This window comes from Pristis pectinata, chromosome 38 (assembly GCF_009764475.1).
Source record: "Pristis pectinata isolate sPriPec2 chromosome 38, sPriPec2.1.pri, whole genome shotgun sequence".
NCBI lineage: Eukaryota > Metazoa > Chordata > Chondrichthyes > Rhinopristiformes > Pristidae > Pristis > Pristis pectinata.
The window spans coordinates 8,781,537-8,853,625 of NC_067441.1; the positions used below are offsets into that span (position 1 = coordinate 8,781,537).

Sequence of the window (72,089 nt, forward strand, 5' to 3'; positions counted from 1 at the left end):
GTTCTGAGACCAGGATGGACCTTACTGACACATCTGCCCAAACTCTAGCTGGAGTTGTCTCAGCATGAAGAGTGAATAGCTTGCTTTTTTTTTTAAAAAGACATCTAGGTTTGGAGTTGGGATGAAGGGAAAGAACTGGAATTCCTAGATCTTACCATTCCTCCATACTCCACTCATTCCAGAGCACACCAAGTATACAACCAAATGTACAAAATCACAACACGTCATTTCAGAATAAAGCCTTTATTACCGACAATACAGGAATTCTCTGCAAGAACATTTACTGACAGAGATGTATCAAAACACTGGGATTACACATGGCCCGGGATTCAGAAGCTACATCTGGCTGCAAGAGCAAAGACGGCACGTGCTGGTGGAGTGATGAGAACGGACACAGGCAAGCTCCCCTTGCTCAGTGAGGGTGACCAACAGCAGGCATTCTACAGGGGAAGGGTAGCCAATTTCCAGGCACCTTGCCCACCTCTCAAGCACCCATCTGATCTGATGGCCGAGGCCACTTCCAATTGTGCCTCCAAGTTGTTTCAGCAAGCTGAGGAAATGAAGTGCCATCGCTGCACAGGTTGGGGTGAATGAAGCCAGCAGAACATCAGCACAATCTCCATTGCAGGTGCCCACTGTGAAGGGACGCAAACCCAAGGCAGAATTGTACAGCGCAGAAGCAGGCCCTTCAGCCCACCACACCCATGCCAATCAGATATCCATCAACACCAACATTTGGTCTGTGGTCTTCCATGCCCGAGTGAGTCAAATGTTCATTCTGGTACTTAATGTGCAAGTACCTGCCTCCACCAGCCCCTCAGGCAGTGTTCCAGATTCCAATGGCCCTCTGGGTGAAAAAATCTTCCTCAGATCCCCTATCATCCCTTACATTAAATTAAACTCTAGTTTTAGGTACCTGTTATGGAAAAAACTTTCCTACTATAGGAAGGTTCCTATAACCTGGATTCCAATTGTTCGGAATTCCCAATGGTTTGACATCTGGCTTGCACAGTCTGGAATGTGAGTAGGGGTACAGGTTTCTAGTGGGATGTGACTGGGGTTCACAACACCACAGGTTAGTGTTGTGTTGGTTTGTTACTAGAGGCAGGGTATTGTGGAAAAGAGCAAACTTGGTGTACAAGTCCAAGGATCCCCAAAAGGGCTGAACACAGTTAGACAATGTGAAGGCATGTGGGATAGCACAGTGAGCTTATGGTACAACTTTATAACACTGGCAAGGCCACAGCTGGAATACCATGCAGAGCTCTGGTCATCACACTCTAGGAAAGATGACATTAAACTGGAGAGGATACAGATGAGATTCACCAGGACACTAGCTGGGATGGAGCACCTCAGTTACAAGGAGAGACTGGATAGGCTGGGTTTGTTTTCCTTGAAATGGAAGCAGAGGGTGGACCTAGTAGAGGGATACAAAGTATGGGGCATAGGGTAGGAAACCTTTCTGGAACCCAGAGGTATAGGGCAAGGGGTAGGGGTTTAAAGGGAATGTCAAAGGCCAATTAGAATCTGAAATGCACTGCCTTGGGGGAGGGGGGTGGAGGCAGAGACTCATTTACATAGACAAGCACTTGAACTGCAAATAAACAAGACTATGGGCCAAATGTTGGTGAATAGGATTAAAATAGATTGATATCTGATGGTTAGCACAGACATGGTGGACTGAGGGCCTGTTTCTGTGCTGTACGACTTGCACAGTTATGTGTTATTTAATCTCAGTAAGGGTCCCAGCACTGGTCCCTGTAGTACACTGGTCACATGTCTCCTATCACAAAAACCTTCCAATATCACCCTCTGCCAAGTTAAATTTAGATCCAATTTGCCTCTAATCCATGGGGTCTAACCTTTGGAGCAGTGTTCCATGCAGGACCTTGTTAAAGGCCTTCCTGAGGTTCATGTAGACTACATCACACTGCCCTTGGTGGGGGGAAGGGGGGGGGGGTGGGGAGAGAAAAACTGGTCAAACAGAATCCCCCAACAAAGCCAGAAGATCAAAACTGAAGGCAGAGTACAAGGTTAATGGCAGGATTCTTAACAGTGTGGAGGAAAAGAGGGATTTTGGGGGCCAAGTCCATAGATCCCTCAAAGTTGACACACAAGTGAAAGGGTAGTTAAGGCAGTGTATGGTGTGCTGGCCTTCATTAGTCAGGGGATTGAGTTGCAGCTCTATAAAACTCTGGTTAGACCACATGCAGTATTGTGTTCAGTTCTGGTTCCCTCATTATAGGAAGGATGTGGAAGCTTTAGAGAAGGTGCAGAGGAGATTTACTAGGATGCTGCCTGGATTAGAGAACATGTCTTGAGGATAGGTTGAGAGAGGTAGGGCTTTTCTCTTCAGTGTGATAGAGGATGAGAGATTCGATAGAGCTGTATAAGGTTATGAGGGACAGAGTGGACAGCCAGCACCTTTTTCCTAGGACATCCATTCAAGGCAAGAGGAAAGTTAGGGGAGAGGTAGGTTTTACCACACAGTGGTGGTGGTGCCTGGAACACTGCTGGGGTGGTGGTAGAGGCTGATATAATGGGGACATTTATGAGACTCTTAGATTGGCACATGGATGCAAGAAAAAAAAATGGAGGTTATGGGCTGTGTAGGAGGGAAGGGTTAGATTGATCATGGAGTTTAAGGGTCAGCACAACATTGTGGGCCAAAGGGCCTGTACTGTTCTATGTTCTAAAGCCATGCTGACCATCTTTGATTAATCCCTAGTGTAGATTCACCCTGTCCCTCAAGACTTTTTCCCCCCGATTACATCCCTATCACTGAATTCACTGGCTTATCCCTGCTGCCCTCTTGAACAAAGAAAGTACATTTACTGTCCTCCAGTCACCTCACCTGCCACTGGCAAGACTTAAAATCCTGTCAAAACTCCCACAATCTGCCCCCTCACCTGGCATAGCAGCTCGGGATGCATCTCATTCTTCTTTATGCTTGCTAAAAGATTTAAGGCCTTTTTAATGGCAACTTGTTCAACAATTTCACATCACCTCCCTGAATCCTCCAGCTGCAATGTCCTTCACCTTGTGGATACCTCATGCACATCTTCTGCCTCTCAACACAGATTTGTCCTTTAGTCCCTAATGAGCCCTACTCTTTACTGGTTACCATGTACACTTAAAAAATGCTCTGGGACTTTGCTAATCTTAATTTTATGTCTCCTCTTTCCCATACATTATAACCACCACCCTACACTTAGTTCTCTAAACCTGTCATGTGACTTCTTTCCTTTATCCAACCCTTGCTCTTGCCCAGCATCCAAGGTTCCTAGGACTTCTTGCATGTACTTCCATAATGAACAGAAAATGCTGGGGACACCCCACAAATGCTGTGACCTGCTGAAAGAGGAAGAATTAACATTTCAGGACAAAGACACTTCATCACAACTTTCAGCTAAAATGTTTACCACTTCTTTCCATAGATGCTGGCAGACCCGAGTATTTCCAGCATTTTCTGTTTTATTTCAGATTTCTGGCACCTGCATTTTTTCCCCCAAATACAGCATTCCTAGATGCTTTATGCCCAGTTGAATGCAATTAGTGCCAAGTTTGCAGTTATGATTGATTTGCGAGTGCAAAATCTGAACTGCCAATCCTCTGAATTGTTACCTACCAGAGATCAGCCAGCCAACCACAGGAGACCACTGTAGATATCCATTCCCATTAAATCAGCTGGTTAAAACTTGCATGGGTCCTGGAAGGGAAGATGAAACATGGCATGAGAGAAGGAATCCTCAGAACACAAGTCAAGCACAATAAATGAATGCTTTTCAGAGGACAAAAATCCACTTGTCTCATCTGCAAGAATGGCTTGGAGCTCCTGAAGTCCATTTTTTTAAACTTTCTCACACCCATTATCCTAGTGCAGAGAGAATTTTGACCATTCTTACATGCCCAAGAAAGACTCCTCTCCCTGGGTCACCAACATTAGTATTGGCATGTTGGGTATTGAACAGATCTTTACAAGTTACTTTTAGGGTTTGCATTTTAAAAGGAAATTTAAGACAGTGGCTAAAGTACAGACTCATTCCCCCCCAGCTACCCCAACCACTCCGAAATCATCTTGTCATTCAATAAAATAATCCATTGTATTGAAATCACTAGGATCAACAGGTTCTCCACTTTCAAGGATATGTTAAGGATCTATTTTCTTCCTTGTGTCAGATGCAAATGTTCCTTATGACATTAAACTTATGTCACTGGGAGTGAGGTTCTCACTTTTCAATGAGTCGAGTCCCATCGTCTCTCAAGGGTATTTACACAATCCTTTGCCACTACAGAACTCAAAAGTAGAAATTACACCAGCATCCTGCCAAATATTTGTCCCTCAACTAATTTAAGTAATTTCTCATTGATATTTGTGAAACATGGCTATGAGGAGATTAGCTGTTGTGGTTCTGTACTTATACTGGTTGCTCATGAGTCACCTGGTTGCTACATCAATTCAAGCATCTTTTTACTCACTGCTGGGGTCTGATCAATTGCTTCTGCTATTACCCAGCCTCCGAAGCAGAGGAGAGTTGCTCTGGATAAAGGGAAACATCGGGAAAGAAAAGCCACAAATGAAGCATGGGGAGAAAATGGAGTGGGTCTCCAGAAATCCTTGATAGAACAAGGGCTTATTATCCAGTCATCTGAAGCTGTAGTTTTCAAGCATCTTAACAGTGATCTTCTGAGAACAATGACATTCCTTCCAGCCTGATAACAACCCCCTTTCAAATCCATCAATGGATTCCAATCATGAGAACTAGTTACTGGATGTCTGATGGTGTTGGTTTTAGACTGGACACACATTTCCCACAGGCCAAAACTAATCCATTCACTGGCAATCAACTCCAACTTGGTTAGGGCATTATACCAAGTGCCACATCCATCAGCACAAATATTATCCACTTAAAAGTCAAACCACCACCTCTGGACTTGGTTCTCTCTTCACACAATTCATTGGATACATGACCTGCTGCATTGCCCTTCTGATCAGGTTCCAACATTATATATAGACCTTCATGTACTGAAAGCTCCTGTTGTCTTATACCAACTATGTCACAATGCCCACTAAAGTGCTTCAAAATCAATAAGTTCTGTATGTGTAGCCACTGTTACATGGACATTTGAACTCAAGAGTTCTGGGATCTACCTGAAAAATTAGGCACTTCTTTTGATTCACATCTGGCTTATTGTTGGAAGTCTCACTACCAGCAATACCCACAGAATGTACATCTCAATATGGGGAAAAAATAGAACTTTCCAAACGAATTAAAAGCAATAGTGACAAAACAGAACTAGTTACTTAAGCTTACACACAGTGCTGGAATTTACAGACTACAGGGCTTCAAGTTCAACCAAGACAAAGCCTTCTACAAATTTAAGACTACTTTACCACAAAGCCCAAATCTTTCCCCGTGCAGCTTTGTTACAATTGAAAAGCAGGATGGAGTTCAGTCAAATTGCACAAAGGTTTACAGGAAGGCACTTGGAGTTAGGCCAGGCTGCAAGGTGATGCAGATCTGGATGGGTCTGGGAAAAAATATTTAAAAATGAAACACTTCAGTGCAATGCTTCAAAAGCTACACTCCACTCATAAGTTAGACACCTCCATTGGATAAGTCCAAGTAAAACCAAAACATTACCTGCCTCCCAAAGCTAGCTGTCCACTAGAACACAAATAGGAGGCCATTCAGCCCCTCTTCACTACTGCAGCCATCCAGGAAGATCACAGCTCATTTGCTACCAAAGCCATTTTTCCCATGCAAGATTTTAATATCCAAAAGTCAAACAGCTTTGGTCTTAAAGACACTCAGTGACTGGATCTCCATAGCTTTTGAAAACTGCAGATTTATTACCCTCTTGCTACAAGTATCTCTCATTTCAGTCCTTGACTGTGACCCATGCCCAGCCAGTGGAAAGCCCATCTCTGCATCTACAAAACAATTATGTACATTTTTCTTGAGAACCTTGTGCCACTAATGCTGTGCCTGTGATGCTGCTGCAAGTAAGTTTTTCATTGCACCTGTGCACACATGTACTTGTGCATATGACAATAAACTGACTTTTGACCCTGTCAAACCCCAAAAGAATTTGTTTTAGTGACATCCCTTTGAATTAATTTGAACTGGAGACTATTTCAGTCCATTCTGCATCATCTCTCCTCAGACAAACCCTCCTCACCTCTGAAGAATCAACCCGAATCACATTCACTGCATTCCCTGTCACAAATGCGTCCATTAGTTTAGACCTGTGCACACTATTTCATGTGCAGTCTCACTGGAGCCTGTACAATTGCAGTAGGACATCTTGATGCTTGCACTCAAACCCTCTCTTGCAATGAAGGCCAACAAACCAAATTCCTTCCTGACTGCCTGCAGAACCTGCAGATTAACTTTGCGTTTTGTGTACAAGGACACCCAAGTTGCACTGAACACCAACACCTTTCCATCTCTGACCGTTTAAAAACCACTTTACTTTCCTATCAAAGTGGAAAATTTCATTTTTCCACCTTCCCACTAATCCTTGAAGCCCACGTCAGCCTTCTAATCTAAAAATGGCCCCTTTATTCTTGTCTGTTGTCCATTATTCCTCAAACACAAGTATATCACTGCCAATATCATGCACTCTAATTTTGGCTAATAATTGAAGCTTACTGACAGCCTTCCCTCTTATCTACTTGTTACAACCTCACAGGTTTATCAGATATGATTTCCTTTTCATATATCCATGTTGGCTCTGCCAAATCCTAAAAGTACTTGAGTGCCCTCTCCCCAATTATGTAGATTCCGACTTCTTCCCAATTGTGATCAGGATTACAGGTAGTACTTCCACTTCTTACTTTTTAAGTAACTACCTTCCAATCTCTTCTGACCAGCTTGAGATATTTTGAAAAATCACCAGTGTCTCCACAATGTTTACTGTCACCTCCCTCACACTGATCACCAGCTCCAGGAAATTCAATTATTTTCTAAAGAATCATGCCCAAGTACTTGTGATGGTTCCATTCTGCACCTGTCCCCAGGACTAGAGATGAAAAAGCAAAGACTGAACGGTCCATCATTCCCCAGGAGATCCGTACATCATGCTAGACAGACAGTTGATGCCTTTCACTGGTATAAGTAGTTGCATGGTAGTTACTGAACACATGTACAGTTACGGATCATTTTCAAAAGCATCACCATGGTGAATGAGAAAGAATGCAAACAAAGCAAAGGTTTAGGATTTCATGTTTCACACCTGAATCTAGCATACCCAATCAGGGAAAGGACTGGATCCCATTTCTGCACCCCAGTCAATAGTTTCTGAAACCCTCATTGTTACTGTCAATATTCAAATATTCTCCAGGTTATTGAGTTTCCACCCTGCAAGTTTAAACTCAAAGATCTATGCCCACATAAGTCACAATAACCTAGCTCACACATCCATGCTTAGTACACTCTGCAGGTACCCAATCTGGCAACACCTCCATTTTAAATTCTTGCCCTTGTGTCAAAGTCTGTGGCCTCCTTCCTCATCTAACTTCCACACAACACAGCATCCAAGTCTGTTATGTTCTCCCAAGTTCACGTGGCCTAACCACAAGTGTTTCATGGCACTAGCCTTAAGAACAATTAGGCTACTACTGGCCTTTCCAGAGAGATCCTACAGAGGAATTGAAGGGAAAGGCAAGCTTCCATTGTAGAATGCGAGCTGTGAAATCACTTCCCAAAACCTCTGTCCTTTAGAAAATTACTAAGCCTCCAAGCTTTTGGTCACCTACTGAATACCCCCTTTACTGTGCCAATGTTTGACTGATTAGCTTCCTTGGAAGGTTTTGTTTTAAAAATACACTATGTAAATGCAAAGTGCAAAACATTGATCAAGTTCATTGTTATTTTCTTCCTCATGCTGCTGCAAAACCAAAACGTTCTTTTACTGAGTTAGTCAAGATCTCCCAGTCTGTTTGTAAATGCCTCCTAAATGGGTAAGTAGTGGAGACACTACATTCTGCAGGTGGCTGGCACAATTTTCCACATTGCTAAGTTGGCAGCACAGTAGTGTAGCGGTTAGCGCGATGCTATTACAGCGCCGGCGATCGGGGTTCGATTCCGGTCGCTGTCTGTAAGGAGTTTGTACGTTCTCCTGTGTCTGCGTGGGTTTCCTCCGGGTGCTCCGGTTTCCTCCCACATTCCAAAGATGTACGGGTAGGTTAATTTGAGTTTAAAATGGGCGGCGCGGACTCGTTGGGCCAGAAGGGTGTTACCATGCTGTATATAACATTTTAAAAAAAAATTTAATTTCAATATTTGTAGTCGAGAAATGAGTGAACACAAATCTCACTGGGCAACACACCAGTTACTCTCTCAAACAACAACCATCAGCAAATGAACATCAACATGAAGAGGCTTTCAACCACCAAAAGTGTACCTCTACTTCACACTGCCCAACCTACAAGGATTGCACCAATTTACACTTCAATGCTTTTGATGAAGTGCATCATTCCTGTCAGTCACAAAACTTACATTTTACACACCATGAATTAAGTCATTCTTATTCTTTTAGATTGATCTAAAAACCATACATTTCAAACTTAACCACGAACTTTAAAAACTTATTTTGCCATATAAAGTATTAAACTCCAAGGTTCCCCAGTAATTCAACATTGCAAGTGACAAGTCTACCACAATTCCCAGGTTGCCTTTCAAAACTCTGGTCATTGTCTATAACAGCACATCTCTCTTCAACTGCTTCTTTCGCCCCGCGGAATTTCACACACTTTGTTTTATTTTCCCTCTGCCAACTGTATAACAATCAAAGATTGATCACATCTGACACCAAATTATTTGCAATTTTAAGCTCTCTTGCATCCAGGTTATTAACAAAAGATTAACCACCAACCCCAAAGAGGACTTTACTCAGGACCACAGTACCTCACTATGAAATGGGCCATGTTAATCGCCTTTGCAGAGAGCCACTATCCCTGTCTGGGACAAGTTACTTTCCCCGTTCACCTTTTGCCAGTCCCAACTTTGCTATGGATTTTAAAACTTTATTTTAGTTGGTACATTCATCCAATCCAAAAATGGAATAAATATCCAATTTGGGAAAATACACCAAAATACTTGACAAAATTTAACAGAGCACAAGATGGATAAATACACAAGGAAACATTCACTTCTCCTCCATATTAAAAAAAATCAGTGCATCATGCATCTATATTTCTCTATATTTGTGCTGTTGGGCATTGGGGCTAAAGAATAACCTGGACATAGCTGCTGGCATCACCCAACTTTGAATGGAACAGAGGGTAACTGGAGAAAGGAGGAATGATCTGGAGCCATGAGGAATGTCTAGATATTAGGAGGATTTTATGCAGCAGAGAAACTTTTATTATATTCAGGTGAACAAACTGTAGATTCCAGGGAGGTGGCAACATAAGACAACTTCAATTTTGAGAGAGAATTAAAGATACAACTCCGCATCTTTTGGTGGGGGATGGAAGGTGCAGGAAAACAAGTGCAGCACAGTTTACTCAGGAAATAAAAGGCAGCTGTAAGTCTTTAGCAGAAAGAGTACTGTTGGGTTACCGAACAGGATAGGCAGTGGAGTTTGAAGTCTGTGGTCAACCTGACAAAAATAATTCCTACATCTTGTTCCCAAGTATTGGAACTTTTCAAACACCTTAAAGAAATGAGTTTTTTTTCCCCCTCAAATGTCACAGACAAGGACAGACAACTTCCCTGCTTGGCAGCCAGTATGGGATTGTGTTGTGGGCATGATCAGTTGAAATGGCACAGCTTTCCCATACAACCCATTGGATCACAAATAAGGTGGAGAGCACTAGGTCCTGATGAAAATCAGATAAACATGCAGAAAGGGGGATGATGAACAGGAGCTGAACCAATCAACAATAGAAAGTGAAGAGGAAAGAGAATGGAAACCACTTCACGGTGTGAGCCAAGCAATTTTGAAATGGTTGCCCAGTATATCATAAAATGATATAAGCAAAATTGAATTGGCTGTCTCAACTGGAGTTACAATCACCTTGTGAATATAGGGTCAGACCAAAATAAAGCCAGTGGGCCCACAATACAATTCCATGTTGACAAGATGGCAAGGAATTGGGGACCAGGCACAATCACAATATGGTGCACCACAGAATAAGGGAGTCATTGTTACTAATGCAATAGAGCACGAGATTTGTTGGGTTTGCTCAGCAAGAACTGACAGAAAATTCTGGCTTCTCTTTCTCATGTTACAAGCTGAGGGGCCATGGAATGAAGCACAACAGACTTATGTCTAGAGGACAGGTGGGTGTGAATACCAATTCCAAAGAAAAAGCCAAATTAGAAGGCCAGGGTTAATGTAGTAAGGATTATAAACTACAACTGGTTCACAAGATGTTAAATATGTGCCCATTACACCATTACAGAGGATCAACAGCTTGGCCGGGGGGGTGGGGGAGGAATTGGGAAAGAAGAACTGGAAATCAAATCTGGAAATTGAGCAGCGAAAGCTGCAGCTACTTCCATGTCCAGTGCTAATCTCTGGTTGTATTGTGTGATGCTGAATCATGACGTACTCCAGATAGCTCAAATAGCATTCTTCATTAATAGTGCATTACTGTTTAGGGAAAGCTGGTTGGTAGCTTGAATACTCAGCCATCATTCAAGATGAAGTGTCCTGGTGGAACTTGATGTCCTCAGGTCCTGCATCGTTAAATGGAATCTTTAGTGGAAGTTTCTATTCTATATCCAAGTATTTTTATCTACCACCATAAATCTAGACCACAACCTTGCCACATGTACAATTACAGGACGTGAGAATTGTAAATGTAGACAAACTGATTTGATCAGTCACTAATTTCAAAGGATTTCCCTTTCATTACTATGCACAATGTGCAAATTTTGCCCATTCTACCCCGGTGGGAGATTTAGTTACATGTTCAGTGAAGTATGAAAATGTTATTGCATTTAAAATTTGACAACTGTTTCCAAATTTATGGGGCTACAGGGGGGTCTATTCAAAGAATATTAAAGAGCACAGATTGGTGGATGATTTTATCAACACATCTTAAAGTTGGGAAGGGTAATCTCATTTGAGAGAGTGAACCCAGTGAGAGGTACCTACCCAAGTCATTAACAGAAAGGCATCCAAAGGGGTTCCAAAAGTTTAATCAAAAATCAATGCAGGAAAGCAGTGGAAAGAATCAGATGCAAGATATCCTACTCTTATATAGATTGTCAAAAGTGTCGATGGATTAAATAATCCAAAGGTTGATTTGTACAGTTACCACTTTCATGGTGTGGATATTTAATCCATATAGCCTTTGGTCACAGTGGCTGGTGCAATAAAATCACGAGGTTAAAGCTCATTTGTAACATGCCAAATTCATTAGAAACAAAATGATTAAGTACAGTATTTACTAATTCATAGCTGCTGACTAGATTTGGAAAATCCCATGTGAACCTGGTTCAAGACAATGGGAAGTTGTGGTCACAGAATTAGCTGTAAGTAGTCATCCACTTGGAATTGAACTTATTTCTGGGATTCTCGTCCATAGAGCATTGAAGAAGACAAAAGCCTTCCCATGTAACCCAGAGGGGTGATCAAAGTGACCAACAGTAGTTATGGTACTCCTCAGGGAATGAGGCCATATGACATGACTACTGCTTAAACACCATGGTCAAGTTAATCAACCCTAAAAATTATAAGAACGAGTCCAAGATATGAAGTCTTAGAGGTGGAGGAGCTGAGCAAACACAAGAGAACGTAAAACCTGAGCCGATGCATGAAGGAGAGTTGGTGGGTGAGAAGTTAAAATCAGATGAATGAGGTGGAACTTGTTCCTGGGTCAGGCCTGACACTTGATAGGTGAACATTGCATACCCTTGGGGCAGATACTTTCATCATCAAAATACAATTGGAAATGCCTTGGTCAGGGATAGGAACAGGTAAATGCAGCACAGGATTGCTCCACAGATTTCAGTAAGGGCCCATACATTTATAATGGATAGGATTACAGAAAAGTAAATGGCAGAGCCTAGAACTTCTGGGGGAAAGAGGCCCTCACCACATTGAAAGCACAGAGACAAGCACTTGAAAGGACCATAACCTGCAAGGGTTACAGACCAACAGCAGGGAAGCAGGGTTAAGTTGGCTCATTAGGCTGGCAAATGAAGCAGTCTTCTGCACCACATTTCTCTGGATGTGTCTTGCAGTTGGAGAACAAGCTTCCCTGCATCAAATGATGCAGCATCTTTGACACAGTGAATCACCCCAATGATTCAGATAAAAAGACAATGGGAATATTAGTAAAATGGAACAGGAGCTTAGCAGAGGTTAAGGACTATCTAAACAGACAGATTTAAGGAAGACAGCAAAGATTTGTCAACTGAAAATAAAGCTACCAACGGCAGCACAATCGAGTTCCAGTTCTGGCATGCACATTCATGAAAAGTACAAAACTGTCAAGGAATTTATAGTTGGAGGTTATAGAACAATGGGCCAGGAGACAGAAGAGTTAAGTGAACCAGGTGATCCAGTCAAAAGGCGCACTAGAATGAATTTTAGTAATCAGGGATAGAACTGCCTGTGATTGAGGACATGGAGTGATCATGCAAATTCAGGCAGATTGTCAGGAATCAGAAGGCAAGTTTACATTACGGGAAATTTTAAATGACAGCAAATCCTGAAGACCAGTGATTTATCTTCAGGTTTTTTCCCTCCTGATAGGTTAGAAGGAAAAGCAGTGTAAAACCATCAAAACTGGCGCTGTGTTAAGGTGAATGGTGAACTGAATTTGGAAGGGAGGTAGTTGGATAACATACAAGTACAGGGACAATATCATGCTGAGATCTAGTAGTCAGCATTGATTCTTGCTCTGGTGCTTAAGATCTAGCCCACCACTCTCTATTAAAATACTCCATTTGTTTTACCCACATCAATCCCTTACTTCAACAAAAACCAACCGGTCTGGATGAGATTCTCACCAACAATTCCATTTACTTGAAGGCACTATATGAGTGGGAAGCTCAAAAGGTGTTGTGTATTTTTAATTCAAGGCTTGAATCCAACAGTCAATAAGGATGGGCAACAGGCTGTAAACAGCCATTGTGTGGGTCAGATAATGTTAAAGGACAGATAATGTTAAGGGACAGAGAAGTGGAACAGAAACATCTTCCATTGCAGGAAATACTAGAGACTGAGGGAATATCGACTCAGGTAGGGAATATTCATAGGTTTCAATTTGTGAGCCCTGGAATTTGTCCTGAAGTATTTGAAAATGTCAGTCCACTACAAACTTGAGCTTAGCTTTCTTCATTTTGCACTTTACTTTGGGCCGTCAGTTTTCAGTTCAGTCATACTACATGGAAACAGGCCCTTCAGCCCATCTTGTCCATGTCAACCATGTTACCCAAGCAAGTCCCATTTGTCTGCATTTAAGCCTTCTCTATCCATTTACCAGTCCAAATATCTTTTAAGCATTGTAAGTGTACCCACCTCTACAGCTTGTTCCAGTTACCCATCACCCTGTGTGAAAGACTCCCCTCTCACCTCCAATCCAAGTCTTCTGGTTTTAGACTCCCCTGCCCTGGGGAAAAGCACTGACCATCCACCTTAAGGTCATCTTTTTCTTTCTAACCTCAGTCCATGAAGTGATGGATTACATTACATATCTGACTAGTTTTCTTTTGATGAACCAATTGATATAACCTTCAAACAATCCAGGGACACACTCAAATACTGATGACTGCTGCTGCCATTTTAATCCAAGGTCTGATACATTCTCCATCTCCTCCCCACATTTGTTTCATTGCATCCCTAGGATATTAATCCTTGGCATGGTATTCACATCCCCATAGAAAACACCTGTATTTGTGTTTCTAGTGGATCTCTTAGCTGTATCCTGTAAAAAAAAACTGTAGCAGCTGTTTAATCAAATTCAGCTAATTGATATGAAATGATAATATGGCTGTAAAAAACTAAATTGTGACACTTAGAAAATGTGCTCAGTTATATACAGTAGATCACAAAGCCCAGATGAGAGTTGAGGCTTGGGCAGGATTCCAGTTTCTTGGACTATCAAGTTAAATCAAAAAGCACAAGACGCAACACAACTGTTTCAATCAGATCTAAATATTTCAGAATGATTGGCAAGTCTACAAGGTGCACCAAGATAAAGGAGAAGGAACTGGACATCATCCATAGACCAAGATCTAAGGCATGAACACATCAATTCCTAAATGACATATCAAGTGCATCTGACTCACTTTAATCATCTGCTGGCTGTACACATGGTGAACTGAGGCTACTTACCATAAGATACTTCAAATGAAGCTACTGTTGAATTTGTAGCCAGTAAAATGTGGTTAACATTGTCTACCTTGCATTGGGAAGTGCAAGCTTTTGTCTCCAAGGAATCTGTTTCGCAGGTTGCTTCTTGCTCAAATGTTTTGTGCAGATTAAATTTTGCATTCATTTCCTTCAAGTGCAGGCTTAGGTACTTGGTTTGACAGTTCTGGGGAAGGTGGAATATCTGTCATGGCCTGCAATACCCAAACCAACTATCTAAAAGCCACCCAATTCTTTGCTCATAGCCATTTTTAGGCAATTAGAGTCAGCCAGAGAAAGTCTTTTCACTAGAACCATACTAACTCTTCTGCATTTTTCCCCCAACAGTTACAGTACCCTATAATTATTTCACCACAAAGTGAGCAAGATTTGTAAGTGGCAGGATAATTAACTATTTTAGCTTAATATTCAACTTCCAACACATCCCAAAGACTGATTTTCTGCCACCAAGCATTTCATCTTTAATTTGTCAGTGCGGGCCCCTGATTTCCTACACATGTAGCTTCCTTCTGTTCAATTAAAAGCCATACCCCAGACTTTTTTTTCCACCCTGTCACACATCTTTGCAACAAATTTCATCCTAATTTTTGGTCCATAGACAGATAGCCAAATCCACTCTTCCAGTGGGGACTTGGATTAAAAGGATTAGTTCAGAATCTAACCAGCATGACAAATGAATACGTATCGACAATGAAAGGGATGCAAAAGATTGCAAATGCAAAGATTGCCAAAATGCTTTAGTACCCAGTGCTCCCAACCTTACTCAAAGAATGGATGGCACTATGATTCCCCGCAAACCAAGCTAAAACTCATCCCAAAAGCTGTTCCTCATTCAATACACAACTCCAATGAGAGTCTGTATTCTCCAAACCAGACCTCCCCGAAGCAGGATGAATAAAAGGCCACACGTACTTTTAACCTTTGCACTTGTTTTATGTTTGATAAAATGCCATGGAGCAGCCAGATTTTTAAAAAAGAGGAAAAAAAGACAGCAAAAGGTCAGAAAAATTCCCAAACAACTACAATTACAACCCACCCCTTAAAAAAAATTACAGATATTCTGTCCCAAGTGTACAAAACATTAGTATCCCCATCCTCCCAACTCCACAGAAAAGGCAAAGACGATAAATGGTCAATTTCCAATTCTGATCCCAATACAGATTTCCAGACCTCTTTCCCACCCCCCACCCCACCAACCCAGGAACATTACCAAATTTTTATAGGTGCACTCATTACAAGAATTTGAATAAGCCCAATAGCCAACTTCCAGACATCCCTCTCTAAAGTAATTTGTTACAGAAGTGCAGTGTAAAGTATCCCTACAAGAGCTTGTGCAAGACCCGTCTATTCAAACAGCAAATTATAATTTTAAGTTTACCCCATTACAGGAGCTTGAATGACACCCCTTTTTCAGTGGTTCCCAGAAAAAAATTATACAAATTCAGTTAAAGACTCCCCTATTACATCAAGAGCTCCTCCCAGCTAGCCACCCTCCCAGAAAGTGTTGCAGGAAGCTAGAGTCAATAAGTTGCAGATAAAGAGTTTCCCCATTACAGCAGAATCTTGAACGAGTCCCATTTCCAGCCCTCTCCAAAGAACGCAAGGCAACGAGTCCCGGTCAGAAGCTCCCCGATAGAAATAAAGCGAAGTTGCTCAGAAGCTAAAAGATCAGACTGATGATCCATTTAAATGTTAAGTCAAATCCGGCAGCCATTCTCAACTATTTCTACGACATAACCTGGATGACTTTGTACTAATTCCCAGCTACCTCCAACTGATAACTAGCAAACTATTTTACCCCAAGTCAGAGACCTGCACCTAGAGGCAAAGGGGATAATTAAAAGAGCAGAGGGAACTGTAGTCAACAGGGGTTCACCAATAAGCCTTGAGTGCTCTGTGGCTCTCTGACTACAACAGAAATTGCACCCCTCCCTACCCACAAAAGACTGGCCTCCTATCAGAATCTGTCAAGTGATATTTTTCCAGCCCCCCCCCACCACCCACCCCTTCCTCAACCTCCCTACCCCTGGGACAACGGTGGAGCTGCCATTGCGTCTGGGATCTCGCCAGCTTCCTCAACTGAATCTGTGTGCAGGGCGACGAGGTGAAGCGTCCTCGGGTGGCGGGTCTCCGGCGCAGTCGGCTCCTGTGCTGGGGGCTTTGAGCTGCTCTCTCTCTCTCTTCCCCGCCCCCCCCAAAACCCCCCGGGATCGCGGTCCAGCGGCCGGTGAACCTCTTATCAGTAGTCGCGGACCCTGGCCCCGTAGCCGTTGAGGGAAGGGCCGCGGAAATACTGCGGGGGCATCGGCCTCACGCCGGGTGGCCGGCGATCCTGATACATGAGGAGGGGGGGAGGAGGAAGGGGGGGCAACGGGCGGCTCCTGCGGTACGGCTCGTAGCCCGGGCGGTCGTAATAAGCGAAGGGTGGCGGGGGTCCGGGTCCGGGTTCCGGGCCGGGTCGACGCGGCGGCCGCTCGGCGCCCCGGGCCGGGTTGGACCGCGACAGCTGCACGAACATGTTCTGGCCCTGCAGCGGCGCGCCGTCCAGCGCCTGGATGGCGGCCAGCGCCTGGCGCTCCTGCTCCATGTAGACGAAGGCGAAGGTGCGCGCCACGTCCAGGTCCACCACCCGGCCGAAGCCGCCGAACAGCCGCTTGACGTCGGCGCCCGTCACCGACTCCGCCAGGTTGCCGACGAAGACCTTGGTGGTGCTGCGCGTGCGCGCGTTGGCCACGCCCACCGTCAGGCGCGCGCCGCGCACGTCGGCCCGGTGCAGCGCCCTGATGGCGCGCGTCGCCTGGCTCAGCCGCTCCATGTGCACGAAGGCGTAGCGGCGCACCACCTCGCACTCGCTCACCTCGCCGTACTTCTCGAACATGGCGCGCAGCTCGTCCGCGCCGCAGCAGCGCGACAGGTTGCCCACGAAGATCTTCACCATGGCGGTGCCGAGCGCGCCCTCCCCCCTCCTTCCACCCCGGGAGACGGCGCCCGGACTGACGCGGCCCCGCCGACTGCCCGGCTATATAGGCGTGCGTGATGACGTAGGGCGTTGCCCTGGAAACGCCCGGCGGCCGGCCGGGCGGGTTATTTTATTTACCCCTTCAAATCTAATCTCGACACAGGGGTTGGTCGGCGTTGGCGGAAAGACAGTCGGAGCCACAGCCGCGGTGAGTGGGTTGTGTGAAGGGGTTGGCAATGGTACCCACGTGACCCCCCTTGCTGGTGTGTGGGCTGTCAGGGCGGTGGGTTCCCCTGTTAAATCAAACCTTCCGCAGGTCCTGCCCGTGGTTATTAATGTCAGCCGACAGCTGCATTGCAGGCTCTAATAAATTTCTACAGATGTAGGGTGGAGAGCATTCTGGCTGCTTGCATCACCACCTGGTGTCAAAGTTTGCCTCTAGCATTAGCCTCTCATATTGACTGTGCAGCAGTGTAGGGTGGTGAGGTACCTGGCTGTTAATCTCCAAGAACATTCTCCTCCCCAGCCTAGGTTCTTCCACCAGCCCTGGTGCCCAGCTGATATTCCTTATTTTTGCTCTCCTCCTGCCTCTGTCCAGGGAGGGTTTTATTGGACGTGGCGTCCTCTACCCACCTCCCAAATCCTTCCTCATCCCTATCCTGGCACCACAGTTGGGCAGGTGTCACCAAGGCTCTCATTGATATCCTCTGATGTGTTTGGACTTGGTTGTTATCTCCCATTCCACCCACCTCCACATCATTCTGGGAAGGTGCTACTTGACTGGTTGTGGCTGATGTACAATCCCCACCCATCCCAATGGGACAGCTCCCTCTTTACCAGTGATGCAGTAACTATTTCTCCCACACCCATCTTTGAGCCTCACATTGAATTCTGTGCCCTCACTGACCCAGTGCTAATGTGTTTGTTACTCAGGTAAGTAATCCTTGGATTATCACTTGAATGGACCTTGGCTGCTCGAATTCCTTTTGCAGAACGTCCTTTACTGTCACTGGTCCCCATGTGGACCACAGCGACTGAATGTATCCCCAGGGGAGAATGGCTAGTCTTCCCAGTGGTTTTCAGCATCAGCCACTATCCCCCACGGCCGATCCAATCTGGGACTGCAGGTAGGTTGTCCACTTATCCTCCTTTCCCCTCTACACCAGCCAGTACCCCAGCCTGGAACACTGTCATTACATCAGGTCATGGTGTGGAGAATCATCCTCTCCCTCCAATCCAAAGCATCAGCCAAGTTTAGGTGCTGTTCTAGGATTGGGTAGCTGACACCACCCAGTACCCCACACCTTCCTGCTCAGCCCTCAGCAGGGACTGGGACCTGCCTCGTGACCTGAGGTGCTGTATGAATGTACTGGGCTTCCAATGTACCACAGCCTTGATCATTCTCAGTGCCAGGCCAAGGAGGCTGACTTTGGTGCCGTTGTGGGTGAGCTCTGTTGGGGGGGGGGGGGGTCTTTAATCTTGAAGCATCAACATCCAACCACTGCAGGACCTTGGCTCAGCTGTGGACTTCTTGGCACTTGATCCTGTTTTAAGATGGGCCGCAGGCGATGGAGCCGCTCGAGACTATGATCCAGGAGCAGATTGGGGCAGGAGGGCAGGTTCCCAGTGTCGATGGGGTGCCCACTGTTTCCTTCCAGTCTACCCTTTGTACTGTTTGGCATTCTACCATTGGTGCCCCCACCGTGTCCATAAACTGCATGGGCTCTCTGCCAAGGCTGGGATAGTTTATGTGCTTTCCTGCTGTAGAACTTCAGGCCTCAGGAGGCTACAGAAATTCAGTATGTCCCCTTTAACCCTCACCAACTTTTATCAATGCACCATAGAAAGCATCCTATCTGGATGCATCACAGCTTGGTACAGCAACTGCTCTGCCCAGGACTGAAAGAAACTGCAGAGAGTTGTGGACACAGCCCAGTGCATCACAGAAACCAGCCTCCCCTTCTTGGACTGTCTATACCTCTCACTGCCTTGGCAAAGCAGCCAGCATAATCAAAGACCCCACCCACCCAGGACATTCTCTCTTCTCTCCTCTTCCATCAGGTAGAAGATACAGGAGCCTGAGGGCATGTACCACCAGACTTAGGGACAGCTTCTACCCCACTGTGATAAGACTATTGAACAGCTCCCTTATACGATGATCTCACGATCTACCTTGTTGTGACCTTGCACCTTATTGCGCTGCACTTTCTCTGTAGCTGTGACACTTTACTCTGTACTGTTATTGTTTTTACCTGTACTACCTCAATGCACTCTGTACTAACTCAATGTAACTGCACTGTGTAATGAATTGACCTGTACGATCGCTATGCAAGACAAGTTTTTCCACTGTGACAATGATAAACCAATTCTGACTGTCATGGTATCATCCTCTTCCCTTGTCCAATTAGACCAGGTGGATGTTGATGGAAGCCTTCACACTTCCTGTCCTTGTCCTATTGCCCAGCCTCCATCTGTGGCAATGCCTGGCTTGTACATTGTGCAGATCATTTAGTACTGATGTCCAGATACAGTCTCTGGTCTGCTGCCCTTGGGTGGAATGAGTCTTGGATCAAAAGTACCAAGAACATAAAAATCATAACCCACTTTTACACTGCAATCTTAGATAAGATTTCTTTTAGTCACATGTACATTGAAACACAGTGAAATGCATCTTTTGCGTAGTGTCCTGGGGGCAGCCCACAAGTGTCACCACGCTTCCAGCACCAACATAGCACGCCCACAACTTCCCAACTCTTCTCTCCTACAGTGATAAGACTCTTGAATGGTTCCCTTGCATGATGAGATGGACTCTTGACCTCACGATCTACCTTGTTTGAAGCCTTCTAACCCTCAGCAATTCAAGTGCTTTGTCTATGTACAAAAATGCCTCTTGCACTTGGGCAGTCAGTTCCAGATTCCAAACATCCTCAGTAAGGGTGTGTGAAATACTTCAGATCCCCTAAAAACACCTTAAATCTCTGCCCTTTGGTTCTAAACACCTCGTTGGGGCAAGGCTTATGATGCTCTACCCTGTCTCTACCCCTCTTTTTATGTCTATCGGGTCCTCTATCAGACCCCCACCTGACCTCGATCACATCCCCAACCACCAGCCATCTCCTCTCCAAGGAAAAACAATCCCAGCCTGTCCACTTTGAGGTGTTCCATCCCAGGCAATGTCCTGGTGAACCTCCTCTGCACCTTCTCCAGCACTGTCACACCTTTCCCACGGTGTGGTGGCCAGAACTGCACACAGTGCTCCAAGCTGAGGTCTACCCAAGGTTTTATAAAGTTGGAGCGTCACCTCCCTGCCTAATGAGGGCAAGCAAGCCATACACCTTTATCACCCTGTGCTGGTAAATTGGTTTATGATTGTCGCATGTACTGAGGTACAGTGAAAAACTGTTTTGCATGCCATCCAGATCATTTCATCACATCAGTACATCGAGGTAGTACAAGGAAAAGCAATGACGGAATGCAGAATAAAGTGTTACAGTTGCAGAGAAAGTGCAGTGCAGCCAGACAATAAGGTGCAAGGCCATCTTAAGAGTCCTAGAATTTAGATTTAAAAGAGTAGAATGATTATAATAGAAGTAATGTCCCCTTTGACACTCACCAACTTTTATCAATGCACCTTAGAAAGAATCCTATTGGGATGCATCACAGCTTGGTATGGCAACTACTCTGCCCAGGACCGCAAGAAACTGCAGAGAGTTGTGGACACAGCCCAGCGTGTCACGGAAACCAGCCTCCCCTCCTAAGACTCTGTCTATACCTCTCGCTGCCTTGGTGAAGCAGCCAGCATAATCAAAGACCCCACCCACCCAGGTCATTCTCTCTTCTCCCCTCTCCCACCAGGCAGAAGATACAGGAGTCTGAGGGCACATACCACCAGGCTCAAGGACAGCTTCTAACCCATGGTGATAAGACTATTGAATGGTTCCCTTATATAATGAGATGGACTCTGACCTCACAATCTACCTTGTTGTGACCTTGCACCTTATTGCACTGCACGTTCTCTGTAGCTGTGACACTCTGTACTGTTATTGTTTTTACCTGTACTACATCAATGCACTCTGTACTAGCTCAATGTAACTGCACTGTGTAATGAATTGACCTGTACGATCGGTATGCAAGACAAGTTTTTCACTGTACCTCGGTACAAATGACAATAATAAACCAATACCAATACCATCTGTCCTACCTTTTTTCAATTATTGGGATTAAGTTGCATCTGCCTTTGCTTTGCCCAACTTTCAGGTGGTATTTTAAGTTCTGAAATATGAGAGAATATTAAAACTCTCAAGATGGTGTCTGTTTTTAGGTTTATTTAAATTCTCTACTGATTTTCTTTTGACAAATACGCATCGAATTAAAACCTGATCATCCCCGTCCAGGACACACTCCCAGAGGATCCAGGGGATACCGTGTGCTCCCTCTCCAGGACACCCAGGCACAGATGTATCCTCGGACGAGGAGTAGGAACTTGGCTGGGGCTAAGCCCTCGACAGGCCACTGCCTGGCCCCGTGAGCGGCCACCTTGGCCAGGCCCAGGAGCAGACCAACCAGAAAGTTCCCCGCCCCCACCTGACCCATCCCCACTCCTGCACACCGGCTGCCCAAGGATCAGGAGAGTGGGGCTGAAGTGCAGCCAGGACTTGAGCAGCCCCCTTCAAGATATACAAATGGGCCGCAACCCCCTCACACTCCGTGTACACGTGGAACACGGAAGCCTCCAGGCTGCGGAAGTGAGGGGTGGGCTGGGAGTCCACGTTCACAAGTTAAAAACCTGTTAATGCGGGACCACTCTGTGCAATGCTCTGCACCCTAGGACCCCAATGTAAAGGGGGAGGACTCCCTGTTGTAAGGCAAGTTCATAAGGTCTCAGAGGGCAAGGACTCTGGACACAGTATTTGGAGTTGAAACAATTTATTCACAAAGACAAATGCGGGACAGAATGAACGGGAAGGAATGCACACTTACACATGGGTGATCACAAATGTGGGGGAAGTCACAACAAGGGTGAGATGCACACACACCAAACTGGGTACAAACAAATCAAGGAAGGAACAATACAGTACCATCCACCCTTTGACTCAGTGCAAACATCAGCTCTACACTCCCAGGACAGCTCCTAACCCTTGTGGAATTGCACACTCTTACCGATGGTCTCTTCAGCATTGTCTCACGATTCCTGGAGCAATCAAAAGAGAGCAAGCTACACACGTGGCACTGTTTATAGTGCTGGGGGGCTAGGGGATCCAGCCCAGATAATTCAAACAAGCCAATGGTTCAGGGCCAGGTACAAAGGTGTTTACAGGGACCAATGGTCAAGGGTGTGCACTAATGGATGGGTAGAGCCAGACCTTGATTGACGGTGATGTGGCTTTCGACCCAGGTGATCAATGGTGTCACGTGACAGCCATGACCCTTCACAGTACACTCCCACATAGAGAGACCTCCACTGGGACCCCCTCCCACCCCCCACCCCCCCCACTGCTGGATGGCAGGACAGACCCACTGCGGTGTGTACGGGCGAGGACATGGAGAGTGTGCAGAGGCAGCCTGTACAGGAATGCCTCTGTACTGCGTGGAACGGTATGGAGAGCATCTACAAGAGAGGCATCCATTGTACAAGATGGCTGGAGCATCTGGCCACAAGCAGGAGTGGTGAGCAGCTGTCTCCACTGAAATGGAGATAGGCAGGCACGGTAGTGTAGCGGTTAGCGTGACGCTATTACAGTGCCAGCGACCCAGGTTCAATTCCCGCCGCTGTCTGTAAGAAGTTTGTACGTTCTCCCCGTGTCTGTGTGGGTTTCCTCCGGGTGCTCCGGTTTCCTCCCACATTCCAAAGACGTACGGGTTAGGAAGTTGTGGGCGTGCTATGTTGGCGCCGGAAGTGTGGCGACACCTGCGGGCTGCCCCCAGAACACTCTACGCAAAAAAGATGCATTTCACTGTGTGTTCCGATGTGCACGTGACTAATAAAGAGATCTTAAAATCTTAAAATACAGAGTTGCAACAGGTGAAGTCTTCAAACGTCCCAGACATGCTCAAGATGACAGACTCAGGACAAAACTCCAGTCTGGACCCTTGGGACATCAGGACAGACCCTGAGTGGAACGTTTATCCAAGGCTGCCCCCTCCTGGTCACAGCCAAAACTGCTCTCCCAGCCCACTTGTGGAAGTAAGGACAGAGAGCGGTGGGGATCCTCAGCAGATCAGGCAGTGACTACAGAGAAAGGAGCAGCACTAACAGTTCAGGTCAATAACCTTCCATCAGGATTTGGAAGAATTATAAATCAAACACGATCTAAGTCCCAGTAAAGTTACACCACCTTCCCTGATGCATGGAAACGGCAGGAAAGATCAGATGCAGCTAATTACTGACCAGTCAGTTCACCCTCTGTCAGCAGAGTGCTGGAAATGTAATTGGCTGAGCTGTTGGGCAGTGAAGGTGTTCAGTGCCAGAATCATCAACATTATATGGGGATCGATAAATACTGGGGCTGACTGTGGACAACACTGGAAATTCGACAGAAGGCAGAACCATGAACTCTTACCCTCACAATCTACCTCATTGTGACCTTGCACCTTATTGTCTACCTGCTCTGCACTTTCTCTGCAGCTGTGACACTTTATTCCACATCTGTATTGTTTCCCTACAGCGGAGGGAAGTGTACGGTCCTGCACTTTGGTAGAAGGATTAAAGGTGTAGACTGTTTTTCAAACAGGGAGTGAATTCAGAAATCGAAGGTGCAAGGGGACTTGGGAGTCCTAGTGCAGGATGTGCGGGTGTTGGAGAGGGTCCAGAGGAGGTTTACAAGAATGATCCCAGGAATGAAAGGGTTAACATATGAGGAGCGTTTGATGGCTCTGGGCCTGTACTCGCTGGTTTGGAAGGATGAGGGGGAACATCATTGAAACCTACCGAATATTGAAAGGCCTGGATAGAGTGGACGTGGAGAGGATGTTTCCAGTAGTGGGAGAGTCTAGGACCAGAGGGCACAGCCTCAGAATAAAGGGACGTCCCTTTCGAACAGAGATGAGGAGGACACAGACACGGGGAGAATGTACAAACTCCTTCTGGCCGCTGCCTGTGAGGAGTTTGTACGTTCTCCCCGTGTCTGCATGGGTTTCCTCCGGGTGCTCCGGTTTCCTCCCACATTCCAAAGACATACGGGTTAGGAAGTCGTGGGCATGCTATGTTGGCGCCGGAAGCGTGGCGACACTTGCGGGCTGACCCCAGAACACACTACGCAAAAGGTGCACTTCACTGTGTGTTTCGAGGTACACGTGACTAATAAAGATACCTTATTTTATCTTATCAGAGGGCTGTGGAGGCCAAGTCATTGGGTGTATTTAAAGCGGAGGTTGATAGGTTCTTGATTAGTGAGGGCGTCAAAGGTTACGGGGAGAAGGCAGGAGAATGGGGTTGAGAGGAAAAAATAAATCAGCCACGCTTGGATGGCAGAGCAGACTCAATGGGCCGAATGGCCTAATTCTGCTCTTATGTTTTATGGACTTATGGTTTTATATCTGTCACCCCCTCCACCCCCTTAAACACTCCCTCCCTCCACCACCGGCACACATGACTACAGTGCGCACTGTCTACACGACTCACCGTGGTTACTTGCCCGGGCTACTCTGACAGCACTTCGCAAACCCACCATCTCCCCCACAGCAGGTCCCACCACAAACTCTCCCTCATTCCTCACTTGGGAATACCCTTCACTGTCTCCGAGGTGTCAGGGAGACGGTGTTGGAAGTGTCGACAGTGGTATCATCACCAAATGCCACTCCTCATGGGAAGCTGGGGATGGCCTCTCCAGTGCCAACCACATCCCAGAGATGTGCAGAGTGGAAACAGGCCCTTCAGCCCACAGTGCTCACTGCTAGCCTACTACACAACGAAAGGGTTCTGTTTGTACAGGCACCCTTCAGTCAATTTTATCCGTAAGTCGGATAATACACAAAGATCACTCGACATGGTCACCACACCTCCACGGTGTTGTTTGAATAGCATCAAAAAGACTGATAAAAAAGAACAATTTCTAAACTTGGGGGGAGAGAGAGAGAGGGAGAGAGAGAGGGGGGGAGAGAGAGAGAACTAGTTCTGCCATTCATAGGAACGAACGGTTGTATATGTTGGACTTTTGAATTTAATAATATTGTGGGAGCTCGTTCGTATGCATGGGGTGTCTGTACATCAGCTCTGTACTAGATTGACTGAGCTTATTTGTTTTTTTCTTGGTATTGGTATTGGTTTATTATTGTCACGTACCGAGGTACAGTGAAAAACTTGTCTTGCATACCGATCATACAGGTCAATTCATTACACAGTGCAGTTACATTGAGGTACTACAGAGTGCATTTGAGGTAGTACAGGTAAAAACAATAACAGTACAGAGTAAACTTAGAAACATAGAAATCCTACAGCACAGTTCAGGCCCTTCGGCCCACAAAGCTGTGCCGAACATGTCCCTACCTTAGAAATTACCAGGCTTACCCATAGCCCTCTATTTTACTCAGCTCCATGTACCTATCCAACAGTCTCTTAAAAGACCCTATCGTATCCGCCTCCACCACTGTTGCCGGCAGCCCATTCCACGCACTCAGCACTCTCTGAGTGAAAAACTTACCCCTGACATCTCCTCTGTACCTACTCCCCAGCACCTTAAACCTGTGTCCTCTTGTGGCCACCATTTCAGCCCTGGGAAAAAGTCTCTGACTATCCACCGGATCAATGCTTCTCATCATCTTATACACCTCATCCTCCGTCTCTCCAAGGAGAAAAGGCTGAGTTCCCTCAACCTGCTTTCATAAGGCATGCTCCACGTGCCAGGCAGCATCCTTGTAAATCTCCTCTGCACCCTTTCTATGGCTTCGACATTCTTCCTGTAGTGAGGCGACCAGAACTGAGCACAGTACTCCAAGTGGGGTCTGACCAGGGACCTATAGAGCTGCAACAATACCTCTTGGCTCCTAAATTCAATTCCACAATTGATGAAGGACAATACACCATATGCCTTCTTAACCACAGAGTCAACCTGTGCAGCTGCTTTGAGCTTCCTATGGACTTGGACCCCAAGATCCCTCTGATCCTCCACACTGCCGAGTCCTACCATTAATACAATATTCTGCCATCATATTTGACCAACCAAAATGAACTACTTCACACTTATCTGGGTTGAACTGCATCTGCCACTTCTCAGCCTAACTCTGCATCCTATCTATGTCCCGCTGCAACCTCTGACAGCCCTCTATACTATCCACTACACATCCAACCTTTGTGTTGTCCACAAACTTACAAACCCATCCCTCCACTTCCTCATCCAGGTCGTTTATAAAAATCACAAAGAGTAAGGGCCCCAGAACAGATCCCTGAGGTACACCACTGGTCACTGACCTCCATGCAGAATACGACCCTTCAACAACCACTCTTTGCATTCTATGGGCCAGCCAGTTCTGGATCCACAAAGCAATGTCCCCTTGGATCCCATGTCTCCTTACTTTCTCAATAAGCCTTGCATGGGGTACCTTATCAAATGCCTTTCTGAAATCCATATACACTACATCTACTGCTCTCCCTTCATCAATGTGTTTAGTCACATCCTCAAAAGATTCAATCAGGCTCGTAAGACAGGACCTACCATTGACAAAGCCATGCTGACTATTCCTAATCATATTATACCTCTCCAAATGTTCATAAATCCCGCCTCTCAGGATCTTCTCCATCAGCTTACCAACCACTGAGGTGAGACTCATTGGTCTATAAAATCCAGGGCTATCTCTACTCCCTTTCTTGAATAAGGGAACAACATACGCAACCCTCCAATCTTCTGAAACCTCTTCTGTCTCCATCAATGATGCAAAGATCATCGTCAGAGGCTCCGCAATCTCCTCCCTCGCCTCCCACAGCAACCTGGGGTACATCTCATCCAGTCCCGGTGACTTATCCAACTTTATGCTTTCCAAAAGTTTCAGCATCTCCTCTTTCCTAATATCTACATGCTCAAGCTTTTCAGCCTGCTGCAAGTCCTCACTACAATCCCCCAGATCTTTTTCCGTGGTGAATACTGATGTAAAGTATTCATTAAGTACCTCCGCTATTTCTTCTGGATCCATACACACTTTCCCACTGCTGCACTTGATAGGCCCTATTCTTTCGCATCCTCTTGCTCTTCACATACTTGTAGAATGCCTTGGAGTTTTCCTTAATCCTGCCCGCCAAGGTCTTCTCATGTCCCCTCCTGGCTTTCCTAATTTCCTTCTTAAGCTCCTTCTTGTTAGCCTTATACTCTTACAGATCTCTAACATTACCTAGCTCTCTGAACCTTTTGTAAGCTTTTCTTTTCCTTTTGACTAGAGTTATTTTAGCCTTTGTACACCACGGTTCCTGTATCCTCTCTTGGTTCCCCCGTCTCATTGGAACATGCCTATGGAGAACTCCACACAAATATCCCCTGAATATTTGCCACATTTCTTCTGTACTTTTCCCTGAGAACATCTGTTCCCAATTTAATCTTTCAATTTCCTGCCTGAGAGCCTCATAATTCCCTTTACTCCAAGTAAACGCCTTTCTAGTCTGTCTGTTCCTATCTCTCTCCAGTGCTATTGTAAAGGAGATAGAATTATGATCACTATCACCAAAATGCTCATCCGCTGAGAGATGTGACACCTGACCAGGTTCATTTCCCAATACCAAATCAAGCGCATCCTCTCCTCTTGTAGGCCTATCTACATATTGTGTCAAGAATCCTTCCTGAACACACTTAACAAACTTCACCCCATCTAAACCCCTCACTGTCTGGAGATGCCAATCGATGTTTAGGAAATTGAAATCTCCCATCACAACAACCCTGTTATTCTCACACCTTTCTAGGATCTGTTTCCCTATCTGCTCCTCGATATCCCTGTTACTATTGGGCGGCCTATAAAAAACACCCAGTAAAGTTATTGACCACTTCTTGTTCCTAACCTCCACCCACAGAGACTCCGTAGACAGTCCCTCCATGACGTCCACCTTTTCCTCAGCTGTGACACTATCTCTGATCAACAGTGCTACTCCCCCCACCTCTTTTGCCTCCCTCCCTGTCCTTTCTGAAACATCTAAAACCCAGCACCTGAAGCAGCCATTCCAGTCCCTGAGCCATCCAAGTCTCTGTAATGGCCACCACATCGTAGCTCCAAGTACTGATCCAAGCTCTAAGCTCATCCGCCTTGTTCACAATACTCCTTGAGTTAAAATAGACACATCTCAAACCGGTCTGAGCACATCCCTTCTCTGTCACCTGCCTGTCCTCCCTCTCGTACCTACTACGAGCTTTCTCTATTTGAGAGCCAAACACCTCTTCCCCAGTCTCTCCAGTTTGGATCCCACCCCCCAGTAGCCTTAGCAAACCTCCCCGCCAGGATATTGGTCCCCCTGTAAGTGTCACAGCTACAGAGTAAGCGCAGTGCAATAAAGTGCAAGGTCACAACAAGGTAGATCGTGAGGTCAGAGTCCATCTCATCGTATAAGGGAACCATTCAGTACTCTTATCACAGTGGGCTAGAAGCTGTCCTTGAGCCTGGTGGTATGTGCCCTCAGGCTCCTGTATCTTCTGCCTGATGGGAGAGGGGAGAAGAGAGAATGACCCGGGTGGGTGGGGTCTTTGATTATGCTGGCTGCTTCACCAAGGCCGTGAGAGGTAAAGTTTTATAGTCCATGTTCTCCCCCTCTAACTGCTCCCGTTCACTCACTGACTTACAGCTGATCCCCGCGGTCACCCCGGTTTTACTCCACCAGTGACATTCCCCCCCCCCAACACCCTCCCTGCTGCTTCCTCTGTCTCCTTCCCAGTTCTGAAGAAGGGTCTTCAACCTGAAACATTGACTCTGTCTCTCTCCCCACAGACACTGCCCGACCTGCTGAGTGTTTCCAGCATTTTCTGTTTTTAGATTTCCAGCATCTGCGTTTTTTTCTTTTGGATTGCTTTTATTTATTTTTTCGGAACTAATCTCAGATTCCAACACTTAGCCAATATCTTTCTCTGCTGTGGGCTATGACAATACCCCTTAAACGTTGAGAGAGTTCAGTCCCTGCCTGCACAGCGTCTCAGGAAGGCTCGCAGAATAGTTAGGCGCAGAAAGAGGCCCTTCGGCCCACCGTGCCGACCATCGACACCCACTTACACCGATCCCTTTTTATTCTGCCCACAGTCCCATCAACTCCCCCCAGATTAACCCACCGACCCCACACGTCGTTGGGATGTGGGAGGGAACTGGAGCACCCGGAGGAAACCCACGCGGTCACAGGGAGAAGGTGCAAACTCCACACATACACACACACACACACACACACAGACACACACAGACATACACACACACACACACACAAACACACACACAGACACACACACAGACACACAGACACACACAGACATACACACACACATCTACACACACATTCACACACAGACACACACACACATCCACATACACACAGACACACACACATGCACACACACATCTACACATACACACACACACACACACACACTCATCCACACACATCCACACACACACTCACACACACACACACACACACACACACACGCACACACACACACACTCACACACACACACACACACACACACACACACACACGCACACACACACACACGCACACACACACGCACGCACAGTGCCGGAGGTCGGGATCGAACCCTGGTCTCTGGAGCTGGGAGGCAGCCTAAGTGACAAAGAGCATTCCCCATGCCTTCAAATCACAGCTCACAGTAAATTCTCTGCCAGTCACCTCTCAAGCTTCACTGGAAAACTTCCTCTGCCTTCTCCTTCCACCTGTGAACCTGGATATTTGGTCCACGTTATCACAAGTTATGCCCCCAAAATGCCGACATTCACCTTTTGCCCCCACAGCTGCTGCTCGACCCGCTGAATCCTTCCTGCGTTGTGTGTTTGGTTCCAGATTCCAACATCCACGACCTCTTTTGTCTTCTATGTTATTCCACCATGGCCTTCTCACAGGCTAACCCAGCACGGAAACAGGCCCTTCGGCCCAACTCGTCCATACCGACCAAGATTCCCATCCAAGCTGGTCCCATTTCCCTGCATTTGACCCGTATCCCTCTAAACCCTTCCTGTCCATGTACCTGTCCAAGTGTCTTTTAAATGTTGTTATTGTACCCGCTTCTACCACTTCCTCTGGCAGCTCGTTCCATGTACGGACCACACTCTGGGTGAAAAAGTTGCCCCTCAGGTTCTTATTAAATCTCTCCCCTCTCACCTTAAACCTGTGCCCTCTAGTTCTTGATTCCCCAATTCTGGGGAGAAGACTGGGCGCATTCACCCTCATGATCTTATACACCGCTATAAGATCACCCCTCACTCCCCTACGCTCCAATGCAAAATGTCCCAACCTGCTCAACCTCTCTCCGTAACTCAGTCCTTCGAGTCCTGGCAACATCCTCGTAAATCTCCTCTACATTCCTTCCAACTTCATGGCATCTTTCCTACAGCAGGGCGGCCAGAACTGAACAAAATATTCCAAATGCAGCCTCACCAAGATCTTGAACAATGTCTTGTTCTGGCCCTTAATTTGCACACTAATCTTATTTGATGCATGGCCACGCCTGTTTAGTCTAAACCTCCCTTCATCTAAACAGCAACTGGCATTTATAGAGTGCTTAAGAGAACCCAAAGTTTGACTGAGCATCAGAAAGAGTTACCTCAGCTCCAGGGACCCGGGTTCGATCCCAACCTCCGGCGCTGTCTGTGTGTGGAGTTTGCACCTTCTCCCCGTGACCGTGTGGGTTTCCCCCGGGTGCTCCGGATCCCTCTCTCAGGGACGTGCATGTTGGACGGTTAAGAGAGGCATCAGCACTACCTGCTGCTCCGCTGCAATGATTGAACATTAACAGAGGGCCGGAGACTGTGAGGCGCTCAGAGGCAATCTGGAGGTTGTGAAAGGCAAGAAAATCTTTAACAAAATGCTCTAACTCCTGCTGAAACAGCTTATGTTTACTAAAACATTTTATGCTCAATTGGAATTTCTCTTTGGATACTCTGAACATTCCTGCAATATTACAAAAGGCAGCAATGTCTGATTGCAAGTTGCAATCCACAAATAACTTAACAATATAATTGGAATTGGTTTATTATTGTCACTTGTACTGAGGTATAGTGAAAAACTTGTCTTGCATACCATTCGTACAGATCAATTCATCACATCAGTGCATTGAGGTTGCACAAGGGAAAACAACAACAGAATGCAGAATAAAATGTCACAGCTACAGAGAAAGTGCAGTGCAGGCAGACAATAAGGTGCAAGGTAGATTATGAGGTCAAGAGTCCATCTTATTGTACTAGGGAACTGTTCAATAGTCTTATAACAGCGGGATAGAAGCTGTCCTTGAGCCTGGTGGTACGTGCTTTCAGGCATTTGTATCTTCTGCCCTATTGGGAAGGGGGGAGAAGAGAGAATGTCTGGGGTGGGTGGGGTCTTTGATTATGCTGGCTGCTTCACCAAGGCAGCGAGAAGTGGAGTCCATGGAGGGGAGGCTGGTTTCTGTGATGTGCTGGGCTGTGTCCACAACTCCCTGCAGTTTCTTGTGGTCCCGGGCAGAGCAGTTGCCATATCAAGCCATGATGCATCCGGATAGGATGCCTTCTATGGTGCATCGATAAAAGTTGGTGTCAAGGGGGACATGCCAAATTTCTTTAGCATCCTGAGGAAGTAAATGAGCAAAATCACTTCTTTCAACAGACAAAATGCTGAAGGGTGTCAGCCTGAAGCGTCGACCGTCCATCTCCCTCCACAGATGCTGCCCGACCCGCTGAGTTCCTCCAGCGTTTTGTTTGTTGCTCCAGATTCCAGCATCTGCTGTGTCTCTAAAATTATTCCCTTTCCCCATCCTTTTGGGGGATAGACTCGACGGGCCAAATGGTCTCCTGCTGGGCCTTAACATCTCTGTGACTTCACGATGATCTTGGGTCCTGAGACTAGACGTGAGCATCGTTTGGAAATGGGGAAGCAAAAAGCTCCAGATGCTGCAAATCTGAAACAAAAAGCAAACCCCTGGAAATGCTCAGCAGGTCAGGGAATAGAAGCAGAAGGTAACGTTTCAGGCCAACGACCCTGCATCAAAGCCAGGATTAGAAATCAAAAATGGGTTTAAATTGCAACACAAGTTGTTTCTTTCTGGTATCACGAGCATGCCCTTTGATCTTTACCCCTCCTCTGAGACTTAGGTCGTGTTTGATTTATAATTCCTCCAGGTTCTGATTGACCTGAACTGTTAGCGCTGCTCCTTTCTCTGCAGTCGCTGCCTGACCTGCTGAAGATCCCCACCGCTCTCGGTCCTCACATTCGGAACTGGGCTGGGAGAGCAGTTTTGGCCGTGGTCAGCAGAGGGCAGCCTTGGATAAACTTTCTCCTCCGGGTCTGTGCTGATGTGGGGAGAATCAGAACCAGGTTTATTTATCTCAGACTCGCGTGTTGTGAAATTTGTTGTGTTGCGGCAGCAGTACAGTGCAAAGACGTAAAATTACTGTAAATTACAAAATAGATAAATAGTGCAACAAAAAAAGGAATAATGAGGTGGTGTTCGTGGGTTCGCGGACCGTTCAGCGATCTGATGGCGGAGGGGAAGAAGCTGTTCCTGAATCGTTGAGTGTGGGCAGCGTTGGATAAACTCCCCGATGGTAGTAACGAGGGGAGGGCGTGTCCCGGGTGGTGTCCAGACCAGGAGTTTTGTCCGAGGTCTTTCATCCTGAGCGTGTCGGGGATGTTGTGAGACTTCATCTGTTGTAACTCTGTGCTTTGTATCTGCATTTCCCACAGCACTGCTATCTCCTCGAATATTTTTAATCCATTGCCTCCGGTAACCCTGCCTTCAGTAACTCCGCATTCTAATGTTCTCGCATACTTCATGATTTAAGATGCCACCTGCAAGTCGGGCAAAGCAGTGGCAGGCAGGATTTATTCTCGGCTGGAAACGTCGACAGTTCCTCTCCCCCGCACAGATGCTGCTCGACCCGCTGAGTCTCCGGTAGATTGTCCATCACTCCGGATTCCAGTGTTTGCAATCTCTCGTGTCACGGAATTTCATCCCGGTCAGTGCAAGGTGATGAATTTTGGGAGGTCAGATAGGAAGGGATACATGCAGTGCGAAACATAGTGAACTCAAGTGCAAGGATCCCTGGAAGTGCACTTTCTCTGTAGCTGTGACACTTTACTCTGTACTGTTATTGTTTTTACCTGTACTTCCTCAATGCACTCCGTACTACCTCAATGCATTCTGTACTACCTCAATGCACCCTGTACTACCTCAATGCACTCTGTACTAACTCAATGCACTCTGTACTACCTCAATGCACTCTGTACTAACTCAATGCACTCTGTACTACCTCAATGCACCCTGTACTACCTCAATGCACTCTGTACTACCTCAATGCACCCTGCACTACCTCAATGCACTCTGTACTACCTCAATGCACCCTGTACTAAATGCACTCTGTACTAACTCAATGCACTCTGTACTAACTCAATGTAACTGCACTGTGTAATAAATTGACCTGTACGATCGGTATGCAAGACAAGTTTTTCACTGTACTTCGGTACAAGTGACAATAATAAACCAATACCAATACCAAAGTGGTAGCACGTAGATGGTGGTGAAGGGGGTCTGTGGGGTGCTAACCTTCATTAACCAGGGCAGTTATGTCAGGGAAGTTATGATATAGTTTAATTAAACACTGGTTAGGCCACAGTGCAGTTCTGGTCACCACACCATAGGGAGGAGGTGACTGCACTGGAGAGGGTGCAGAGGAGGTTCCCCAGAAGACCCGAAATGTTGACCGCCTGCTTTTCTCCACAGATGCCGCCTGGCCTGCTGAGTTCCTCCAACATTGTCGCGTTTTTATCCCCAGGAGGTTGCCTGGGGTGGAGCATCTCAGAAACTGGAGGGGCTGGGATAGTTCTCCTCGGAGCTGAGGAGTCCGGGGCGGGGGTGGGGGGGGGGGGGTGGGGGATGGGGGGGGGGGGGGGGGGGGGGGGGGGTGGGTTGGGGGGGGAGAGGGGGGATAACCTGTTCATTATTGCAAGGGGTGTAGATAGGGTAGACAGTTGTAACTTCTCCCCTCTGAGGAGGTGTCTGTGACCAGAGGGCAGAGGTTTAAGGTGGGGAGCAGGACATTTAGAGGGGATCTGAGGAAGAATTTTTTCCACCTGGGTGGGGGGGGATGGAATCTGGAATGCCCTGCCTGGGGGGGGGGGGGGGGTTTGAAGGCAGAGTCTGTCACTACATTTAAGAAGTATCTTGAATCACTGAGGCAGAGAAGGCTGTGAACCAAGTAGCAGTCAGGGAGCACTTTGGCTCCAGCAACCATAATTCTGTCAGCTTTAAGACGGCGAGGGAAAAGGCTCGGATAGGCCCACAGGTTAGGGTTCTAAACTGGAGCAGGGCTAATTTTGGGGGAATTCGGCAAGTTGACTGGGGGAGCCCACATGAAGGGAAAGGAGCGAATGGCAAGTGGGAGGCTTTTAAGAGTGTGATAGCAGGAGTCCAGGGGCAGCATGTGCCTGTGAGGGTGAAGGGTAAACCTGACAAGTTTAGGGAACCTTGGCTGACGAGAGATATTGAGGCTTTGGTCAAGTAAAAGAAGGAAGTGTATGTTGGGTTCAGGAGGTCGGGTCTGAGTGAATCCCTTGATGACTATAAAAATACACGAGGGAAATCAGGAGGGGAAATAGGGAGTATGAGATGGATCTGGCAGGTAAGGTTAAAGAAAATCCCAAGAGGTCCTATCGATATATTAAGAGTGAAAGAGTGGCTAGGAGAAAGTAGGTCCCCTTGGAGATTGGCAGAGCTGCCTGTGTCTCGAGCTGCAGGAGATGGGTGGGATTTTTAAGGAATATTTCTTCTTGGTGTTTACTGAGGAGAAAATCATGGTTGCTCAAAAATTAAAGGAAACTAGTGGAGATGTCTTGGAGAACATTCGTATTACCAGGGAATTACCAGCCTTACAGCGCATTACTGTGGATAAATCCCCAGCACCTGACTGGGTGTATCCTCGGACTCTGTGGGAGGCTAGAGGAAGCCCTTGAGGAGATATTTGCTTCATCTTTAACCACTGGTGAAGTTCCCGAAGCCTGGAAGGTGGCTGATGTTGTTCTGTCGTTTAAGAAAGGCAGCAAGGACAAGCCAGGGAACTACAGGCCGGTCAGCCTGACATCAGTAGTGGGGAAGTTACTGGAGGGAATTCTTGAGGGACAGGATCTACCAACATTTGGAAAAAGTCTGATTAGGAGGAGTCAGCGTGGATTTGTGCGTGGGAAGTTGTGCTTGACGAATATTTTAGAGTTCTTTGAAGAGGTAACCAAAAAGGTGATGAGGGTAGGGCAGTGGATGTTGTCTATTTGGACTTTAGCACGGCCTTCGACGAGGTCCCACATGGCAGGCTGGTCTGGAAGGTTAGGCCCCATGGAATCCAGGGAGAGCTAGTTAGGTGGATTCAAAATTGGCTCAGAGGTAGGAAGCAGAGGGTGGTGGTTGAAGGTTGTTTCTCGGAATGGAGGCTGGTGACTAGTGGTGTGCTGCAGGGGTCGGTGTTGGGACCCTTGTTGTTCATTATTTATACAAATGATTTTGATGTGAACACACGAGGCTTGATCAGTAAGTTTGCAGTTGACATGAAATTAGGAGGTGTTGTTGATAGTGAAGAAGATTATCGCAGATCACAGGGGGGTCTTGATCAGTTAGGGAAGTGGGCCGAGGAGTGACAAATGGAGTTCAATACAGATAAGTGTGAGGTGATGCATTTGGAAAGTTAAATCATTGTAGGATTTACACTGTGAATGGTAGAGCACTCGGGAGTGTAATGGAACAGAGGGACCTAGGAGTACAAGTGCATAGTTCATTGAAAGCGGCGTCACAGGTAGACAGGGTGGTGAGAAAGGCGTTTTGCACGCTGGCCTTCATCAGTCAGGGCAGTGAGTACAGGAGTTGGGACATTATGTCGCACTTGTACAAGTCGTTGGTGAGGCTGCACTTGGAGCACTGTGGACAGTTTTGGTCACCCTGTTATAGGAAAGACGTGGTTACACTGGAAAGAGCGCAGAGAAGATTTACGAGGATGTTGCCAGGACTCAAGGGCATGAGTTACAGGGAGAGGTTGGCCAGGCGAGGTCTTTATTCCTTGGAACATAAGAGAATGAGGGGCAACCTTATAAAAGTTTATAAAATCATGAGAGGTATGGATAAGGTGGACGGTAACAGTCTTTTCCTCAGGGTAGGGGAGTCCAAAACTAGGGGGCATAGGTTTAGGGTGAGAGGGGAAAGATTTAAAAGGGACCTGAGGGGCCACGTTTTCACGCAGAGGGTGGTGAGTGTATGGAACGAGCTGCCAGAGGAAGTGGGTGAGGCAGGTACAGCAGTTTTATTTAAGCAGCACTTGGATCGGTACATGGAGGGGCAGGGCCGAACACAGGGAATTGGGACTAGCTGGGTGGGCACAGTGGTCGGCATGGACTGGTTGGGCCGAAGGGCCTGTATCTGTGCTGTATTGCTCTATGGCTGTAGATGCCGGTAAATGGGATTAGTCTAGATGCGTATGATTTTTGGCATGGACAAGATGGGCTGAAGGGCCTCTTCCTGAGCTGTGGGACTCTCTGACACCTCCAGTGACCTGGAGATCTTCTACAGGTATGTTAGAATCATCGAATCACACCGTTGCTATGGCGCAGGTGGAGGCCATTCATCCCATCTGCCAGTTCTGCCCCAATGCCCACTGCCCTGCCAGTTATTCCCTCTCCAGTGCCCACCCAATTCGCCGTCTGAAGGCCTGGCTTATGCTGTTGCACACCTCCCATTCCAAGCAGTGAGTTCTCTGGTGCAGACAAGAGGTTCCTCCCCACACATCCCTTGCTCGTTCCTGCCTTAACTTCAAGTCTCCGCCCAGTCCCTTCCCTCCCGTCCCTGGTCCCTGACCCTTCCGCCAATGGGAGTGGCCTCCCTCCATCTCCCCCCCGTCTAAACCAGTCCTGATCTTGTTCCCAACCTCCTCTCGACCTTCCCCGCTCCAAGGAGAACATCCCGGCTTCTCCAACCCTGGAGCTGAAATCCCCCCCACCTGTAAAGGTCTATGTGAGCAGGAGGGGGTTTGCTGACGGTGGAAATGAGGCAGAGGTGTGAAGTCAGTCCCTTGTTCGGCGTTCACCAAAGAGGAGAACTTCATGAAATAATCTGACATAAAAACCGAGAATGCTGGAAACACACAGCCGGTCAGGCAGCGTCCATGGGGATGGAGGCAGAATTAACATTCAGGTGTGGGAGGTGGGGGAGAGGGGAAGGGGAGTTGGAGAGCAGGAGGAGGGGGACAGGGAGATGGCTGGGGTGGAAGTGGTGGTGTGGGAGGTGATGGGAGGGGAGGGGGAGGGGAGAGGTGGGGGGGTGGGAGGTGGTGGGGGAGGGGGAGAGGTGGGGGAAGGGAGGGGGAGGGGAGAGGTGGGGGGGTGGGTGGTGGTGGGAGGGGACGGGGAGATGGGGAGTTGGGGAGGGGGTGGTGACAGTGAGGTTCCACAAGTTACCATTAAAATGGGGAAGTACTTGATGCACTGGGCTTAAAGGTGGATAAATCCCCAGGGCCGGATGAGATGTACCTTAGGCTGCTACAGGAGGTGAAGGTGGAGATTGCCGGGGTCCTGACAGAGATCTCCAGATCTTCACTGACCGCAGGTGAGGCGTCAGGTGACTGGAGCATGGCAAAGGTGGTCCCTTTATTCAACAAGGTTAGCAGGGGATAAGCCAGTAGTTTCAGGCCATTGAGTCTAACATCAGTGGTTGGAAGGTTATTGGGCAAGGTAATTTGGGTCAGCATTAATCTTGGAAAGGCAGGGGTTAATCAGTTAGATCGTTGGCATGGTTTCGTCAGGGGGAGACACTGACCAATTTGATTAAAATGTTCAAAGAGGTTACAAAATGCATCAGTGAGGGCAGTGTGGTTGATGTTTCAGAGAATCATTTAATCGTACAACACGAAACGAGTCCTTCCAGTACACACCTCATTCATGTCAGCATTGTAGGTCACTCAGGCAGTGGGAGAAGGGGAGGAGAACCATCAGGGGCTCTGTGCACAAGGCTCCGACTGTCCTGAAGTCCAAGGGGGGAGCCCGAGGACCAGCGGACTGTCAATATTCAAAGTCAAAGTGGAGTTTATTGTCACGTGCACAAGTCCATCTGTGCACAGGCGCAATGAAAAACTTACTTGCAGCAGCATCACAGGCACAGAGCATCAGGTAAGCAGCATTCACAAGACAAGCATCCAATTATATACACTTTACAAGACAGAACACAATAAGAACAAACAAATAAAGTGCAAAGTGCTCCCAGTGCTGCTGTACTGAGGCAGTGATCAGGGTTGTGCCGGTCGGTTCAAGAACCGAATGGCTGAAGGGAAGTCGCTGTTCCTGAACCTGGTGGTGTGGGGACTTCAGGCTTCTGTACCTCCCGCCCGATGGGAGCTGCGGGAAGACGGCACGGCCCGGATAGTGGGGATCTCCTCGTTCCCACGGCACCAGCGAAGGGTGTGACATCACCAGCGAAGGGTGTGACATCACCAGCACGGGGAGTGATGTCACTAGCGGGGGGGGCACGCGTGACATCACCCACACCTTAAAATAGGAAGAGGGACTCTCTCTCCTCCAGCCCTTCCCCTCCCCCCATCTCCCCTCCCCCATCTCCCCACCCCCCATCTCCCCTCCCCCCATCTCCCCTCCCCCATCTCCCCTCCCCCACCCTGCACCTCCCCGATCTCCCCTACCCCCATCTCCCCTCCCCCCATCTCCCCACCCCCACCCTGCACCTCCCCCCATCACCCATCTCCCCTCCCTCCATCTCCCTCCCCCACCCTGCACCTCCCCCCATCACCCCTCCCCCCATCTCCCCACCCCCACCCTGCACCTCCCCCCATCACTCATCTCCCCTCCCCCCATCTCCCTCCCCCCATCTCCCCTCCCCCCATCTCCCCACCCCCACCCTGCACCTCCCCCATCACCCCTCCCCCACCCTGCACCTCCCCCCATCTCCCCTCCCCCCATCTCCCCACCCCCCATCTCCCCACCCCCACCCTGCACCTCCCCATCACCCCTCCCCCACCCTGCACCTCCCCCCATCTCCCCTCCCCCCATCTCCCCTCCCCCACCCTGCACCTCCCCCCATCTCCCCTCCCCCATCTCCCCTCCCCCACCCTGCACCTCCCCCCATATCCCCTTCCCCATCCCATCACCTCCTCTGCCCCCACTCCACCATTTCCCCCCCATCTCCCCTCCCCCCACCATTCCCTTGCCCCCTCCTCCCCCCACCCTCTTGCTGCCAACACCTTCCCCCCCCCAAACCTCCCCCCCCCCCCCGCCCCACTCAGCCCACCCAACCTCCCCCAGTTTACAAATGAGGCATCCTCGGAATATCAGAGCTGAATGCAACAGCTTCCCAGATGAGTCAGGGTTCATTTCCTGGCACAGAGTAGGAAGTGTTTCCTTCTGAGAGCCCGGGGACGTGTTTACGGGAATAAAGACTGTGCAAAATTTCACCAAAACCCTTTGAAGATCCTCTTTGACAATATCACTTCCCTCTCAGAGTTATTCTGAGGGTGGCTGTGGCTCTGCGCTGGGCATGGAGGTCTGCTCCAACACGACCGTTCACACTGCACCTCAGGGAGTTCCGAGACCTCGGACCTCGCAGCCAATGAAAGCCCGGGTGGCCAAGCTGTACACAGCAAGATCCCACAAAATAGGCCCCGCAAACGAAAGTCAGGCGAAACTGCAGGAAATCTGAACTGGAAAAAAAGTTCAGGCAGGTCCGTGGGGAGGACTGAGAGCTGATGTTTCATGGACCCTTGGTCAGAATTGGCTGTTGCTAAAGGGTTAATTTGTTCTATAGCAATAGAACAGCAAACTGATGATGAGGTCTGGAAACATCTCCGGTAAACGGGGTTAACTTTCCAGGTCTATGAGCTGTACCACAGATTCAGTGGTGAAGATGTTTTTCCAGGGCTGTCGGACATTTATATCACACAATGCTCCGTTTAATACATCCACTGAAAGACAGATCCCCCCACAGTGCAGCGTTCCCTCAGTACCACCCCTCCCACGGTGTGATCCTCCCTCAGTACCACCCCTCCCACAGTGTGACCCTCCCTCAGTACTGTACTTGCACTGATAACCCTTCTCCAGGCACAATTTCTTGTACAGCTTGGATACCATACCCTCTGACTCGGGTGAACAAGAGAACAAGTCCAAGAAGCCTCAACTGAATCCTGATGTACGGTGGATTTTTTTCCAACTCCTCAACAATTCTATTACCCAAAGTTTTTCCATGGATCTCGGGACCTTTTACCCATTTTCTACTGCTTCACAGGAACCACATCTGGTTTGGCCCAGCATCCAAACCTTGTCAAACGCGCAGGTCTGTCGCAGCTTCCGAAGTAAGAGAGCGCAGCCATCGCTTCAGGGAGAAGCTTGCAAGGGTGAATGCACTCAGTCTTTTTCCCAAAATTGGGAAATCAAGAACCAGAGGGCACAGGTTTAAGGTGAGAGGGGAGAGATTTAATAGGAACCTGAGGGGCAACTTTTTCACCCAGAGGGTGGTCCGTATGTGGAACGAGCTGCCAGAGGAAGTGGTTCAGGCAGGTACATTAACAACATTGAAAAGACACTTGGACAGGTACATGGATGGGGAAAGGTTTAGAGGGATATGGGCCAAATGCAGGCAAACGGGACTGGCTTAGATGGGAATCTTGGTCGGCATGGACCAGTTGGGCCGAAGGGCCTGTTTCCATGCTGTATGACTCTGTTACTCTATAAACAACTTGCTGGAGGAACTCAGCAGGTCAGGCAGGAGGAAAATCCTGATGCAGGGTTTCGACCCGAAACGTCGACAATTCCTTCCCTCCCACAGATGCTGCCCGACCCACTGAATTCCTCCAGCACATTGTGTGTGGGCTGAGGGTTGTGTTGTGTAAGCTGGTGAGGAGAGGCACAGCTGCGGGTGACTGGGTGCAGACCAGACCCGGGTCCGTGAGCCTCTGCTCTGTTTCCAGGCAGAAGATGATGAACCTCTCACTGCCTTGTCAGCAGGAACCACTTCTGCTTTAATTGCCAGTCTCTTGTTCTTGGTGAGTGCACTCTGTGCTGGAGAGACAATGTGTCTGCTCAGGAACAAGGTTGAACCAGAAGGGGAAACGATCCGTATGTGGCTGTGTGAAGACTGGAGGGCTGAGTGGAGACCACAACCTTCAGAGACAGTGGCAGTTCTTGTTTCACTCAGCCTCCCCTCCATCTGTAGCCTGGTATCCAGGAGAGACTGACTGTACGTTGTGAACCAGCACACGTGATGTCAGAATCAGGTTTATTATCACCAACGTGTCGTGAAATGTGCTGTTTTGCGGTAGCAGTACAGTGCAAGACATAAAGATCACTATAAGTTACTAAAATAAATAAATAGTGCAAAAGAGGAATAACGAGGCAGCATTCATGGGTTCATGGACTGTTCAGAGATCTGATGGCAGAGGGGAAGAGGCTGTTCCTGAATCGTTGAGTGTGGATCTTCAGACTCCCTGATGGTAGTAACGAGAAGAGGGCATGTCCCGGGTGGTGAGGGTTCTCAGTGATGGATACCACCTTCTTGAGGGACTGCCTCTTGAAGATGTCCTCGATGGCGGGGAGGGTTGTGCCCGTGATGGAGCTGGCTGAGTCTACAACCCTCTGCAGCCTCTTGCGATCCTGCGCATTGGAGCCTCCGTACCAGGCAGTGATGCAACCAGTCAGAATGCTCTCCACCGTACATCTGTAGAAATTTACAAGAGTCTTTGGTGACGTACCAAATCTCCTCAAACTCCGAATGAAGTAGAGCTGCTGGCGTGCCTTCTTTGTGATTGCATCAATGTGTTGGGCCCAGGATAGATCCTCTGAGATGTTGACACCCAGGAACTTGAAGCTGCTCACCCTTTCCACCGCTGACCCCTCAATGAGGACTGGTGTGTGTTCTCCTGACTTCCCCTTCCTGAAGTCCACAATCAGTTCCTTGGTCTTGCTGATGTTGAGTGTGAGGTTGCTGTTGCGACACCACTCAACCAGCCGATCTATCTCCCTCCTGTACGCCTCCTCGTTGCCATCTGAGATTTTACCGACAGTGGTGTCATCGGCGAACTTATAGATAGTGTTTGATGTGGCTCTTAAACCCCACTGTTGTAGCTGCTTCCCCTCCCACCCCCTCCCCTACCCCCCACCCCCGGCAGCGTGATCCAGGCACCCACCACTCTCTGTGTAAAAAACTTACTATGTAAAATCTTCTTTAAACCTCGCCCCCTCTCACCTGAAACCCATGTCCTCTTGTGTTTGACATTTCCACCCTGAGAAAAAGACTCTTCTCTACCCTGTCTCTGCCTCTCAGTTTTATGTACTTCCATCAGGTCTCCCCCCAGCCTCCGACGCTCCAGAGGAAACAACCCAAGTTTGTCCGACCTCTCCTTACAGCTCGTGCCCTCTAATCCAGGCAGCATCTTGGTGAACCTCCCCTGCACCCTCTCCAAAGTTTCCACAACTTTTCCGTGACCAGAAATGCACACAATATTCCAAAAGTGGCCTGACCAAAGTTTTGTACAGCTGCAACATGACTTTCCCGACTTTTACACTCGACGCCCCGACCGATGAAGGTACGCCTTCTTCACCACCCGATCTAACTGTGTTGTCACTTTCAGGGAGCTGTGGACTGGTTCCCCAAGATCACTCATCGATGCTGCTAAGGGTCCTGCCATTTTCTCTTTCCTCTTACAGTTTGACCTTCCAAAGTGCAACACCTCACAAGGGTCTGAATTAAGCTCCATCTGCCATTTCTCTGCCCGGGTTTACAATCCCGCCGAATCCTTCGACAACCTTCTTCAGTATTCACAACTCCACCAACTTTCATGTCAGCTGCAAACTTACTGATCAGCCCACCTATGTTTTTTCATCCAGATCATGTCTATATATATCACAAGCAACCGAGGTCCTAGCACCGATCCCTGTGGAACACCACTGGGCACAGACCTCCAGTCAGAACAACACCCCTTCACCGCTACCCTCTGTCTTCTATGGCCAAGCCAACTCTGAATCCAATTTACCAGGTCTCCATGGATCCCATGTGCCTTCTGGATCAGCCTACCAAGAGGGCTCTTGTTGAAAGCTTTACTGAAGTCCATGTAGATGACATCTACTACCCTGCCCTCATCGATCACCTTCGACACCTCCTCAAAAAACGTAATTAAGTTTGTAAGACATGAGCTCCCCTGCACAAAGCCATGCCAACTTTCCCTGATAAGTCTATGCTTTGCCAGATGCAAGTATATCCTCTCTCTAAGGACCTTCTTCAATTATGACCCTACTACTGATAGGAGGCTCACCTGACTATTATTTCCTGGTTTGTTTCTATTGTACTTAGAAAGAGGAACAACATTGGTTGCTCTTGGGTCCCCTTATTTAGGAGGGGCATTCAAAATTGGCTCGATAATAGGAAGCAGAGGGTGATGGTTGAAGGTCAATTCTGCGACTGGAGGCCTATGACTATTGGGGTGCCCCCCGGGTCAGTGTTGGGACCTCTGCTATTCATTATATTTGTAAATGATTTGGATATGAATGTACATGGCATGATTAGCAAGTTTGCTGATGATACTAACTTAGGGGGTCTTGTTCATAGTGAAGCAGGTTACAATGAATTGCAAAGAGATCTTGATCAGCTAGGGAGATGGGCTGAGGAATGGCAAATAGATTTCAACTTAGGTAAGTGTGAGGTGATGCATTTCGGACATGTGAACCAGGGTAGGACTTGCACAGTGAATGGCAGGTCACTGACGAGTGTTGTGAAACAGAGGGACCAGTGAGAAGCAGCCACGCAAGTAGACAGGGTGGTGAAGAAGGCATTTAGCATGCTGGCCTTCACCAGTCAGGGCACTGAGTTTCGGACTAGGGACATTATGTTGCAGTTATATAAGTTATCTGTGAGGCCACGCTTTGAGTACTGTGTACAGTTTTGGTCATCCTGTCATTGTCAAGCTGAAGAGGGTGCAGAAGAGATTTACGAGGATGCTGCCTGGACTAGAGGGCCTGAGTTATAGGGAGAGGTTGGCCACGTTGGATCTTTATTCCTTGGGAGTGTAGGAGGATGAGGGGTAACCTCATAAAAGTTTATAAAATCATGAGGGGTGTGGATAAGGTGGACGATCATCGTCTTTTCCCCAGGGTTGGGGAGTCCATAACTAGAGGGTATAGATACAAGATAAGAGGGGAGAGATTTCAGAGACCTGAGAGGTAACTTCTTTACACGGAGGACAGTGAGTACCTGGAACGAGCTGCCAGAGGAAGCAGTCAAGGCGGGTACAATGCAACATTTAAGGGGCATTTGGATAGGTACATGGAGGGGAGGGATTTGGAGGGGTATGGGTCAAATGCAGGCAACTGGGACTAGCAAGGAGGATGCTGTGGTCGGCATGGACCAGTTGGGCTGAAGGGCCTGTTTCTGATACTGGCACTGAGGTGGACCTGAAGAGGTTCATTGCATTAATTCCTGGGATGAAGGGGTTGTCCCCTCAGAGGCTGGATGGGTTGGAGTTTGGAAGAACAAAGGGTGGTCTTATTGAAATATCTCAGACTCTGAGGGGCCATGGCAGGGGAGATGTGGAGATGTCTCCACCAGTGGGAGAGTCTCGGATGAGGGAAGGAGATAGAAGATTATGGGGCGGTCATTTAGGACTGAGGTGTGTTCGAATTTCTTCTCACAGAGTAGGGCGAATCTCTGGAATTCTCCGCCCCAGGGGGTTGTGAAGGGTAGATCATTCGGGGTACTTAAAGGGGAGTAGATACGTTTTTAAAAGATCAGGGAATTGAGGGCTGTGGGGGACTGGCACCCACGAGGAGTTGAGGCCCGGGGGCAGATCAGCTGTGACCATGATGATCGGTAGGGCAGTCTGGAGTTGGCCTCAGGACCTGCCTCCTGGGGATGCACATCCCTCGCCAGCTCTTAACCTCAAAGACTGACCGCGGCTGCAACCGCTCGGTGGCGTTGGGAGCCACGGGGCGGCAGGAGGTCAGCGCGGACACGGGAGGTGTGGGACAAGCCAGGCAGGGTACAGGCCAATGTTCACTCAGATCGCACTGGGGAAGAGAAAAGAGAAAGCTTTGCATTTCTACAGCGCATCCTGACAGCTCATAAGGCAACACACCGGTTCAGCATTTCACCGTCTTAACGTAGTGTTGTGGGAGGTACAACCCCACACACATTATAGAGAAGTGGAGACCTAAGTACAATAGAGAGAGACCTGCTGCCTCTGTATATCATGTACAGAGCCTGGGTCTACTTTACACTGAACGACAAGCTCATTTTATTACAGGGAAGAGCAACCCCTGTACATATTATAGAGATTATTCCCAGTGTATAGTACACTATTCCGATGTGCTTTATCTGCCTCTGTGTCTTTTATGATGATTACCCTGCCTTGTATAGATATTGCAGTGAGTATCAGCTTCTATTTATGACAGGGAGTGGCAGGACATTCTACAACCCCTGTTGTTTCAGCTTTAGTGTAGAACACAGTGAAGGTTATGGGAAGTATTAGCCCCTGTGGAGGTTCCAGGGAGTAATTGTGTGGTAGGTGGAGATTGCAGGGAGTATCTGTATCGCAGAGGGACTATCACTCCCTGTGAAGCTACAAGGAATATCGGTACATTGTGCAGAGTATCAGCCTCGTGGAGATAATGATGCCACACAGCCGACAATCTCCCCACAGATGCCACCGTAATCGGCACCTGTGGATACTTCTGCCTTCTCTGCTGAGAGGAACCAGAACGGGTCTGATGAGAATAACTGGGAAATCCTGGAGCTTGTTCACCACAAACATAAGGCGTTCCTGGATTGGAAGCTCCAGCGTTCCTCAAGGGAAAAGCAACAGATCTACAGGCAGCTGGAGGCCAAGTTCCAGTGTAGCGGTTAGCGCGACGCTGTTACAGCGCCAGCCACCCGGGTTCAATTCCCGCCGCTGTCTGTAAGGAGTTTGTACGTTCTCCCCGTGTGTCTGCGTGGGTTTCCTCCGGGTGCTCCGGTTTCCTCCCACATTCCAAAGACATACGGGTTAGGAAGTTGCGGGCGTGCTATGTTGGCGCCGGAAGCGTGGCGACACTTGCGGGCTGCTCCCAGAACACTCTACGCAAAAGATGCATTTCACTTTGTGTTTCAATGTACATGTGACTAATAAAGAAATCTTATCTTACCTACAGGACAGGTGGTGGGTAGGGAGAGTGCAGGAGGCTCAGGAACTTGCTGAGAGTCATCAACATGTGAGGGTTCTGTCCAGGACACTTATGCCCTACACACGCAAGGCCCCACGTCATTTAGCTAGGACAGAGAGGGGTCAATGGTCACTGGAGGGAACACTCTCCCCGACCATGACTCTGTCCCTGATGTGGGCGCCCTTGACTCCATCACAAAGCTGCCCATCTGGTCAAGGCTTACTGCCACTCTGGACCAACACAAGTCACGAGAGCCAGATCCCAAGTAAAGGACAACATGGCCTCGGGAGCAGGTGGTATCTCTGCTGAAGAGGTTCAGTCACAAATCCATGGACCTCATTGTCCGCATCTGGGTAGAGAAGCGGGACTTCTGAGACCATTTGCAAGCAAGGAGACCAGTCCGCCTGTGGTAACTACATGTGGGGGTCTCCCTGCTGTGTGCCACAATGAAAGCCATCACCGGGGTCCTCCTCAGACATTGCCTCCCAGTGGCCGAAGCGCGGCTCCCAGGGTCGTGTCCATCTTGAGGCACAGGGGGACGTGACCTTCACCAGGAGAACGGCGGAGGGTCAGCACTGACCACTACACACGGCCCTCTTCAACCACACTGAAGCCTCTGGCCGTTGTGGAGGACTCTCCGCAAGTTTGGCTGCCCACAGAAGTTCACCTCCATCTTATGTTTGCTTCATGATGGTGGGCAACTCTGATCCTAACCAACGGGTGCACAACGGGGACAGTTCTCTGCGAAGGCTTTGCTCAATTGTTTGCACCACAATGTTGCCCCCCACCCCCCTCACCTCCCAATGAACAGCCTGGAAGGGGTGGAGCTAATCTTCAGAGCCAGTCGGAAACTCTTCAATTGACAGCTGATGCACCCCAGAACCAAGGACACAAGAACCTCAGCAGTCGAACTGCAGCGTGCAGACAGAACGTGACAGTGTGTGAGGACAAAGGCCGAGCTCTAAGCCATCGTCGGCCGGCGCAGTGAGGTGTATGGGAGAGTGCGTGTTACACTCAGCGTCCGCAGTGGCAAACGTCCTCTGCCAAATGGGCCCCGCTGAAGATCACTGCCTTCCAACATGGGGGAAGATCCTGGGGATCGTGGACCACTTCTTACGTCAAGGGGCCAACCTCGCAGCAAAGACGCTCGTCCATGGTGAGGTTCACCACCACCTGCACACGCTGTGGCCGACTGAGGAAAAGCCGTTTGAAGATCGAGGCATTGAACCTGGCACAATGACAGCCAGATGGGACTGGATAGCAGTGATCCCTACTCTCCTGCGCCCTTCTGAGACATAGAACACTACAGCACAGTACAGGCCCTTGTACAGCCCCACACGATGTTGTGCCGACATTTTATCCTGCTCTGAGATCTACCTAACCCTTCCCTCCTACATAGCCCTCCGTCTCTCTATTATTTATGTGTCTATCTAAGAGTCTCTTAAATGACCCTAATGTATCTGCCCCCACAACCTCTGCCGGCAGTGCGTTCCACACACCCACCACTCTCTGTGTAAAAAACTTACCCCTGACATCCCCCTTATACCTTCCTCCAATCATGTTAAAATTATGCCCCCTCGTGTTGGCCATTGTCACTCTGGGAAAAAGTCTCTGACTGTCCACTCGATCTGTGCCTCTTATCATCTTGTACACCTCTATCAAGTCACCTCTCATCCCCCTTCTCTCCAAAGAGAAAAGCCCTAGCTCACTCAACCTATCCTCATAAGACATGTTCTCCAATCCAGGCAGCATCCTGGACTATTTACAGCAGGCACCTCCAGGTACTGGAGGGAGACCACCAACATTGTCTCCACAAAATCCTCCAAATTCTCTGGAAGGTAAAGCGATGGTACAGTGAAAAACTTGCTTGCAGCAGCATCACAGGCACACAGGTACAGAAAACACACAGAACATAAATTATACAAGACAGTGAAGAAAAAACACTGTGCAAGACAAGACATTAGTGCAAAAAAAAAACCCCACAAGTCCACGGTAGTGCAAGCTGAGGTAGGGTTAAGGATGTGCAGGTCAGTTCAAGAACCTGATGGTAGCTGTTCCTGAACCTGGTGGTGTGGGACTTTAGGCTTCCGTACCTCCTGCCCGATGGTGGCAGCGAGAAGGTGGCACGGCCCGGATGGTGGGGCTCCTTGGTGATCGATGCCGCCTTCCTGAGGCAGATGCTGTCGGTGGTGGGGAGTGCTGTGCCCATGATGGACAACATCCCCAGTATCGACCTATTCACACTCAGTTGGCTCCGCGCCGTTTGCATGGCCCACACCACAATCCCAAAGCAGACACTCTACTCAGAGATAACGGGAGAGAAAGAAGTTCCATGGTGTAAAATATAGAACATTCCCACTGGCTCCTGGGAATCCCTGGGCCAAAGGAGAAGATGCAAAGAGGGTGGGAATAAAACCGTGGGTCCCTGCATGGGGAGCACACAGAAGGGAAGCAGAACCTGTGCAAGGAGTACGTCCTTCCAAACAGCCCATGTCTCACCGGGTCCCTCACGATTGAGGATGACTTGCTTCCACACCAGCTCTGCAGGTTCTGAGGTGACTGCTGAGTCCGATGTGGGAATCACACACTCTGTCCCCACATGGGCACGGAGGTGTCAGAACCAGGATGGGTGCGGATCATTGGGCCCGGTCACTCTGATGCTGAGCTGGTATGTCCGTGTAAACATCTGTCCGGCTGTGAGTCGGCAGGTTCCAGACATCCCGGCAGCACAGAATCCCAGGACCAGCACTGTGTCCATGCCCTAACACATCGAGCCAAGGTCTCGGATACACCAGGTGTCTGTTCTGTCACCTGTTACACCATGCACAGCGGGTGTACCCATCCACCTGAACAGGTCGCTGAACGAGAGCAAGTGCCTTGGCTTCTTTGTCATTTAGAAATAAACTAATGGTTTCAATAAATTTATTATGTATGAAACCTTTTTTGATTCGTTTTGTTATTTCACTGCCTCTGATCATTTGGCACTCACCAACTTTTACCGATGCAGCATAGAAAGCATCCTACCTGGATGCATCACGGCTTGGTACGGCAACTGCTCTGCCCGGGACTGCAAGAAACTGCAGAGAGTTGTGGACACAGCTCAGCACGTCACAGAAACCAGCCTCCCCTCCTTGTACTTGGTCTTTACCTCTTGCTGCCTTGGTGTAGCAGCCAGCATAATCAAAGACCCCACCCACCCGGGTCATTCTCTCTTCTCTCCTCTTCAATCAGGTAGAAGATACAGGAGCCTGAGGGCATGTACCACCAGGCTCAAGGACAGCTTCTATCCCACTGTGATAAGACTGTTGAATGGTTCCCTTAATACGATGAGATGGACTCTGACCTCACGATCTACCTTGTTGTGACCTTTCACCTTATTGCACTGCACTTTCTCTGTAGCTGTGACACTTTACTCTGTACTGTTATTGTTTTTACCTGTACTACCTCAATGCACTCTGTACTAACCCAATGTAACTGCACTGTGTAATGAATTGACCTGTACGATCGGTATGCAAGACAAGTTTTTCACTGTACCTCAGTACAAGTGACAATAATAAACCAATACCAATACCAGGTTGAACAGGCTGGGACTTCATTCATTGGTGCGTAGGAGACTGAGGGGTGACCTTATAGAGGTGTATAAAACCATGAGGGGCATAGATAGGGTGAATGCACACAGGCTTTTTCCCAGGGAAAGGGAACCAAAAACTAAGGGGCACAGATTTAAGGTGAGAGGGGAAAGATTTAAAAGGGACTTGAGGGGGAACTTCTTCACACAGAGGGTGGTCCGTATATGGAACGAGCCGCCAGAGGAAGGTACAATACAACATTTAAAAGACACTTGGACAGGGACATGGATAGGAAAGGTCTAGAGGGATATGAACCAAACGCGGGCAAATGGGACGAGCTTGGTGGGGATTGTGGTCAGCACGGATGAGTTGGGCCGAAGGGCCTGATTCCACGCTGTGTGACTCTGTGACTCCATTGGAGACACTTAGCAATGGGGGAGTGAGCATTGGGTGCACCAGCTGTCAGAAGGCCATCAAACCAGTCTGGGACTTGGCCTCAGGACCCCCTGGCCATTGGGAGCTCTTGGCCTTATGGGGAGACTGCAGCCACAGGCGCTCGGTGGCGTTGGGAGTCACGGGGCGGCAGGAGTTCAGCGCAGGCACGGGGGTCCAGGCGGCGAGAGGCAAACAGGAGGGGTGGGACAGGCCAGGCTGGGTACGGGCTAACGTTCACTCAGATCGCACTGGGGAAGAGAAAAGAGAAAGCATTGCATTTCTACAGCGCATCCTGACAGCTCATAAGGCAATACTCCGGTTCAGCATTTCACCGCCTTAACGTAGTGTTGTGCGAGCGGCAACCCCACATGCGTTATAGAGAAACACACACAAAATGCTGGAGGAACCCAGCAAGCAAAATGGGCCCCTCTGTATATCTATGTACAGAACAAAGGTGCTTGAGTACAGAATTATAGAGTCATACAGCACAGAAGCAGGCCCTTCAGCCCAACTCGTCCATGCCGACCAATGTTCCTTCCTGAGCTAGCCCCTTTTGCCTGCATTTGGCCCATATCCCTCTAAACCTTTCCTATCCATGGACCGGTCCAAATGTCGTAATTGTAGCCGCCTCTACCACTTCCTCTGGCAGCTCGTTCCACACACCCACAGCCCTCTGTGTGAAAAACTTGCCCCTCAGGTCCTCTTTAAATCTTTCCCCTCTCACCTTAAACCTGTGCCCTGTAGTTTTAGACTCCCCTACCCTGGGGAAAAGCCTGTGACGATCCACTCCATCGATGCCCCTCATGATTTAAAAACCTCTATAAGGTCACCCCTCAGCCTCCTTCGCTCCAGGGAAACAGTCCCGGCCTGTCTGGTCTCTCCTTATAACTCAAGGCCTCCGGTCCCGGGAACATCCCTGTGAATCTTTCCTGCTCCCTCCCTAGTTTAATCACATCGTTCCTATAGCTGGGCGACCAGAACTGCACACAGTACTCCAAGTGTGGCCTCACCATTGTCCTGTACAACTGTAACGTGACGTCCCAACTCTCGTAATCAGAGCCCCGTCCGATGAAGGCCAGCATGGCAAACGCCTTCTTCACCACCCTGTCTACCTGTGACGCCACTTTCAGGGAACCGTGTACCTGTACCCCTAGAGAAACAAAGGACCGCAGGTGCTGGAATCTGGATGAAAAACTCTGTGGTGCTGGAGGGGACTCAGCAGGCCAGGCAGCATCCGTGGAGAAAAGCAGGCGGTCAACGTTTCGGGGTCAGGACCCTTCTTCAGGACTGAAGATAGGAAAAGGGGAAGCCCGATATATAGGAGGGAAAAGCAGGGCAGTGATAGGTGGACAGAAGAGGGGAGGCGGGGTGGGCACAGGGAGGTGATAGGTAGATGCAGGTAAGAGATAGTAATAGGTACGGGGGAGGAGGGCAGAGCAGATCCACCAGGGGAGGGGTCAAGGGTAAGGAGAGTGAGGTTAAAAAAGGCTAGGAAAGGGAAGAAGAGAAGAGATGGGGGGGTGGGTTTGTGGGGACAGGGGGGTGGGGATTACTTAAAGTGGGAGAATTCGATGTTCATGCCGTTAGGCTGCAAGGTTCCAAGACGGAAAATGAGGTGCTGTTCCTCCGGTTTGCGCTTGGAATTCTCCCGGCAGTGGAGGAGGCCGAGGGCTGACGTATCAGTGATAGTGTGGGAGGGGGAGTTGAAGTGACCGGCAACGGGGAGATGCAGGTCGCGGTTACGGACAGAGCGCAGGCGTTCTGTACCCCTGGTCTCTCTGTTCTACAACACCCTCAGGAGCCGTGCCATTTACTGTGCAAGTCCTGCCCTGGTTTAACTTCCCAAAATGCAGCACCTCGCACTTGTCCGATTTAAATTCCATCCGCCATTCCTGGGCCCACTTCCCCAGTTGATCCAGATCCTGTTGTAACCGTAGACAACCTTTGCACCGTCCACCGCACCACCAATTTTGGCGTCATCTGCAAACATACTGACCAGGTCACCTCCATTCCCGTCCAAATCGTTAAGATAGATGACAAACAACAGAGGACCCAGCACCGATCCCTGCGGCACACCGCTGGTCACAGGCCTCCAATCCGGAAAACAACCACCACCACCACCTCCTGACTCCTTCCACCAAGACAATGTCGTATCCAACTGGCCAACTCACCCTGGATCCCACCTTCTGGGCCATACGGGACCTTGTCAAAAGCCTTGCTAAAGTCCATGTAGGTGATGTCTGCCGCCCAGCCCTCATCGATCCTCTTGGTTACCTCTTCAAAAGACTCAATCAAATTCGTGAGACACAATAAGGCAAGCTATCCCTAATCAGTCCCTGCCTTTCCAAATGCCGGTAGATCCTGTCCCTCAGAATTCCCTCCAGTAACTTTCCCACCACTGACATCAGACTCCCCGGCCTGTAGTTCCCTGGCTTGTCCTTGCAGCCCTTCTTAAATAAAGGCACAACATTAGCCACCCTCCGGTCTTCCTGTACCTCACCTGTAGCTAAGGAAGATACAAGAATCTCTGCAAGGGTCCCAGCAATTTCTTCCCCTGCTTCCCACAAAGCCCCAGGATAACCTTGGTCAGACCCCAGGGAATTAACCACCTGTATGTGCCTTAAGGCCACCAACACCCTCTTCCACCAGACCAAACAGGATCCAGGCCAATGCTCACTCAGATCACACTGGGGAAGAGAAAAGAGAAAGCTTTGCATTTCTACAGCACATCCTGACAGCTCATAAGGCAACACACCGGTTCAGCATTTCACCGTCTTAACGTAGTGTTGTGGGAGATACGACCACACAATGTGATACAGAGAACTGAAGAGCTGAATACAATAGACAAAGACTTGGTCCCTTTGTATTATTATGTGCAGAATAACATCCTTTGTGTATTGAATGACAGGGCCATGTTTGTTATTAGGATTAGCAACCCCTATGTATTGTAGGAAGGATCATTCCCAACGTATGTTATGTCAAATACCAGCCCGATGAATTTTGTTCACTTCTCTGTACGTTATGCTGCCTGGGAGAGTGAATCTTCAGAACTGATGGGAAACTGTTCAACCAACAGCGGGTGGACCTCAGAACCAAGGTCACCTGGCACAGCACCTCCCTCTGCAACTGGATCCTTGACTTCCTGACCAACGGACGGCAATCGGTGAGGACAGGCAGCAATACCTCCGGCATGATTATCCGCAACACTGGTGCCCCACAAGGCTGCGTCCTCAGCCCTCTACTCTACTCCCTATACACCCGTGACTGAGTGGCCAGATTCTGCTCTAACTCCAGCTACACGTTTGCAGATGACACCACCGTAGTGGGCTCAATCTAAAATCACGATGAGTCAGAGTACAGGAAGGAGATAGAGACCTTAGTGACATGGTGTCATGACAACAATCTTTCCCTCAGTGTCAGCAAAAGACCTAGTCATTGACCTCAGGAAAGGGGGCGGTGTACATGCACCTGTCTACGTCAATGGTGCTGAGGTCAAGAGGGTTGAGAGCTTCAAGTTCCTAAGAGTGAACATCACCAACAGCCTGTCCTGGTCCAACCATTAGACACCACGGCTACAAAAGCTCACCAGCGCCTCTGCTTCCTCAGGAGGCTAAAGAAATTTGGCATGTCCCCTTTGACACTCACCAATTTTTATTGATGTACCATAGAAAGCATCCTATCTGGATGCATCACGGCTTGGTACGGCAACTGCTCTGCCCAGGACCTCAAGAAACTGCAGAGAGTTGTGGACACAGCCCAGCGCGTCACGGAAACCAGCCTTCCCTCCATGGACTCTGTCTACACTTCCCGCTGCCTCGGTAAAGCAGCCGACATAATCAAGGACCCCCTCCCACTCCAGACGTTCTCTCTTCTCCCCCCTCCTATTGGGCAGAAGATACAAAAGCCTGAAAGCACGTACCGCCAGGCTCAAGGACAGCTTCTATCCTGCTGGTATAAGACTACTGAGTACAATAAGATGGACTCTTGACCTTACAATCTACCTTGTTATGGCCTTGCACCTTATTGTCTGCCTGCACTGCACTTTCTCTGTAACTGGAACACTATATTCTGCATTCTGTTATTGTTTTCCCGTGTACTACCTTGATGCACTGTTGTAATGAACTGATCTGAATGGATGGCATGCAAAACAAAGTTTTTCACTGTACCTCGGTACACGTGACAATAATGAACAGCTGCAGTCCAGCTGCAGAGGGCATTTGAGGTTGTGTACACCTGGAGGCCGAGCTCCAAGTCATTGTCAACTTGTTCACTGAGGCAGTCGGGGAGGTGGGTGTCACACTCAGCACCTGCAAGTCAGAGGTCCTCGACCAAGCTGGCCCTGGCGTACGACACTGCCTTCCAACGATGAACGAGCTTATTGAGAGCCAAGAAAATGTGGACCACTTTCCATCGCACGGAAACCACCTCTCGGTGGAATCAGACATCCATGAGAAAGTCCAGGAGAGGCTGGACAAACTTGGGCTCGTTTCTCTGAAGCGACAGAGGCTGAGGGGTGATCTGTTGGAAGTGTATAAAATTACGAGGGGCATAGATAGGGTGGACAATTCCTGTTGTTATTAGCAGAGAATTGATCAGGTGAGAATCAGAACTCTCTGTAATCAACTGAAGAACTGGAGCTTTTGTTTGGTGGGAGTATCGTAGGACCTTCAAATGATCAAAGGACAGATCTTTGGATAGTAACAGTGTCAAGGGTAGAGAGGTGAAGAGTTTCTAAGATATTTAGAATATTGCATGCAATTCTGGTCACCTCACTATAGGAAGGGTGTCGAGGCTTTAGAGAGGGTGCAGAGGAGGTTTACTAGGATACTGTCTGGATTAGAGGGCATGTGCTATCAGGAGAGTTTGGACAAACTTGGGCTCTTTTCTCTGGAGCGACAGAGGCTGAGGGGTGATCTGTTGGAAGTGTATAAAATTATGAGGGGCATAGATAGGGTGGACAAGCAATATCTTTTTTCCCATTATTGAGCAACCCAATGCCAGAGGGCATGCATTTAAGGTGAGAGGGGGTAGGTTCAGAACAGGCGTGAGGAGTAGGTTTCTACTCAGAGTGTGGTGGATGCCTGGAATGCGTTGCCTGATAGGGTGGTGGAGGCACGTTCACTGGGGGCTTTTAAGAGGGGCTTGGATGGGCACACGAATGAGAGGAAAATGGAGGGAAATGGGCATTCGGTAGGTAGGAGGGATTAGCTATGTCAGCACAACATTGTGGGCTGAAGGGCCTGTTCTGTCCTGTACTGTTCTATGTTCTATGTCTATTGGGCAGCACTGAGCCCTGCCGTTCTCTGTACCTCTGACACCTAGACCACCTACAGCAGACACGTCACAGCACGGGAAAGGTACCTCCACAAAACCCTCCATGTTCAGTGGAAGGACAAGTGAACCAACACCAAATCTCCCGGGGCAACCTCCCAGCACTAAGGCTCTCGTCGCACCCAATTGGCTGCATTGGGCAGGCGACATTGTGCACATGTCTGACACCAGGCTCCCAAAACAGAGACACCATTCCAAACTCTGTCGCAGGACCCCAGTATTTAAAATAGAAGCTGGAAAGAAAATTGGGAATTATTATGACCAATGTGTTCCTGTTCAAGTTTCTGGATGTCAATAACTCAGAGGAACTATCCTGGGCCCAACACATTGATGCAGTCACGAAGAAGGCACGCCAGCAGCTCTACTTTGTTAGGAGTTTGGGGAGATTTGGTACGTCACCAAAGTCTCTTACAAATTTCTACGGATGGACAGTGGAGAGCATTCTGACTGGTTGCATCACCACCCGATATGGAGGCTCCAATGCACAGGATCGCAAGAGGCTGCAGAGGGTTGTAGACTCAGCCAGCTCCATCACGGGCACAACCCTCCCTGCCATCAAGGACACCTTCAAGAGGTGGTGCCTCAAGAAAGCAGCATCCATCACTACGGACCCTCACCACCCGGCACATTGCCTCTTGTTACTACCATCAGGGAGTCTGAAGACCCACACTCAACGACTCAGGAACAGCTTCTTCCCCTCCGCCATCAGATTCCTGAACGGTCCGTGAACCCATGAACACTGCCTCGTTATTCCTTTTTTGCACTATTTATTTAAGATAAGATAAAATACCTTTACTAGTCACATGTATATCAAAACACGCAGTGAAATACATCTTTTGCGTAGAGTGTCCTGGGGGCAGCCCGCAAGTGTCGCCACGCTTCCGGCGCCAACATAACATGCCCACAACTTCCTAACCCGTACGTCTTTGGAATGTGGGAGGAAACCAGAGCACCCGGAGGAAACCCACGCAGACACGGGTTTATTTTTGTAGTTTATAGATTTTATGTCTTTGCTCTGTACTGCTGTCACAAAACAGCAAATTTCACGTCATATGTCAGTGGTAATAAACCCGATTCTGATTTGGATTCTGTCTCAGTTTGGTGGCGGGGAAAGTGCAAGAGTTTGTTACAAAAGATGTGATAACAAATACTGGGAGGAGAGAGACAGGTCGGACAAAGTCAACATGGACTCATGAAAGGGACGTCACGGTTGACAAACCAGTTTGAGGACGTAACTAGCAGATTGCTTGGAGAACAGTGGACGTGGTGTGTTTGGATTTACAGAAAGCTTTGGATAAGGTCCCACGGAAGAGATGGGCGCAAAATTCAAGCACACGAGTTTGGGGAACCAGGCAGAGACCTGGTTGGGCAGCAAGACACAAAGTGTGGCAGGCAGTGTGTGGTGGGGTCAGTGCTGGGACCTGGCCATTCACCATGTATATTAATGATTTGGGCGAGGGAATCTAACGTAAGATTCCCCAGGTTTATGGATGACACAAAACTGGCTGGAAGCTGAGCCTTAGGGAGGATACAGAGGAGCTCCAGGTCAACTTGGACAGGTGGAGGGACTGGACAGATACGCAGCCGATGCAATACAGTGCGGGTAAGTGTGAGGTGATCTGCCCCTGGTGGCAGTGACTGGAAGGCAGATTGTGGTCTGGATGGCGATAGGTTGGGAGAGGGGGAAGTGCAGCCATCCTTGGGTGCCCGTGCACCTCAGAGGCTGAAGGTAAGCATCGGGCAGTTAAGAAGCCATGGAGCAATACAGCACAATTCAGGCCCTTCGGCCCACAAAGCTGTGCCGATCATGTCCCTATCCTAGAAATTACTAGGCTTACCTATAGCCCTCTATTTTACTCAGCTCCATGTACCTATCTAACAGTCTCTTGAAAGACCCTATCGTATCCGCCTCCACCGCCGTTGCCGGCAGCCCGTTCCACACACTCACCACTCTCTGAGTAAAAAACTTACCCCCGACATCTCCTCTGTACCTACTCCCCAGCACCTTAAACCTGGGTCCTCTTGTGGCCACCATTTCAGCCCTGGGGAAAAGCCCCTATCTACCCGATCAATACCTCTCATCATCTTATACACCTCTATCAGGTCCCCCCTCATCCTCCGTCGCTCCAAGGAGAAAAGGCCGAGTTCCCTCAACCTGCTTTCATAAGGCATGCTCCGCATTCCAGGCAGCATCCTTGTAAATCTCCTCTGCACCCTCTCTATGGCTTCCACATCTTTCATGTAGTGAGGCGACCAGAACTGAGCACAATACTCCAAGTGGGGTCTGACCAGGGACCTATATAGCTGCAACAATACCTCACGGCTCCTAAATTCAATTCCCCGATTGATGAAGGACAATACACCATATGCCTTCTTAACCACAGAGTCAACCTGCGCAGCCGCTTTGAGCGTCCTATGGACTCGGACCCCAAGATCCCTCTGATCCTCCACACTGCCAAGAGTCCTACCATTAATACTATATTCCGCCAACATATTTGACCTACCAAAATGAACCATTTCACACTTATCTGGGTTGAACTGCATCTGCCACTTCTCAGCCCAACTCTGCATCCTATCTATGTCCCTCTGTAACCTCTGACAGCCCTCCAAACTATCCACAACACCCCCAACCTTCATGTCATCCACAAAGTGTCTTTTCCGCAAAGTCTCCGCAAAGATTTAGTGTCTTCTATTCTCTGTAACACACACCGGGCTTGTGCTGTTCACAACACTACATTAAGACGGTGAAATGCTGAACCTGTGTGTTGCCTTATGAGCTGTCAGGATGCGCAGTAGAAATGCAAAGCTTTCTCTTTTCTCTTCCCCAGTGCGATCTGAGTGAGCTTGGCCTGGATCCTGCCTGGTCTGTCGCACCGCTTGCGATTGTCTACTGAATGGTTTCCCTGGGTTTCTATGAGATACACTCTCATTCTTCTGAACTACACCAGTTATAACCCCACCGCTGTCTTCTGTAAGAGAGACACAGGAGATCGCAGAGGCTGCAATCTGGACCTACAAAGAACCTGCTGCAGGAACTCAGTGGGTCGAGCAGCGTCTGTAGGGGGACAAGGAGCTGTCGACATTTCGGGTCAAAACCCTGTAGGCTGAAACGTCGACAATTCCTTTCTTTCCACAGACGCTGCTCGACCTGCTGAGTTCCTGCAGTAGATTGTTTGTTGGTCTTCTGTAAACCTGAAGGTACTACATTTAATTCCTCCATCCATCTTGGTTTCTTATAGCCTGGAGGCAGAGTGGACATAGAATTATACAGCATGGGAACAAGCCCTTCGGCCCACGGAGTCCATGCCGACCGGTAACACTGATCGTATCTTAATCCCACTTTCATTCTCCCCACATTTTCTTTATGATCTTCACCAGGCAATGACTCAGAGAGAAACCAACCACATCACACAGCCTTCTTCTACCTCACAGAAGCCTCTGACCATCAACCAGGAGGGACTGCGGAGGACTCTCTTCAAGGTTGGCCACCCACAGAAGTTCACCTCCACCTTATGTTGGCTTGACGATTCAAGGCAAACCTTGACACTAACTAACGGGTCAGCGTCAGGAAAGGTGACAACTTTCCCCTGACACTTCTGTCAAACGTTCTCACCTCTGTGCTTCTGAGACGCACATTACCCATCTCAAGGCACCGCAGAGGCACCACCGATGGTGTTCCAAATCCTCTCAATTCATTGGAAAGTCAGATGGGCCAACTCCAGTGACCTCTCCTGGTCCAACATCCCAGAGGCACACTCAGTGAGCTCGTCCCATTGGGCAGGGATGCCTTTCACATTCCTGACACCAGGATCCAGGAAAGGGCACTCCCATTCCGAGCTCTGCCATGGGAAGAGATTACCATGCGGACAGAGGAAAACGACTCAAGCCTCCTTCGTCACTGTGTGTTGCTTCAGGAAGGCCAATGGTATCATCAGGGATGTTTGCCCCACCCCGGCCGTTCGCCGTTCTCTTTTCTACCTTCTGGGAGAAGATTAGACTAGATTAAGATTAAGATAAGATTTCTTTATTAGTCACATGTACATCGAAACACACAGTGAAATGCATCTTTTGCATAGTGTGTTCTGGGGCGCAGCCCGCAAGTGTCGCCACGCTTCCGGCGCCAACATAGCACGCCCACCACTTCCTAACCCGTACGTCTTTGGAATGTGGGAGGAAACCGGAGCACCCGGAGGAAACCCACGCAGACACGGGGAGAACATACAAACTCCTCACAGACAGCGGCGGGAATTGAACCCGGGTCGCTGGCGCTGTAAAGCGTTACACTAACCGCTACACTACCGTGCCTGCCCAGATACAGGAGCTGGAAAGCCCCAGATGTACAGATTCAGGAATGGCTTCTTCTCCACTGCTGTCAGACTCCTGAACCAATCACCTCTCCCACATCCCCTTCTCGGAGGTGCTGCCACATTCTCGGACCTTTAACTCTACCCCTTCTGTGATTGTTACTTCAGCATTTCTTCGTGCACTCCCTCAGTTTGCATGCCCGTACTTTGCACCGTTCTGCTGTCTTGCGCTCGTCGTATTTATTGTTCCTATTGTCACCATGTCCACGGTTTACTCTGTGAGCTTCACACAAGCAAGGAATTTCACTACACCTTGATGTACCTGACAATAAACTCATCTGGATCTGAATCTGAAAAAACGTAGCCTCCCCCTCGATTGCTAGGATTCACTAGCCCATGACTCCTGGAGGTGGAGAGACAACGTCCGCCTCGAGGCTGAGATCCTCGAGGCCGCGCATCGGAAGCACACAGGAGACCCACGTAAGCAGTGAACGGAGCACACCACCTCACAGTCTACCCACCGGCCACTCGCCCCTGGTCAGGCACCCCCTGTGGAACAGCCTGCCGTTCCTACGCCGGCCTCATCAGTTATTCCAGGACCCGCAGAACAAGAATGGAAGCAACGTGCAGGTTCGGAATTGGCTTGTCTGTAGAAAGCAGAGGGTTGTGGTGGAGGGAGTGCATTCAGATTGAAGGGCTGTGACTAGCGGTGTCTCACAAGGATCGGTTCTGGGACCTCTACTTTTCGTGATATTTATTAATGACTTGGATGAAGGGGGTGGAGGGATAGGTTGGCAAGTTTGCAGATGACACAAAGGTCGGTGGTGTTGTGGATAGTGTGGAGGGCTGTCGAAGCTTACAGAGGGATATTGATAGGATGCAGAGCTGGGCTGAGAAGTGGCAGAGTACAAGGTTAATGGCAGGATTCTGGGGAGTGTGGAGGAGCAGAGGGATCTGGGGGTTCATATCCACAGATCACTGAAAGTTGCCTCACAGGTGGATAGGGTAGTTAAGAAAGCTTATGGGACGTTAGCTTTCATAAGTCGTGGGATCGAGTTTAAGAGCCGCGAGGTAATGATGCAGCTTTACAAAACTCTGGTTAGACCACACTTAGAGTACTGTGTCCAGTTCTGGTCGCCTCATTATAGGAAGGATGTGGAAGCGTTGGAGAGGGTGCAGAGGAGATTTACCAGGATGCTGCCTGGATTGGAGAGTATGGATTATGAGGAGAGACTAAGGGAGCTGGGGCTTTACTCTCTGGAGAGGAGGAGGATGAGGGGAGACATGATAGAGGTGTACAAAATATTAAGAGGAATAGATAGAGTGGACAGCCAGCACCTCTTTCCCAGGGCACCAATGCTCAATACAAGAGGGCATGGCTTTAAAGTAATGGGTGGGAAGTTCAAGGGAGATATGAGAGGGAGGTTTTTCACCCAGAGAGTGGTTGGGGCATGGAATGCGCTGCCTGGGGGTAGTGGTGGAGGCAGGAACATTGGTCAAATTCAACAGATTGTTAGATAAGCATATGGAGGAATTTAAAATAGGGGGATATGTGGGAGGAAGGGGTTAGATAGCCTTAGGCGAGGTTTAAAGGTCAGCACAACATGGTGTGCCGAAGGGCCTGTATTGTGCTGTACTGTTCTATGTTCTATGTTAAGTCATCCCCGATCCTGAGGCAGTGTCTGAGGAGGAGAGTATCAGACCCTCAGAATATTATGGGGACCGTCAGCATCTGTGTATAATGCAGGGAGATTCAGCCTCTGTACATTCAGGCCTGTGAATATCACACAGAATCCCTGCCCATGTCGTCCCGAAATTAATTTTCCCCTTTTGTCCGCTGTAAGTAACACAGAGCCACGAGGTCGATTCGAACCAATACCTTTATTAGCAGTGCACCGCTAGGAGAATTCTCTTCAGCACTCACTGAGAGTCGCTTCCCGAGTTCTCCCCGCATAAAGGGCAGACAGACATTTATACAGGAATTGTCACGCACATCCCATGCAAACGGCGCCGTGAGTTTCGGTCAAGCTGTAGAGATCCCGAGACAGCTATCACACCTCTTGTCTTAGTATAATTGAGTTATAATCAAGGCTTTCAAAGGCAGGTATCACCCTTCATTGTTCAGACCAAGTCTTCACCTCGATGTTAATTACACTCAGTATCGCCACCATCTGACATATCAGAATGGTCCGTTACCCGAAACAAAGGCAGTTAACATTCCAACCTAACTAGTGGGTCAGCAGCTTGCTAGTCCTTGCTAGAGAAATATAAATGCATATATATATTTTGTTTACCAGTTATAGGTATGGTTGCAATTCTTAACCCTTCACTTCCTCACCCACACATATTTTTCAGGAGAATATCGGACTATGTATATTGAGAGGACTATCAGCCGCTACATATTTACAGGGAGTATCAGTGTGTTAAAGTTCAAGTTTATTGTTGTCACAGGAAAGCACACCCAGGGTATAAATGCCATGAAAATCAGCTTTTTGCAGTACCTTACAAGACGAGGACCAACGTAAGTTAACATAAACTTGTTAACGTAAGTTATAACTTACACAAGTGCAAGATAAACAACAAAATAAATATAACGGTATTAATGCAAGATTGAGAGAGGGAAGAAAAATGGTCCAAGGTAGTGTTAGGGTTGACACAAGGGAGACTGCAGATGCTGGACTGTGGGTCTCGACCTGAAACGTCGACTGTTCATTTCCCTCCATAGATGCTGCCTGACCTGCTGAGTTCCCCCAGCAGTCTGTGTGCAGTGTCAGGGTTTCTCAGGTGGGTTCGAGAACCCGATGGCAGTGGGGAAGGAGCTGTTGTTGAACCTTGAGGTGTGGGGTCTTCAGGCTCCTGTACCTCGATGGCAGCATTGAGAAGAGGGCACGGCCCGGATGGTGGGGGGGGGTCCCTGACGGTGGATGTCGCCTTCCTGAGACGTCGCCTCTTGTAGACGTCCTCGGCGGTGGGGAGAGCTGTGCCTGTGATGGAACACCACACTCTGTAGCCTCTTGCGTTTCTGCGCACTGGAGTTCCCAGACCGGGAGGTGATGCAACCAGTCCGAATGCTTTCCGTTGTACACCTGTAGAAGTGTGTCAGTATCTTGGATGACACGCTCGATCTCCTTAAACTTCAAAGGAAGTAGAGACACTGTGCGCCTTCTTCGTGGTTACATCGATGCGATGGGCCCAGGATAGGTTCTCTGAGATGTTGACACCCAGGAACTTGAAGCTGCTCACCCTTTCCGCCACAGACCCTTCAATGGTTCCCCTTCCTAAAGTCTACAGTCAGTTCCTTTGTCTTGCTGAGTAGTCCTGTTATATTATGAAGGACGTCTGGATTCATAGAGCTGCACAGGATGGTCCTTCAGCCTAACTCGTCCATGCCAACCAAGTTGTCTACCTGAGCTGGTCCCATTTGCCTGCATTTGGCCCATATCCCTCTAAATCTTTCCTGTCCAAGTGCCTGTCCAAGTGTCTTCTAAACGTTGTAATTGTACCTGCCTCTACCACCTCCTCTGGCAGCTCGTTCCACACACCTACCATGAAAAACTCGCCCCTCGGGTCCCCCTTAAATCCTTCCCCCCTCACCTTAAACCTGTGCCCTCTAGTTTTAGACTCCCCAACACAGGGAAAAAAACTGCGGCCATCCACCTTATCGATGCCCCTCATGATTTTATAAACTTCTATAAGGTCACCCCCTCAGCCTCCTTCACTCCAGGGAAACAGTCCCGGCCTGTCCAATCGCTCCTTATAACTCAAGCCCTCCGGTCCCGGTAACGTCCCCGTGAATCTTTCCTGCTCCCTCACTAGCTTAACTATATCTGGCCCTGTGTTTATTACAGAGAGTTTCAGGGAGAATCAGGAGAGTGAAGAGCTAAGTTGGAAATAGAATTTAACATAAAATCTCTTTATTAGCCACATGTACATCGAAACACACAGTGAAATGCATCTTTTGCGCAGAGTGTTCTGGGGGGCAGCCCGCAAGTGTCGCCACGCTTCCAGCGCCAACATAACATGCCCGCAACTTCCTAACCCGTACGTCTTTGGAATGCGGGAGGAAACCGGAGCACCTGGAGGAAACCCACGCAGTCACGGGGCGAACGTACCAACTCCTTACAGACAGCGGCGGGAATTGGACCGGGGTCACTGGTGCTGTAAAGCGTTACGCTAACCACTACACTACCAAGCCTGCCAGCTTCAGCTGAGTGGGTATTTAGCAAAGCAAAGAAAATGGAAAAGGGACAGATGGTGGTAACGAGTATATCAGAAAGCATCGAAATACATCAAAGAGTTAGAGTAGGAAAAAATGATGCAATGATATTAAAGGCAAACATGAAAGGGGAAAGGGGAAGACCATTCACAGATTGTTAATGTAGGGACTTTACTGAGTCAGTGAAAATGGAAATAAAATAACAACTAGATTTGGTTTATGGTACACGTACGTTAATGCGTGGTAATTAAAGCTAGCAAGCTACAGGCACTGAGAACTGCGGGGGAATATGATGTGGTGGCAATAAGAAAATGTACTGACAAAGGGGGCAGGGCTGTCTGTTCAATATTCCTCGATACAGGAGTGCTGAGGAGAGTCGAGGAGCTCAGAAACAGGCCCTTCTGCCCAAACGGTCTGTGCTGACCAGTTTACTGAACTGAGATCACTGAGAGGGAAAGGGGTGGGGGTGGGGGGGGAAGCAGTGTTGATTAAAGATAATATTACAGTGAGGGGGGACCTGATAGAGGTTTATAAGATTATGAGAGGCACAGATAGAGTAGACAGCTGGTATCTTTTTCTCAGGGGTCGAAATGTCTCATACTAGAGGGCGTGCATTTAAGGTGAGAGGGGGGAAAGTTCAAAGGAGATGTGCGGGACGAGTTTTTTACACAGAGGGTGGTGGGTGCCTGGAATGCGCTGCCAGGGGTGGGGGTGGAGGCAGATACGATAGAGGCATTTAAGAGGACCATGCATGTACATGGTCCTCTTAAATGCATGTACATGGTCCTGGTGTAGGCAGAAGGGTTTGGTTTAGTTAGGCACTTAATTACTAGTTTAGTTAGTTCAGCACAACATTAATCCCTTCTGCCTGCACATAGTGCATTTCCCTCCATTCTCTGAACATCCATGTGCCTGCCTAAGAGAGAGTTTCAGATTTCTGCAGCGTGTTGCTTGATGAAAGGTCTCCAGATGCCAAGTCTTGAATTTTAATTCCCCTCCCCATTCCCACACCGACCCGACTGTCCTCGGCCTCCTCCGCTGCCGGGGTGAGGCCAAACACAAACCGGAGGAACAGCCCCTTGTATTCCCCCTGGGTCGTCTACGACCCGACGGCATGGACATTGAATTCTCCAATTTCAGGTAACCTGCTCCCCCTCTGTCCCTTCCTCTCTCCTCCTGATCCACCCAGGTCCTGTCACGCACCCCCTTCTTCCCAAACGCCCACTCCCCAGTCCCCCCATCACCCTGTCTCTTTCTCTTCCCCTATCTAGCCACCCCCACACAATCCTCCCTCTGGGACCCCCCCCCCCCCCCTATGGTTCCCACCACACCTCCCTTCTTTGGTTCCATGTTCCACCTTTGTCTCCCATCAGATCCCACCGTCTGCGGCCCTCTGTCACCCCCACCCATCACCTCCCAGCCCCCGTCTGCCATCCAACCCCTCCTCACCTCAACCCGCCTACCACCTGCCAGCTCCTGCCTCACCCTTCCCTCTCCCCTCTTTATACCGGCTACCTTCCCCTCAGATGAAGGGACTTCCATTTCCCTCCACGGATGCTGCCTGACCCGCTGAGTTCCTCCGGCATCTTGTGTGTTGCTCCAGATTCCAGGGTCTCTTGTGTCTCTGAACTTTCCCTCTGTTGCAAACTACTCCTACTGGAGGAAGTAACTTCTTTCCCCATGTACCCTATGAAGCAGTTCAATCATTTTAAAGGTCTCTGAAACATTAAACGCAATCTTCTAAACTGAAGTGAACATGTCTGTGTAATCTATATTAATGCTTCTAATCCCAGTATTTAACTCTTCACTGAAGCCAATATTGGGTGCACAATTCCACCCGATTGAGTGGATCGGGTTACAATTGCCTCTGGAATCTCAAAAGGTGGGAGCTTAATCCCAATCAGTAAAGCAGAGGGTTAAAGCTAAGGTGTGCTGTGTTGCAACATGGGTGAAATGTATTCGATTACACAAAGCATAATTACAGGAATGCATGATGAGTCTTCCAGAAAAAGGTTTCCTAATGTGAAAGTTCGTTTCTGGTTTCGTACTTTCTCTTTCACTGAGGTTCTGCACATGGGAGGCTGTAGTTTCAATGGACAGTCACTCCAGTACTGCACTGGGAGATAAAGAGCTGTTTGGGTGAACCTTCGTATCTGAACCAGTTCTTGGAAAGGCAACCACGTCAGTGTTTGTTAGACGTGGTAGGTCAGTCCTGCATGAATACTCCTGACTGAGGAGCCTCATGAGCAGCCTCGGCTGTGGAGACAAGCAACAGGTTACCATCTGGAATTGGCTGTTCGAAGCCAGAGGCAGCCACAACCATCATTACACAGTGTGCCTGTTCTGTAAAAGCAGACCAAGGTGTTCGCAGGAAAATTTTAGTACCATGATGGAGAGAGTGCAGAGATTTACAAGGATGTTGCTGGGACTCGAGGGACTGAGTTATGGAGAGAGGTTGAGCAGCTTGGGACTTTATTTATTGGAGTGTAGGAGAATGAGGGGTGATCTTATAGAGGTGTATAAAATCATGAGGGGCATAGATAGGGTAAATGTGCACAATCTTTTTCCCCAGGGTTGGGGAATCAAAAACACAGGTTCAGGGTGAAAGGGGAGAGATTTAATAGGAACCTGAGGGGCAACTTTTTCACCCAGAGGGTGGTCCGTACATGGAACGAGCTGCCAGAGGAAGTGGTTGAAGCAGGTACACTAATGGCATTTAAAGGGAACTTGGACAGGTACACGGATAGGAAAGGTTCGGAGGGATATGGGCCAAACGCGGGCAAACGGGACTGGCTCAGATGGGAATCTTGGTCAGTATAGACCAGTTGGGCCAAAGGGTCTGTTTCCGTGCTGTATGACTCTAAGACTCTAAGATATTAGTGTGGTTGATTAGAGTCCTGATGAAGGATCTCGGCCTGAAATGTTGACTGTTTATCTCCCTCCACAGATGCTGCCCGACCCACTGAGTCCCTCCGGCTCTAATCTACAATCATCCCATTTTCCACCTGGTCCATAACCTTGGCGGCTCAAGTGCTTGTTGAGAGACTTTTTAAATGTTGTGAGAGTACCTGCCTTCATCAGCCCTACAGGCAGTGCATTCCAGCTTCCAACCACCCTCTTGATCTTTCACCCCTGACCCTAAACCCGCCCCTTCTAGTTCTAGACAGCTCTGCCTCGAGGAAAAGTTTGTACCATCCATCTCATTTACGCCCCTCGTAATTTTGTACACCTCCAGCAGGTCTCCCTCAGCCTCCCCCGCTGGAAGAAAAACAGACCCATCCTCTCTTTATAACTGAAACCCTCCATCCCAGGCAGGTGAAAACTCCTCTTCACCCTCTCCACTGTCATAGCGTCCTTCCTTCAGTGTGGTGACCAGAACCGTACACAGTACACCGCTTGTGGCCTAAGCAATGCTTTAGGAAATTGTACGATAAATCTCTGCTTTTATATTCTATTTTGCAGTTAATGGAAGCAAGTTTCCACACACCTTCCTCACCTTCAGGATTAAATTCCTTCTGCCTTTGTGAGCTCATTTGATCGACTGATTAATCTCATCCTGTAGCCCACAGCTATCTCCCTCATTGTCCGCAACATTTCAGATCTTCCCATCATCTGCAAACTTACCGATCATACCTCCTACATATATATCCAGATTGTTCATGTAAATAACCATAGAACCATAGAACCATACAGCACAAAACAGGCCCTTCGGCCCACCGTGTCGTGCCGTCCATCAGACCACCCTCACACTACCTAACCCCTTCCTCCCGCATATCCCTCTATCTCACGTTCCTCCATATGCCTATCCAACAAGCTCTTGAACCTGTTCAATGTATCTGCCTCCACCACCACCCCAGGCAGCGCATTCCATGCACCAACCACTCTCTGGGTGAAAAACCTCCCTCTGACATCTCCCCTGAACCTCCCACCCATAACCTTAAAGCCATGACCTCTCGTCTTGAGCATTGGTGCCCTGGGAAGGAGGCGCTGACTGTCTACTCTATCTATTCCTCTCAATATTTTATATACCTCTATCATGTCTCCTCTCATCCTCCTCCTTTCCAGTGAATAAAGCCCTAGCACCTTAAGCCTCTCCTCATATTCAATACCCTCCAATCCAGGCAGCATCCTGGTAAATCTCCTCTGCACCCTCTCCAATGCCTCCACATCCTTCCTATCACGAACCATAAAGGTCCCAGCACCAATCCCTGTGGGACACAGGCTTCCAACCACAAAGTAACCCTCCACCGTCACCCAATACTAAGCCAGTTTTGGATCCAATTTGCCAATTTCTCCTGGGTCCCTTGGGCTCTAACCTTTTGGACGAGTCTCCCATGTGGGACCTTGTCAAAGGTTTTAGCAAGGTCAATGTAGACAGCACACAAAAATCTGGAGGAACTCAGCGGGTCAGGCAACATCTATAGAGGGAAATGGACAGTCGACATTTCGGGTCGAGGCCCTTCATCTGGACTATCTGTTTCCCTCCATAGATGCTGCTTTACTTGCTGAGTTGCCCCAGCAGATCCAAGATGCCCCATCCAGGCTAGTCTCATTTGCAAGTGTTTGGCCCATAACCTTCTGAACCTTTCCTATCCATGGACCTGAACAACTGTCTTTTAAAAGTTGTTATCGTACCTGACTCAACCACTTCCTCTGGCAGCTCGTTCCACATACAGACCATCCTTTGTGTAAAAAAAACTTGCCCCTCATGTTCCTCTTAAATCTCACCCCTCTCACCTTAAACCTGTGCCCTCTAGTTCTTGATTCCAGAACCCTGTGAAAAAGACAGTGTGCATTCACCCTCTCTATGCCCCTCATGATTTTATACACCTCCATAAGATCTCCTCTCAGTATGGCTCTTAAAATAATTATTAAATGCTTTGGGATCTTAAGATAGGATAAGATTTCTTCATTGGTCACCTGTACATCAAAACACAAAGTGAAATGCATCTTTTGCGTAGAGTGTTCTGGGGTCAGCCCGCAAGTGTCGCCACGCTCCGGCGCCAACATAGCACACGTACGTCTTTGCAATGTGGGAGGAAACCGGAGCACCCGGAGGAAACCCACGCAGACACGGGGAGAACGTACAAACTCCTCACGGACAGCGGCTGGAATTGAACCCGGGTCGCTGGCGCTGTAATAGTGTTATGCTAATCGCTACACTACCGTGCCTGCCCCTAATCCTGCCTACCAGTGATATTTCATGCCCCCTATTTTCCCTCCTAATTTATTTTACAAGAACCCCTCCCATATTTTCTACACTCCTGAAGGGCTTCCCATTTTCAGTTCCCTATGTTAGCCACACGCTTCCTTTTTCTTTTATCTACCCCTCGATATCCCTCGATGTCGAGCGTTCCTTTGACATGCAGTCCATCCCTTTCACCCTGATGAGAACACATTGGCTCTGAACTCTCATTACTTTTGAATGACCCGGCAGATGTGGAACTACCTGTTAGTAGCCATACTGAGTCTATTGTACCAGTTCCTACTTTATGCTATTGAAATCGGCCTTCCCCTACTTCAAGACCTTAATTTCGGGACCATCTTTATTCCTTCCCATAACTTCCTTGAAGCTTACTTATGATCACTGTTGCCAAAATGCTCATCCATTGACACTTCAATGGATTAGGTCCAGTATTTCTCTCATAAGATATCAGATATGTGTGCTGAGTCAGTACATATTTCTCGATATACTGACTCAGACAGCTCTCGTGGACATTAATTTCACCCCTCCTATGCTTTTCACAATCCCAGTTAATACTGAGGGACATAGAACACAGAACAGAACAGCACAGGAACAGGCCCTTTGGCCCACGATGTTGTGCTGAACTAATTAAGCTAATGATACTAAATTAAACTAATCCTTTCTGCCTGCATGTGGTCCATATCTCTCCATTCTCTGCACGCCCCTGAAGTGTCTCTATCGTATCTGCCTCCACCACCACCCCTGGCAGCACATTCCAGGCACCCACCGCTCTCTGTGTAAAAAAACTGCCCCAAACATCCCCCTCACTTGAAATTCATATCTTCTAGGATGAGGCATTTCCACCCTGGGAAAAACATACTGGCTGTTCACTCTATCGATGCCTCTTATAGTTGAAGATTAGGGGAAATAGAAAGTAGCAGGAGTAGGCCACTCGGCCCCTCAGCCTTCCCTTCCATTCAATCTGAACGCGGCCTCTTCTGTGCCAGTTCTCACAACCAGATGTTCCTCCATCTTACAAATATTTATCTACATCAACCATAAATATCTCCAACGATGTGGCCCCCATCACCCTTGGGGGGGCAGAGAATTCCAGAGGTTCACCACCCTCCGGAGGACTGTGCTTGGTTCTGACCATCTCGTTATGGGAAGGATGTGAGAGCTCTGGAGAGGGTCCAGGGGAGATGTACAAGAATGTTCCTGGCAGGAGGAACTACAGGCTCAAGGATAGGTTAGAGAGGGAGAGAGTCACGGAGAGAGTGGTCCCTGCAGGAAGCAGGGAGGGGTGGGGAGGGGAAGATGATTTCTTCGTTGGTGAAGTTAGACACAAAGCAGAGTCATAGAGCAATACAGCACAGAAACAGGCCCTTCGGCCCAACTGGTCCATGCTGACCACAGCATCCTCCCTGCTAGTCCCAGTTGCCTGTGTTCGGCCCATAACCCTCCAAGCCCCTCTCCTCCATGTACCTATCCAAATACCCCTTAAATGTTGCAATTGTACCCGCCTCGACCGCTTCCTCTGGCAGCTCGTTCCAGGTACTCACCGCCCTCTGTGTAAAGAAGTTACCTCTCAGGTCTCTTTTAGATCTCTCCCCTTTTATCTTGTTATCTGTGCCCTCTAGTTATGGACTCCCCAGCCCTGGGGAAAAGACAATGATCGTCCACCCTATCCATGCCCCTCATGATTTTATAAACTTTTATGAGGTCACCCCTCATTCTCCTACGCTCTAAGGAATAAAGATCCAGCGTGGCCAACCTCTCCCATTAACTCAGGCCCTCTAGTCCAAGCAGCATCCTCGTAAGTCTCTTCTGCACCCTCTCCAACTTGACAATGTATTTCCTGTAACAGGGTGACCAAAACTGTTACCAGTACTCCAAGTGCGGCCTCACCAACGAGTTATACAACTGCAACAATGTCCCAACTCCTAAACTCAGTGGCCTGAGTGGTGAAGGCCAGCGTGCTAAACACCTTCTTCACTACCCTGTCTACTTGCGTGGCTGCTTTCAGTGAACTGTGCACTTGTACTCCCAGATATCCCTGCTCCACAACACTTGTCAGTGCCCTGCTGTTCACTGTATAAATCCTACCCAGGCTTGACTGTCCAAAATGCATCACCTCATATTTATCTAAGTTGAAATCTATTTGCCATTCCTCAGCCCATCTCCCTAGCTGATCAAGATCTCTTTGCAATTCACTGTAACCTGCTTCACTGTCAACAAGACGCCCTAAGTTAGTATCATCAGCAAACTTGCTAATTGTGCCATGTGCATTCATATCCAAATCATTTACATACATAATGAATAACAGAGGTCCCAACACTGACCTCTGGGGCACCTAGTCTCTCCCTAGTCAGCCTTTTACTTTCAGTATAACTGAAGAACCTCTTGGGATTATCTTTAACCCTGCCTACCAAATC

At 48.5% G+C, this 72,089-nt stretch overlaps 1 protein-coding gene across 3 annotated transcripts; it reads right to left on the reverse strand.

The window, feature by feature from the left end:
* Window positions 1-247: 247 nt before the first annotated feature.
* LOC127587040 (RNA-binding protein 4B-like) lies at window positions 248-17,339 on the reverse strand. 3 transcript variants are annotated; one of them, XR_007958739.1, is made up of 3 exons: window positions 17,195-17,339; window positions 3,629-3,709; window positions 248-3,351 (listed from the first exon to the last, which is right to left on the reverse strand). XR_007958739.1 is itself a non-coding variant. In XM_052045187.1 (3 exons), the coding sequence occupies exon 1, from the start codon at window positions 17,273-17,275 to the stop codon at window positions 16,577-16,579; it is 699 nt and encodes a 232-aa protein (XP_051901147.1). In that variant the 5' UTR covers window positions 17,276-17,314; the 3' UTR covers window positions 248-3,351; window positions 3,629-3,709; window positions 16,362-16,576. The 3 variants fall into 3 exon arrangements, 1 of the variants encoding a protein (XP_051901147.1); XR_007958738.1 differs by having other exon boundaries at window positions 248-3,354; XM_052045187.1 differs by having other exon boundaries at window positions 16,362-17,314.
* Between the last annotated feature and the right edge of the window lie 54,750 nt (window positions 17,340-72,089).

What these genes read in the sequence shown, in the direction of transcription:
- LOC127587040 (XM_052045187.1), bottom strand. Translation starts at nt 17,275, where the DNA reads ATGGTGAAGATCTTCGTGGGCAACCTGTCGCGCTGCTGCGGCGCGGAC.